This window comes from Nicotiana tabacum, chromosome 11 (genome assembly GCF_000715075.1).
Source record: "Nicotiana tabacum cultivar K326 chromosome 11, ASM71507v2, whole genome shotgun sequence".
Lineage (NCBI taxonomy): Eukaryota > Viridiplantae > Streptophyta > Magnoliopsida > Solanales > Solanaceae > Nicotiana > Nicotiana tabacum.
The window spans coordinates 154,160,535-154,225,714 of NC_134090.1; the positions used below are offsets into that span (position 1 = coordinate 154,160,535).

Genomic DNA, 65,180 nt, shown 5'->3' on the forward strand with positions numbered 1-65,180 from the left:
AAAAAAAAGTGAGCTCTAAAGTGCAGAAGCGGAGAAAAGATGCGGACTGCTCAAGATAGGATTGAAGTCACAAGCTTTGCATGTCCTGCCATGATCCAAAAGCTGAAGAATGAACCAGCGATTGCAGCTAACGAGCATCAAGATTCAGATCGGAGTCCAACAGCAAGAACCAGCTAAGACTCAAGATCAAGCTTCAAGAGACTTATAGATGGGAATCTTGTAACTCATAGTTGATAGGCTTAGCTAGTTTAGCTTTTTATTTTTCCATTTTTTTTGTGTAATAAGGAGCTCAGCAAGCAGAAACAGCAGTGAAACCACAGTTTCCCGGTAATCTCAGCTACCAAAACTTTCAGAACTACCCCGACCTGATTCCTTTATAGCCAAGGATATGTAGGTAACCTCCGAAGCAAGGTTCGGTCAAACTTTCTCAAAATGCTTCCAAATGGAGTTTCAAACGGGATCTGATGGCCAGCAATTGTTATCTTTTAATAGCAAACAAGCCGTAAATTATATTCTATACTCCACTTTCAGAAATAAGATAAGCGGCATCATGAGGTATATAGTTTTTTTTAGTAGCAAAAATATATAAAAATATATAGTATCACATGTTTCAACTCGTAGGCATAATGATTACTCAATAGTTTGTTAATGAGTTGTTTGTGCACTCCAGCTTTTACAACCACAATCTACTTTATTTATTTTATTAGTTCAACGTCAAAATTTGCCCCCCTATCCTCTCTGCCTCACGTTTTCTTGTTCTTGGACTTTTTGCCTCCGGATTTATCCAATCTTTTTTTTTTACTAGTCTATGTATTTTCATGACTTGTACATTAAGTCACATAAGTCGAGCAAATTTAAATATATATCTTCCTTTTTTTTTACAAAAACTTTTGAAGTATGTATATGTTCGTGTATGTATAAAAGAGATAGAAAACGCAAGCTAAAAAAATAGAAATTGGCTTGAACTTTCGTAGTTTACTTTAGGTGCGTTAATTGAATAATTGTCATAGCTACGGGTACGGTTCTCGTAACGTAGTTTGTGACACCTAGTTACTAAAATCCGGGGGTACAGTTATGTGACCCGGCCACAATTTAATCTTTAAAAAAAATTAAACATGTTGTAGATCGTGAGTACGGTTCTCGTGACATGATTCGCAATATGTAACAATAATTAAATAAAAGCGGTTATAAGGTAAAAATGCACAATAGTTTAAAACCTATATTAAAATCAGATAATATACCAGTTATAATAGTTTAAGCGACCGTGCTAGAACCACGGAATCCGGAGATGCCTAACAACTTCCCCCGGGTTAACAGAGTTCCTTATTCAGAATTTCTGGTTCGCAGACTTCAAAAAGGAAAGTCAAAATTTTCCTCTGTTTGGGATTTAAAATAAATCGGTGACTTGGGACACCAAATAAACTATCCCAAGTGGCGACTCTAAACAAAATTGAATAAATTAATCTCATTTCGAATAATGTCACTTTAATTGGAAAAACTCCCTTGTACTACTTTCGGGCGTGTAAAAAGGAGGTGTGACAAGTGGTATAAGAAATCTAATGTTCTTATGGTCCTTTGCCAACTATTATTCCAGAAAAAGGCAGCCAAATACTTACAAAATCAAATGAAGGTAAACAAAAGAAAAATACAATTCATTGTCTTCAACACAGATTCACAAGTAAAAGAACTGTTTACAATTGAATTGAGGATTCAAAAGGGGGGAAGCAAACTTTCTATTTAACAAGTATCCAACAAAAAGGGAAAGGGAGTAAAACCAGAAAGTATACGAGAAGTATGAACACTAGTTAATGAACAAAATCCTTTATTTGGCCATCAATCACTCAAACAGAAATTCTCTACTAGAATCATGACTTGCAAGAAGGTCGAAAGGTTTGCTCATCGAGTCCTTCAAGATTGTGATTTCACCCTCTTTCATAAGAATGTCTTCGTCGAGAGCCTCTACCTTCTTTTTCAACATGCTGATCTCAGAGTTCAACAACATGTTCTTCTCACTGCAGTTCTTAACTTCCTCCCACATTGCATCTCTCTCCTGAGATACTTTTGGTAGTATGTCCTTCACGACGCTAAGTTCCTTCATACATTCTTGCAATTCATTTTGGAGCTGATTCAAATTCTCATCCTTCTTTATCATCTACCAGAATCAACCATAAAAAATAAAAAAGAAGAGAAAAAATCATGAATAACCACAATGGAATCAGCGGATATATTCACATGCCAGTAATTCATGTATGCAATTCCACCAAGAAAACCCTGAATTTCAGATAGAACAAAGATGAGCCTTAAAAAGAAAAGCCAAAGACAAGTAGAAAGCTAATGCAGAGAAAGTAACATGCAAACAAAAGCTCCTAAGCAATCCGAAGTTGAAAACAGGAAAAAAAAAATCCCTTTGCTGCAAGATCTTAATACTGCCTGCTTACCTGAAGCTCGAGATCTTTCATCTTGTGTTTGGCACAAGAAAGAGTATCCAGCGCATTTTGCACTTCGAATTTGAGGATGTCTTTACCTCTAACTGCTGCTGCCAGGTCAGCCTGAAGTTGCTCTATATCCATCTCTTTGGAATAAAGCTTTTCCCTTAACACGGTTGTCAGCAAAGTCTCTGATTTGAGCTCTAATTGCTTCAATTCCTAAAACAAAACCAAACAAAGAGCTAGCAAGATTAATCAACAACACACGAGCATGATTAGCAGCTTGCGAAATAATAGCACCAACTTACAGATGGCTGAGAATCTGAATGCACTGGGTTGGACTTCTCATTTATCACAGATGACACTGTCTGCAAACTGCTAGTCAAAGTCTCAATTCCCCTCTTAAGACCCTGGATTTTTGCATTGCTTTCAATTAAAAATTGACCGTCAATTCCCCCACCACTTTGTCTGACATTCGCCTTTGTGTACTCCATTAGCTTTCCACAAAGCTGGCTGCTCTCCCTAAGCAAATTGAGCCCCTGATTTTGCAAGCAGCAAACTCGATTGCACAATTCCTGATCAAGCCTAAATGTTGAGAACCCACCCTCCTTTCCGTTGCCTCTTAACCGATTCAATAAGCAAATGTTTTCATGGCGTAGAGAATCAATTTGAAGCCTACAAGACTCCACCTCCTTCCTTAGAGAACGCTCTACACCTACCAATCTTATTTGCTCTACTTGCAACTTCTCCAACTGGTTGTCGTAGTTTGCTGGACTCTTCTTGCCAACATCCTCACAAAATCCTCGTAGAACATCGATTGTCTTCTCTTGTTCATTGCAAGTCCTTTGCAATCTAGCAATAGATCTGTTCAGGTCCTCGCATTCGTTAACCTTTTCCTCATAGATTTCGCGGACATAATCTCGATCGTCTTGAGCTACTCGGTATTCCTCTTGTAACTGAGAAAGCTGCTGCTGTAAATTTTGATTCTCCTTTGACACTTCCTCTATTCTTTTAGTCAATTCTTCAAGTTGTTTTTCTGAAAATGATATCTTGCTTCTATTATCAACCTCCTTCTCATTAAGTGAAGAGACTTCCCTTTGTAGAGACACATTCTGCTCTGCAATCTCCCTCACCCTTTCACGGAGTTTATGTTCTCCAACTTGGTATTTCTCAAGTTTTAGAGACCACTCGCTTGATCTTCTATCCAACTCCTTTTCAAGTGCTGATTGTAACTCATTCTTTTCTGTCTCCAATCTTCGTGTCCGTGAATCTAATTCTGCCTTTAGTAGTCTGCTTTCTTCCTTAGCAGAAGCCCTTTCAGCAACTTGATCTCGCAGAATGCTTGAAACTTCAAAAGCCATTTGTACCTTCTCCTCTGTCAAGTTTCTAATAGTCTGAATCAACATTGAAACACTAAGGCCTCTGCCATGAAGAAAGTTTCCCTCTTCAAGCTCTTCCGAGAGAAACACAGCACGATCCTCAGCTTCCTTAAGTTTTCTCAGTAATACCGAATCTGAATCGTCTTCCATCCCCAAATAATTTCTCTCGCACAGGACTGGAATCTCCTCATACGTCCTACCATTAGATTCATTTGCAGAACTACTCTTCCGGGAAACACCATCAGAACATACACTTGGACATCTACTTAAATTTCTACTGTAGATATCTTCAATAGTAATTGGACCGTCAGCATCAAAATCTTCTGAACTTATTTTTGCCATCGACCGAGACTGAGAGAGTCTCTCGACCACTTTCTTTGCTAGTTTTCGCGGAGACTCATGCTCAAAACCAATCTCATCCATCTCTCCAGATGTAAAACATAGTTTAGATGCTTTTGCTTCTCTGAAAGATTGAGATATTGGTCTCTGCTTCCTAGCATCGGGTGGCGAAGCAAGAGCAGTATGTTGAACTCTTGGCGGCAGCTGTCTGCCGGTGTATCCAATCTCGATATGATCTTCCGTAGGATAGTGGTTAGCTGAGGCACTTTTTTCCTGCTCTTGCTCTCCATCTATATACCGATCTAAAACTTTGCTAGAGACATTACTGGAGCAATAAGAAGAGCTCTCTGATGGATCATACTGTGTTCTGAAATAACCATTTTCTGTATCACATGTCTGAGAGAAATTCTCTGGGGGCTGCCTCTCAGGAGTACGAGTACGACCACTGACAAAAGTAACGAAAATATGTGTCATTAGTTTGGAGAAGCAAATGCAAATTGAAACATCAGTGTAAGTGTGAAAAATCTGCTACAGAAAATGAGATACATACTGGCGGCATGGATCACGACCTGATTTCTTAGGATGAGCTCTCTTACTGTGACATGGAGATCTGCTCGGATCCCTGAAATTCCTTTGTCCTAACCCACTGTCATAAAAGGATCCAGATGACAATGAAACGCTCCTTCTAAGACTTGGAGAAGAAACTTCCTTCTTGTTTTTTGATTTGTCGATGTTGTCTGATGATTTGTCCTTTGATGGTGCTGAAGGGATGTTATTTACATCATTAGATGATGTTCGGAAAAAGAAAAACTTCTTCATCTCTATGTATGGACACTGCACATGAATCTGCACAAACAAACAAGTCCATGATATTTCAGGGGACAAAGAGCGGAAAAACACACTGTGTTCCAGGCCTTGAGAATATACTGCAAGATTAATTCGGAGTTTACAGAGATATTGGAACAACATTGGACTGAACCTTATTTTATCCTTGACCCACAATCAGCAATTGATAAACTACACCTCAATTGGCTACATTAATCCTTTATATCAAAATGATCGAATTCACGCTTAGAAAGATGCCATTTAATTCTAACACACATCACAATAAATAACAGTTTTCGATTGTAAAACTGATACATCAAAAGTGCATTTCAAGAAAACCACCAGATAACACTCATAAACAACCACTCACCAATAAAAAATTCATGCAAATATTGCAGCTAACTAAATACTTAGAAAACAAAGTAAAAGAATTCTCTTTCTACACGGTTCTTCTTCAACATAAAATAGAATATATCCTGTACATGTTTTTTCTTCAACACATTCAGATGATCAATCTGACTGAGGAGCATTATATTATTTAACCCACCAAAAACTAACTTTTTACATGCTAGTTCTGAGGCACAAGTTGATCAATTAGTTTTCAAGAACTAACAAACTTATTTTCCGAGTATCTGCCCTACTCTCTCAGAAGGCTAAAAGAAAACTAATCGCACAACTCAAAGCAAAAAATGTAAATCACATCTGCTTGTTGTGCAGTATATAAGCTACAATGAGGACAAAATTACCCGATACCTATGTCGGTGGAGGAATTAGTTGATGTGCGTGCAAACTAGCCCAAACACCACCGTTGTCAAAAAGAAAAGCCTACCATGAGTTTTAACAAGGGAGAAGCAAATGGAGCATTTATTTCACCAACCCTTTCATTAAGGGAAAAAAAATTCATGAGAACCCCAAAAGAATCAATCAAGTTGTTTCTTACTCCTGATAAAAAATCATTAGTGTCAGAAACAGTAATGAGTACTCTCTGTCAATCTAAGAAAAATACTATATCATAATCTAAAAGACCAGAGTAACCCTATTCCTCTTAAACCCTAGAAACACCCTTTAATTATTCATATCCACCTGGGGTTATTAATGCATATATAATTATACATGAAAAAGAAAAACCCTTCACAAGTTTATGAATTATTACATCAGAATAACAAATCAATTATTAAATCAAATACTACCAAGAATGAAACATAAATTATCACATCAAATTGTAAGAAAATAAAAAAAAAAAATAAAAACAAAAAACAGAAGAGATGAATAAAACTTTTTAATAAACCTTAAAACAAGAAGCTATACAGCTTAATTAATCAAAATCACCATTCTTTTTAAGCATTGAAGTTTCGGTTAGAGGCAAATATATAAATAAAAAAGACCCAAACAAACAGTACAAGAACAATTCAAAGAACTTCATAAAGTTACCAAAAATTATTACAAATCCTTCTGGGAAAAAAAATAGTCTACAACCATTTATGGCAAATAATTAAATTTTTTTAAAAAAAAGGAAAATCCCACCTGGAGGGTTAAATCCAAATTTAATTCTAATTAAATTTCTTAACTAATTTCTCCACAAAATCACAAGAAAACACTTGCAGGATACAAAGAACACATATGCCTACATGTAATTAAGAGAATTGCATATATGTTAAAAACTTGAATCAGAAATATAAAATTGTCAGAACTCACACACACACACACACACAAAAAAAAAACTCAATTAAAATCAAGATCCGCATGTGCTGAAAAAATACAAACTGAAAAAAGGAAAATGAAAGAAAAAAAGATTACTGAATCAAAGAGTTGACGGAGTTGACTGAATCAAAGAATAATTCAATAGAGATTTTTTGAGTATGAAGTTTTTGTGTATGTATGTATATGATGATGAGGGCAAAATGCAGGAACTGTTTATTTGGACTAATAAAATAAGGGATTTAAAGGGAATTAAATTGAATGAAAGGGGTAAATTTGTCCAAATAAAAAAGATTTAAAATTTCAATGTGGCGGAAAAAGCGAGGGTCGAAAAAAAAGTAACGTTTCATTTTCTTCCTTTTTTAGTTGGATGGGCTTATGGCTGTGGGCCTCAGGAGCGGACTTTCTTTTCTTTTTTTCATTTTCTTTTATTTTTGAAATAACTACTAGTACTAATATATTAGGAAAAATATATATAAATTTATATTGCATAATACTTAGCGATCATTTGATTAGCAATAAAGTTAATCTAAGTACTATAATCCTAAATTTATTATCCTGCATTCAATGTGGGATAAATACTTAATACCATTATTTTGATATAAAGTTTGAATTGATATTAGCTAATACCTATAATAAAATACTGGATAAATGCGACGTTTCCTTTTTAGAAAGTTCAACCAGTGAGAAAAAGCATCACTTTATTTGCCAAGTGAATGATTTTTGTTCAGCTGAATAATTACAATTTAGAGACTAAGATAAGAGCCTCTCTCACACGCACACATACCACCACCTACAATCGTAGGGTCATGGGTTCGAGTCATCAAAGGAGCAATAGCTCTAACAAAAGGAATCAAAAGGGGAGGAAAATAAATAAAAAATAATAATTTAGAGACTATATTACAAAATACTAGAGTGCAAAGGAATTGTAGTTTGAAAGGTTTGTGATTCCTAAAAACTTTGTCAATATATATGAGAACAATTAATTTTAAGCTAATCAAAATTCTTGTTTTGTTTCAGATTTTAAGATTAATATTCTTAAATGCTTATTTACATTATCAATTAATGAGTCCTTTTAGAAATATGAAACTTAGTTCTTGTTTAGTAACAAAAATCTATATGTGCGAAATCTAGTTGTATGCGAGTTGCGACATACAACTTCACAAATAGGCATTGCATAAGCGGTAAAAGCGGATTTAGAATTTAAAGTTTATAAATTTTTACTAAAATATTTAAGTATATTTACAATAATAATTGGGTTCATAATAAAATATTTATAAATATTTAGTGAAATTTTTAATACATATATAATATCTGAGCAAAATTTATCTGGCTCGCGTGAACCAATATGTCACACAGAAAATCCGCCCTGACCAAAGGTGCATTTTGGGGGTTCTACGCGTGAATATACATATATAATATTTTTAACGGTTAAAAATTAAAGTAAATATCTAACATAATCACGATTATATAGAAAATGTGTAAGAAAAATATATGTCTTGCATTAATTGGATTGTCGGGTGCAAATAAATATTTACTTATATTATATTATAATCACACACTAACACATGCATTTTTAAAGTAGAGTTGTGCAAAATTCCACATTTAGTTATCAAAAAGTCTTTTGTTCATCCCAACGAGAACAGACCTTCAACTTCTGTGCAATCATTCTCTGTAAAAGGATTAAGATAACTTAAAATAATATGTAACTGTTTATAGTAATATTAATTAGGTAACATAGAAATTTGACTAAGTAATCTGCTATAATCAGCTCAGATATACAGATAATGTGGAAATTATTTACAAAGTTAGTATATAATTAATTAATTAAATTCCATAAATAAAGGGACAAACCAAATAAGAGCATTCACACTAAAATATATTCATTTCCAAGAAACATGCAAGAAAGTTTCAAGAGCAATTAAGCAATCATGCTTGTTCATCCTTTCTGGCACATAATGATGCAAGCCTCTATAATTGAATCTAATGACTAAATCACCTTTTGCTCCCCCCCCCCCCTCCCCCCAAGCTAAGGTCGTGTTTGCTTATCAACGTGAAAGGCTCTCTTAACCTTTTTCATATGTTAGTGGTGTTTGGAGCAACGTTAAAGTTATATACCTCGACAAATAGTGTTAAATATATGTTATATACCTTTAAAATTTAATATTTTACTTATATACGTAGTGTAATTTTGCGACGAAGGGTGGTCAACTGACCCCCTTTAAGAAATGTACCTTCGCCCCTGGTTGTCTATATCATACCCTCTAAGATGCGATCCCTCTCCTGATTATGCGTGAACACGGAATATCTAGTGCAACGAAGTACGAACTGCTTTTTTTAGTGATGTTTGGACCATTTGCGCGTATTCTACCATTCGATCGAGTAATTGCTGTTTCTCATTAGCCCCACTAATATTGATATTAGGGAATTATATCCACCAAAATTTAAGCAGATGAAAAGAAGACGTGATATCTTTTTTGTTCGTAGGTATTTGAACTCTTAACTTGTGTCACTAACTTTATTAACTATTAGAGCACACATGAAAACCTCTCTGAATTTCACGGCTAGTCACAATTCTAGCCGCGTTCTTTTCTATTTGGTCCAATATCAGTTGATGGATGTTGTTCTCTTTTTTGCTTTACTCATGAATTCTCAAAATGTTAGACTAATGTGCTTTTGGTGCTTTTTCATGTAGGAACTGGGAATCGTATCTGATTTTTTTCTTACTATAGTACTAATCTTTTTTCAGTGATTGACATCAATGGCGAAGTTAGGAATTTCTTCAAGGGTGTTCAAACTTGAAAAAAAGTAAAAAAAAAAATTGACAAAAGGTGTTCAATATATGTTATATACCTCCAAAACCTAATATTTTACCTATATACGTGGTATATTCCGACAAGACCACCCTTACCAGAGTGTAACTTCGCCCCGATTGACATCTATTATGCATCTTATCTGTATCGAATGGCAAAAGTAAAAACCTTCACAATACATCAAAAAAATAGCAAAAATCTATAGTTACACGCACTGATATAAATAGAGACGGATCCAAGATTTAAATTTTACGGGTTCAACCTTTAAGATTTTTAGCATATAATCCATTATATTTTTAAAGTTATGAGTTCACATCCATTATTCGTTGCAATTGTAATTTATTTTATACATAAATTTATATTCCACGAGAAAAGTATTGGGTTCAACGCACGCCTGTCTCTCTAACGGTAACACTGCCATTTCCACCGGCAAATTTCCACCGGCAAATCTCAGCGCAGGTGATTCGTCCAGGTGAACCAGGTAAGTTCGGCCCTCTCTTTCTCTCTCCTCTCCTCTCATTTCTCTCTCCCGGGTCTCTCTCTTCCTTTCCCTTTCTTTTAACCCTAACAGCAACTAGGCCGGCGACTGGCGACCCATCGGCGCAAGTTATCTTCTGCTTTTCCGTCCCAGCCACACTACTCTCCCATGTGTTTCCCCTTTTTTCAAACCTTGCCTCGGCGTACCTCTAGTTCTCGGGCAGGCACTGTTTTCCGGCGACCGTTCCGGTGACAGTCCTCCCCCTTTTCTTGGCCTCGGGGTTTGCTGTGTGTGTTGCAAGTAGCACTTTTGGTGGCTGTTTGGTGACGGGTGGGAGGTGCACGGACAAGCATAGCGAAGCAGGCCATTTGACAGTCACAAAGGGCTGGACGTCGGGTTCCAAAGCACACAGGTTATATTTGCGGGAATTGTTGCAGCTGCCCAGGCAAGCGCGAGGCATACGGGCGAGTAGAGCGGAGCATCTCCGGGTGCATCAAGTAATATTTCCAGGTTCTTTCCATCAGGAGTTGGTACCTCCCATTTTCTTGTCTCTTTCTCTGTGTTAGATAATTTGTGGCTATCTAGTTAGCACCATTTTAAGCGTATTTTTAGTATTTTTAGTATACTTATAGTTGCAACCGGCTATTTTCTGGTTTGGGCCCGGGTTAGTGCCTTCCGAAGTCTGTCGTAGGTATAGTGGTCGTGGAGTGGGATGGTAGAGTAAAGTCATGTCCTCGAGGGGTGCCGGGGGTGATAATGGGGGTGGGGAGGGGGTCAGGGGTTGGGACGAGAGGAAAGAAGGGTAAGGGGAAAGAGGGAGGTTGTAGATTGAGGATCAGGTCGTAGAACATAGGCACGCTGACGGGTAAGTCTATTGAGTTGGCAAAGATTCTCTAGAAGAGAAAGGTTAATATAGCTTGTGTCCAGGAGACTAGGTGGGCAGGGTCGAAGGCGAGGAATGCGGACGGGTATAAGTTGTGGTACTTTGGAGTCGTGAGGGGTAAGAATGGAGTGCGTATCTTGGTGGATAGGGATCTTAAAGAGTCTGTGGTTGAGGTTAGGCGAGTGAATGATAGGCTAATGTTTATTAAGTTGGTCATTGGTGAGTGCACCCTCAATGTAGTTAGCGCTTACGCGCCACAAGCGGGCTTGGATGAGGAGGTTAAGAGGCGTTTTTGGGAGGGCCTGGATGAGATTGTGCGTAGTATTCCTCCTACTGAAAGGTTATTTATTGGAAGGGATTTTAATGGCCATATCGGGGCGGCTGTTGGTAGTTATGGCGAGGTGCATGGTGGCTTTGGCCTTGGGGATAGGAACGGAGGAGGTACTTCGATGTTAGACTTCGCTAAGGCTTTCGAGCTGGTGATTGCGAACTCAACTTTTTCGAAAAGGGAGGAGCATCTGGTTACTTTCCGAAGTTCGGCGGCGAAGACTCAGATCGATTACCTTCTCCTCAGAAGGTGTAATAGAGGGTTGTGCAAGGATTGCAAGGTTATCCCAGGAGAGACCCTCGCGACTCAGCATAGGCTCTTAGTGATGGACATCGGCATTATGATGAAGAGGAAGAAGAGGTATGCTTGTGGCCGACCAAGGATTAGATGGGGAGCTTTAACCAAGGATAAATCCCAGGAATTGGAGGGGCAGTTATATGCTATGGGAGCTTGGAAGAGTAGTGGAGACGCGACCACTATGTGGTCAACTACGGTGAACTATGTGAGTAAGGCGGCGAGAGAGGTGCTAGGTGTATCGAAGGGTTTTTCTAGCAGGCACCAAAGAGACTGGTGGTGGAATGACATAGTCTAAGGTAAAGTGGAGGCGAAGAAGGTAGCGTACGCGAAGTTGGCAGGGAGCTCAAGCGAGGAGGAGAGGAGAGCGAATAAAGAGAGGTACAAATTGGCTAGGAAGGAGGCGAAACTGGCGGTCACGGAGGCTAAGAATGCAGCGTTTAGCCGTATATACGAGAAATTAGGGGAGAAAGGAAGGGACATGAAGTTGTTTCGGCTGGCTAAAGCTAGGGAGAGGAAGGCCCGGGATCTGGACCAAGTGAGGTGCATCAAAGATGAGGATGGTAGAGTATTGGTGGGAAATCCCCAGATTAAGCAGAGATGGCAGACGTACTTCTATGGTCTTCTAAATGAGGAGGGGGATCGGGATATAGCGCTAGGGGACTTGGGGCATTCAGAGAGTCTCCGAGATTTTAGGTATTGCAGGCGTATTAGGGTCGACGAGGTCGTGGGGGCTTTGCCTAAGATGAGTAGGGGTAGATCGACGGGGCCAGATGAAATTCTGGTTGAGTTTTGGAAGTATGTGGGTAGAGTAGGATTGGAATGGCTGACTGGGTTGTTCAATGTAATTTTTAGGACGAAAAGGATGCCGGAGGAATGGAGGTCGAGTACAGTGGTACCGTTGTACAAGAATAAAGGTGATATCCAGTGTTGTAACAATTATAGGGGTATCAAGTTACTTAGTCATACCATGAAAGTCTGGGAGAGGGTGGTGGAGGTGAGGGTGAGGAAGACGACGTCTATATCCGACAATCAGTTTGGGTTCATGCCGGGCCGCTCCACTACGGAAGCTATCCACCTTATTAGGATGTTGGTGGAACAGTACATGGATAAGAAGAAGGATATGCATATGGTGTTTATTGACTTGGAGAAAGCGTATGACAAGGTTCCTAGGGAGGTGCTCTGGAGATGTCTTGAGGCAAAGGGCGTGCTGGTATCCTACATAAGAGCGATCAAGGATATGTATGATGGAGCTAAGACTAAGGTTAGGACTGTGGGAGGTGACTCGAAGCATTTCCCGGTTGTTATGGGATTACACCAAGGCTCTGCGCTTAGCCCATTCTTATTTGCCCTGGTGATGAATGCTTTGACACAACACATTCAAGGGGAGGTGTCATGGTGTATGCTATTTGCTGATGACATTGTTCTAATTGACGAGACGAGGGCAGGTGTTAACGAGAGATTGGAGGTTTGGAGACAGACTCTCGAGTCTAAGAGTGCAAGTTTAACACTGAGTCGAGGGATATAGGCGGGGACGTGAGGCTTGGGTCACAGGTCATCTCTAAGAGAGATAGCTTCAAGCACCTTGGGTCGGTGATTCAGGGGGACGGAGAGATCGACGAGGACGTCACTCACCGCATAGGGGCGGGTTGGATGAAATGGAGGCTTGCATCTGGAGTCTTGTGTGACAAGAAAGTGTCACCGATACTCAAAGGTAAGTTTTATAGAGTTGTGGTTAGACCGGCAATGTTGTATGGGGCAGAGTGTTGGCCGGTTAAGAACTCCCATATCCAGAGGTTGAAAGTAGCAGTGATGCGGATGCTGAGGTGGATGTGCGGGCACACTAGGTTAGACAAGATCAGGAATGAAGATATTCGGAGGAAGATGGGCGTCGCCCCTGTGGATGATAAGATGCGGGAAGCGAGGCTCAGATGGTTCGGGCACGTACAGAGGAGAAGCATCGATGCTCCGGTGAGGAGGTGTGAGCGGTTGGCCGTGGTGGGCACGAGAAGAGGTAGAGGGAGACCTAAGAAGTATTGGGGAGAGGTGATCAGGCAAAACATGGTTCGTCTGCAGATTTCCGAGGACATGGCCCTTGATATGAAGGCCTGGAGGACTAGCATTAGAGTTGTAGGATAGGGGTAGTGGAGCTTTCCTTGCTGCATGCCTGGGGTGAGGCGGGATTGGATTGGGGTTGATCTTAGATAGTTTGCAGTTTATGTTGAACTCACACTATTCTTGTTGTTTATCTTAGATTCCTTAGACTCTGGTTACTGTTATTGCAAGTCATTCATCTTTTGATTTTTAAGTTTCTGTTACTATAATGGTTTTTACTGGAGTTACTAATGAATTCTCTTTTCTTTTCTTATTTTCCTTGTTTTTCTTTATTTCCGTCGTTCTGAGCCGAGGGTCTATCGGAAACAGCCTCTCTGTCCTACCGGGGCAGGGGTAAGGTCTGCGTACACATTACCTTCCCCATACCCCACTATATGGGATTTTACTGGGTAGTTGTTGTTGTTGTTGTTGTTGTTGACAAAAATACTGGGTTCAGCTGAACCGGTACCGAAGGGCTGGATGCGCCCTTGTGTAATATAACCTCAGAACAAAAGGATAAGATGAACAAAGAGAATTTTCAGATTTAGCCATTGCAAGACCTCACCTTGACTGGACGCAAATTTTGCTTCGAAGATGATTATACGAAGATAATGCTCCGCAGAAAAGCTTCTGTTTTGCCTTAACAATTACCATATTCAAAGCAGCAGCATCCAAAAATTCTCTGGTACATAATCAAAGAACTAATAATTACAAAAAAGAACCAACTCTAAGGTTTGCCTTCTCTTGGTTCAGTACTAGTGTTTCCCTCAGTGATTAGTTATATGGCTTTGGCAATCCTTAGCTCAAGCCTTTAGAGTTGAGTTAGGCCCAAGCTATATCAAAGCCAGGCCCCCCAAAGTTAAGCTCCTACGGTAAATTGCTCACGCTCCAAGAGTTGAATTAGGCCCCAGCTCCATCTCATCATGGTATCAAAGCCAGGCCCCCGAAGTTGAGAAATGGATGCTGGGGCAATCCTTACCCTTTGAGCTAGCTTTTGGGATTAACTTAGACTCAAGGTCCATTCTTATTACTTATACTTGTAATGGCATACAGGGCAAGAAATGGATGAGGTTAACTTGTTTTAAATATACATGGATTCTCATGGCAATCTTAACAAACCAGCCTCTATATGGGGAGTTCGAACGAATCAATTCCATTGAAGAATTATACTCTGCAATTAGGATACAAACTATTTTTAGTAATTAACAGTTGTAAATCTCTTTAATATAAGTGAAGCTTTTAGTGTAGTGGCAAGGGTAGCTAACACTTGCCCTACAACAAGCTTCTTCTGCAACTACAAAGAGCATTATATTCAAGGCTTATGCTTCACAATTATATGTTACCAATTGGACCGTCCATAACCAGAAATAATGGACAATAATACACCAACTTCTTAATGCATAGAACTGCTCTCAGAGCTTTTCGATATTCACACGATGTCTATATAGTAATTAAAACAAATTTACTACTCCATGGAATGGTTAACATTTTGTTAACAGACGGTCATGAGCATGCTATCTGCCACTTCCAACAACAGATCACAAGAAACCGAGACAGACAACACAAATAGCAGAATGTATTCATGCGAGTCTCTCATCATATTTCCAATCGATTTGCCAGATGAATCTCAAATTTGCACCAATTGCTGTATTTCAACTTTACAATTGGTGAATGCTCTGGTACAATATTCAGGAAGTGATATAACAACACTTGGCCAACAAGGAACTTTACAGTCATAGTTAAACCACTTCCAAATAGTGTCCCACACTTCTAACCAAATTCAAGCTGAATATAACAAGCCACAGCTTAAAGCGGTCTCGAACACACCATGTGCAAGACAGTTTCAAATTCAGGTCATTCCAAATAATTCAATTACATGTTTCCAAATAGAAGGAGAAATACTTTAAAAATTAAAGGGCAAGGACAATAATTACTTGTGATTAAAACACACTTGCCAAGCTGACTGTATCATATGCACCTTTTTAAGGTGACTCGCTGCCCCTTGGAGAAGCATGATTTTCATCATCACCCATTGGGCTCCCATTCTCCACTGGGCTTCCATTGTCCCTATGGATGGGGCTATTGCTGCGACTGCGGCCATTTTCTTCAATAGGACTCAAATTTCTGCGTTCGTCTATTCCAGCATCGTCTGTAGGGCTCCTGCTATGATCAGAACCATTGGCTGCCCTATCACCCCTAGGGGACGGCGTACCTCTCTCTTGTGGACTTCTTTCATCAGGTGAAGGGCTGTATTTCCTTCCTTTTGATGGAGGTGGTGATGATCTATGAGGGCGAGGACTTCTTGATCTTCTTTCTTCATGCTCAATGCTACGGTCCCTCTTCACAGGAGACCTGGAGTCGCTCTTCACAGGAGACCTGGAGTCCCTCCTCACAGGAGACCTGGATCGGCTGCAAAGAAATCAAACACACCATCTGTTAATACTTTATTTATTTATTTAGATAAGGTTATGGTAAAAAATATGTTTTAATATCATAAAAGGCAGATGAGATAACCAGAATGTGTTAGTAGTGACGGCACAACACTTTTTTTTTTTAATGACCGAGAAATCCGTCTAGGGCCGATCCTTTGGACCAACCGCAGCCTTCGAAACTCGGTGGATAATGGGCCCGCCCCTCTACACTTCTCCACTTAAATACCAGGCTTTGCTTTGCATGGTGTGGGGGCTCGAATCTATGACCTAAGACACAAATCCACCACCCTTTGCCACTTGAGCTAGGCCCTTGGGGCCACAACAGTAACACTTTCTTGGTTTAGCAACTCAAGCTTTCACATATTATCCACATGATACATCATGAAATGACAAATGCAATTACTTATCTGATGGTATTATTTCAACCATGAGTGACAATGCCAATTCAGTATCTCAAAACATAAGGCCAAAGCCATCAACGAAGTGAAACGGGGCACATTCCAAAAGGAGGAAGAGCAAATCGAGAGACCTGTAGCTACGACCTCTGCTGTAACTGTGGCTGCGACTTCTGCCACGACGAGGAGACGGTGAGCGGGAATAACTTCGTCCACGTCTGTTTATTAAAGAACAAATAAAAAACTTAACCATTAAAGCAAACTAGAGCATCAAAGAATACACAGCGTGAAATAAGAAGATGGCAACTAGGAAAATACTTCAATTTCTTGGGGCTATTCTGACAGTTTCTTTCTATATGACCTCGCTCCCCACAGCGGTAACACTTGTTCTTCCAGTCCCCAGCCTTACAATCTCGAGCCCAATGGCCATCAAGTCCACAATTAAAGCAACGACCTGTACCTGGAGGAGGACCTCTGCCGCCAAACTCTCGAGATCCACCTGGACCACGAGGTACCTGCAATGCAAATAAATTTTATAAAAAGGACATCTTGTTTTAAACAATCTGAAAACAACAGATAGATCAAGGCAGAAAAATAATGAAATCACATGATCAAGGCATATCTTGAAAAATACCAAGAAAACCAGATCCTTGAAAGCAACTTAATTACTTAAAGGGATAGCGATAAACACAAGATCCTCCTCCCCCCACCCCCGGGCGACATGCCAAAAGTAAATAAAAGCTATATTGAGAATTGAAACATTATCTCCAAATCTTCCAAAAGCATGTTCCCAAAAATAATTATGTTCAAACCAGCTCCATGATATTTTCCTACTCACTGGCCATACAGCCTGAGAGTGTTTTCATGTATCTTTTTTATTAATATTCAAAACGCAAATGTCATGTGAATGTAAATTTCTAGTGTTGTACAAACAACAACATAAAGATACTACAACTAAAGCATATAACATTTAGGAACATATAACAAATGCAGTCTGTGTAAACTCACCCCTTTTGCGAATTCCACAGTAATACGGCTTCCATCAACGTCTCGCCCATTTAGGCCATATCTTGCATCATCAGCATCTCGAGGATCACTAAATTCCTAGATTTAGATGAAAAGCAGACAGAAGCTTATATCTCAAATATATGAGACAAGGATTAGGTAATCCCGGTGCAACCTTAAAAAATATCATTAACAGAAAGGGAAGAAAAAAAATAAGAAAGGCGTACCACAAAAGCATAGTCACGCTTCATATCCACATCACGTACTCTGCGTAAATGGGTTCCAGAAAGAGTAAGGCCATCAAGTCATAAGAACCGAAGGGTTGATTACTTCGCCCCTCAAAGATGAACTAAACACCACTTTGGGATTGTGCCATTTCCATCAAAAAAACACGCAATAACATTATACAAAGAATCGCCACACTCCGCAAGAATGGGAACCAATTCCACCAAGGCAACCTCCCACCACAAACCTCCAGGATGGGCAAAAACATAGAAACCTTCATAAACATCATTCGAGTTAAAAACACTACGACACGGGGGATGTTGCTCTCACACATTTTGTACAAATTCAAAAAACAAAGAACAGCCATTTTAACGACTTGGGTGCCCCCCCCTCCCCAGTGTTATCAAAGGCAAGAAGCACAAAAAAACTCTAAGGTCCGTTAGGGCTTTAAGCAGAGCGCAAATAAAGCGTGGGCTTTAATGAAGCAAGGCACAAATGGAGAAAAAAAAACATATATGTGTAGTTCAAGACTAATACTTATAAGCATGAATAACAAATATGTGGACAAAGATATGGAGATTACAATTAAGTGAAATATCAATTGTTTAGTGTCGCCTCTTCAAGATTACGCTCATTGGCAAGTAAAAGTATGTCTTAGAGCCTTGATGTGACACTGAAGCGCCCACAAAGCGAGGCGAAGCGCTCAACATGTTTTGAGCCTCGCTTCAGGGCTTAAGCGCGCCTTTGACAACACTGCATCATAATGCCCCTATAGCTGTTTTTTTGATGCTCAAGGATGGAATGTATTTCTAACAAGGAACTTAAATGATTGGGAGATGATCACAATAAGATAATCAATATGCACATCACTCAACTAATCAACTATATCTCAATTCTGAACAAGCTTGGGTCAGCTATAGAATCCTTAATATCCATTCTACTCTATTCAGGCCCATTTCATTCCACTACTAAATAAACCACTAAAAAGTTAGTCTTGGTCCTATTGGAACCTTCATTTACAACTACTCAAAATTAATTTACGATCACATGTGTTCAATCATTAAGCAAAACTTACGAATGGTTAAAAATTTACCTCCCGTATCTGCTGAAGACGTCCTCCAAGTCTCGAGATCGCGTTCTGGAAGACAAATGTCCAACATAGAGGCGTGTACCACCATACCTATCATCATACCGCGGCATCTTCTCTGCAACAAAACAATCTAATCAGCTCCATTACTTTTTTCTTACCAGTATAATTAGCTCCATTACTTTCAAATGAATTAACACAAATGGAAGCTCAATTAAAACATCAAACGAATCTAGAAACAAGAAACCCACCTCTTCAACAAATTTGTCGATTAAAAAAGCAATTCCTAAATGAATTACGCACACGCATTTCGTCTGCCCATTTGTAAGTAAATGTTTTATATGAACGTCTGTGAAAAAATAGATTGAAAAGCGCAATTTGCTTACCTGAAGGTCGAAGAAGGCACAGAATTTAGCAAGAACCCTAGATCCGATTCGATCGAAGAGAGGAAGTGAGCATATTCTCTCTCTGCCATTTATAGTTCAGTGTCTGGGCCTCAACAGCTACTGGGTTTGCTGTTTCCTAGAGCGGGCTTCTCACTTCAAGCCCATTGAGGTTTCCCTAATGTAGTACATTCTCATTTTGGAATCTCTGCAGAATTGAACTGGCCGGATTCACTATTTTTTTTAAATAGGTATACAAAGATTATGCAGTTATTATATATATAATTATATATATAGTATATTGCTTTTTTCAATTTAACTAGTCTTAGAGTACACGTGTTGCGCGTGTATTTCATATCAATAAATATAAATTTATAAAAATTACATAGATAGTATGCATAGAAGTGTTCGAATTATAAAAAAAATATCTAAATTACTGGGGAAAAGATTCATGAACGTTAATCGCATTTATCTAAATCAATAAAAGAAGATCCCTTCTCTACAAAATGCCTTATTATTTGGACTTTCGTTAGGAATAGATTTAGGTTCTCACGCCACTTTCTAGGTAGATTCGTTCATTATCATGATTAGAGAAGATACTTGCTAATATATATTGTCAATCCCTTTAATTCGATAGTAATTGGTAATATCAGTTTGCCACACATTCTTAATTTGATATTTGTTCGTGATTACATGCAATATCTATTCGCTAGATAAATTTATCGACACTATAAGAAACTCTACGACAACACTTTTGGAAATATTTTATTAACAGTTTCTTTTAAAGAAAAGCTTAAATAGCTAACATTTTCAATATTACCAACCCTAAATCTTAAGATTTTAGCAATATAAAAATAATCTTGAGCCCGTAAGTATGACTTCTATACAATTTGCTTTAAGTTTTCGTCTCTTGGTATTTTAAAGTGGAAAACTTCTAATGCCACCTGAATTATTATTGTTCCAGGTGAAATAATAATTTTTAAAATTTATAAATTCTTGCGAAAATTAACTTACTCAAATTATATAATTTATCTTACTGTGAATATATTTCTACATATTAGGATTTCCTATATAGTTTAAATAGAAAAGATTTAGTAGTCAAAATTTTAGTTGATTTCAATGTCCTAATTATTAAAAAGTGCTTACTAACAATTAAACGATGATTTTTTGGAAATGAGGATGTTGAGGTGGATGTGCGGGCACACTAGAATGGATAAGATTAGGAATAATGTTATTCGGGAGAATTTGCATATGGCCCCCATTGATGAGAAGATGCGGGAAGCCATGCTAAGATGGTTTGGGCATATTCAAAGGAGAAGCCCAGATGCACCAGTAAGGAGGTGTGAGCGGCTGGTTGTGGAGGGCACGAGAAGAGGTAGAGGGTGACCTAAAAAGTATTGGGGAGAGGTTATCAGGCAGGATATGACGAGGCTTCAAATTTTCGAGGACATGACACTTGATAGGAAATTGTGGAGGTCGAGTATTAGGGTTGTAGGTTAGGAAGTAGTTGAGTCTTGCCTTACTTCGTAACATTGTGAGACTAGTCTAGTAGGGTCTGTCTAAAATAGCTAGTGGCAATGTTGTGTTTTACTATCTCGTCTTTCAGTACATGGCCTATTTAATAGCTATTTCTTTTGCTTTGTTTTGCATCTTCCTTCTAAATTTCATGTTGTTCCTATTTTACATATGATTTCTATGGTGATACTAATATTTTCTCCTTTTGTCCTTTTATTTTCTTGCTGAGTGTCTTTCAAAAACAACCTCTCTACTCCTTCGGGGTAGGGGTAAGGCCTGCGTAAACACTACCCTCCCCAAATTCCATTAGTGAAATTTTACTGGGTGGTTGTTGTTGTTGTTGTAAACGAAGATTTTGTCCAATGTATAATTTATTATTAAATAATAAAAAGGTCGATCAATTTTGCATTGAAATTTCGTGCTTTATAATAGTTTAAAGTAATTGGAGAAGACAAAAAAAAAGTGAAATGTTATGTTTCTATATATTAAATAATTTTTAATTTTAATCTCTCATTATTTACCATATAATTAAAATTAAGTTGTTGTAAATACTAAATGAAGTAAAATAGTTCTTAAAAGAAATTTCTTATTTGATGTTAAAAATTGTATTTTTCGTCATGAATAAATTAGAATGCCATTAGGAAGTCATGTAATTACGTAAAATATGAACGTCTACAATTTTTGTACTAACATATATCAAATAATTGACTTTTTAAACATTTAGTTGAGATAAATTTTTAATCAATTTTAAAGTCTTAAATTTTAGATATCTAGTTTAAATAAGAAAATATTTAATAACCAATTTAATTTTCTTGTCCTAAATATTAGGAAATGCTTAATTGACTATTTTATCTAGTGTGAATCCTATTTTTAAAGGGTAAAAAAAGAGAACAACATTTTGTTAAAGGCCTTTGTACTTTTAATATAGTATAGACTAATTCTAAGGACGACTATTTGGGTTAATTTGTTTACCGTAAAAATGGTAACAACAATTAAATTTGTAAATGGGATTCTAAAAATATGTGATCTATTTTTACGTTAGTTGTTAGAGCAGATGATGCTAAGAAGATGAAGTTCAATGATGAAATGTAAGCTTAAACGAGGCAGTGATCGAACCGATAGGTCGGCTGCCCGGGTGTAGGACTGGTCGATGTCTGGGTCGAGCTCGAGCTATCGGGGGCAGTCGAGAATGGATAACAGTTGAGATATGATTAAACAAGGCTCTTTATGGCCAATACCAAGCGATAGAATGAAGAACAAGTAAGAAAGCGATAAATATTAAAGTGACCTCGAGCCAGTGAGAAAGAGCAAGTTAGAAAGAAGAGAGAGAGAGAGATTATTGATCTTGTGGATAAATAGTTGGAGCAACATCAGTCGGGGGCTTACAAAGTGTTGGGGACCCCCTTTATATAGGAGGGGAATCCGTCACAATACAAAATGTGTCAACTCTAAAGATAAGAAGATAGGATGGCTAGACGTGACATCTTGAAAATAGGCCTCGGATAGGCCAGCCTTGCCAGGTTAAGCCGCTTGCCTTGGGAACTCCCCCTCGCCTGCTATAGCCCACTGTATTTGTCGGAATGTGATGCCCTCCGGACCGATATCTGCCGAACCCCGAGGATGAGTCTCGACCTTGGCTCCAAACTTCGAGTGGCATGACCACGAGATGGCCCTATGATGGGGAAATCAGGCTCCCCAGATTCGCCGTATACAGATAGTCTCTGCGTTTCTTAGAGTGAAGGCAACAAGAAACGGTTTTGAACTTTTGCTTCCTCTGGTGTCCTTGCGAATGGTTACGAGATGTCAAGGCGTGCTATGTGCATCGTTCCTGCAGATTTCAGCATTGATTGCGGCGGTTGGCTTCCTTCAATGTACCCATGGTGCTTTTATAAATACTCACCCCTTCATTTCTAGTTTCTACCTCGTGTTCAAAAACCCTTAGTGAGGTCTGTTTTCCCTCGTTCTCGCTCTTCTTCAGGAACGCAAACCCCTTTTCTTCTTCCCTCAGATTTTCTCAAGGATGGCAAATATTTTCGCTTCTACTTCCTAGGAGGTTGCGGGCTCATTTTCTTCGTTTTTCTCTCAATGCGAAGTGGCCACTCCTCTCCCCCCTCCCCTCCCCCGTGCTGAGGAGTGCGTCCTGGGACCCTTTGTGATGACCTTCGATTTTAGGGTCGAGAGACCCTCCTCAAAGTCAAGGTGTCGCGAGCCTGTAACTTGGTATATCAGCTCTATAACGGATGTCGAAAGAGTGAAGGCCGACTATTGCTGGGGGAATATCGTGCTCGTGAAGATTCCCGCTCGGGATGAAGATATTATGGCTTATAGGGCCGGTTTTTTGAATGTGTACACCTACCCATTAACTTTGGGGCCGATGGGTCCATTATCGCCCTCGATTGACCCTGTGATTCTCGACTTCTACCGAAGTTACCAGGTAATTCCTGGTTAAGTTCATCATTCGTTCTGGCGTGTGGTTTATATGATCAGGCATTATTCGATCATGATAGAGGGAATGCCTTTCACCCTGAACCATTTGATCCGGATGCATAGTCCTCGTCTCCTTTACGGGGGCTTAATCAAACTTCATTGTCGAGCCCCGAGGTCCCTTTTTGCCTCCACTGAGGAGTTCGGGGATGATGGGTGGTTAAGCCGATTTGTTCGAGTGAGGACGTCAGACCTAATCCCAGTGGAAAAGATGTCGTTCCCTGAGAAGTGGAACGCTGGGCGTAAGTAAACATGGTGCATTTGCCCCTTCTTGGTGATTTCTCCTCATGCGTCTAACTATGCTTCTTTTTGTCTTTTCAGCCATAGCAATCTATCCTGGCACGGTGTCGGATCTCTAGGGTTGGGTCGGTCATTTGTACTCAATCTGCTCGTATATCGATCAAGCGTGGCGGGATTTATCCCGAGCTCGGTGGGAAGCTAAAGACTATGGTGTGCCTTGAGCTTTGACGCATCCGTGCATTTTGACGTAGCTTGCTGTTAGTAGCTTTCTTCGTCCCGTGCATTTAACCTCTGCATCTATGCATGTCTGGGAGGAATCCCACCAACGAGGGAGGTACCGTCTGTTAGAGGGGACACTCTGATGCTTGAAGAGGAGAAGAAAAGGCAGGAAAGCCTGTCGGCTGAGCCACCGGAGCCCAAGAGGATCAAGGTGGAGAGCTCCAAGGTCGACCCATTGGTTCCGACCTCTAGGGCGATGGGAAATCCTTGTGCTGAAGGTGAGGGAGAAAGCAGCTACTCGGCATTCCCCGGAGAGTGTTTGGGATCGATTGATCCTCGGGCCGTGGGGATAGATTCTTCCGGACAGGAGTCTGATGCTGACGCAGCCTAGCTTTATGGCGGTGAGGCAATGGATGGGGTATCGATCACCACCCTTGAATTGGCGGGTGGCTGGAGTCCTCCTCGAGCTGGGACGCCCTTGGCAAGCAGTTTGGAGAGGCCTCGATTTGGGACTTGGGGTGAACAGAGGACGGAGATTTTGGCTGACCCCGTTAACCCGTTGGTTATTATTTATTCTCCTAAGGGGGAGATCCTTCCATCTTGCGGAGTGTTAGACGAGTCCTGCAAGGAGCTTTCCATGGCAGGAGCACTGACCAAAGGCGGAGACGCCATCGAGAGGCTGACAATCATTCATGAGGATAGTTCCAAGGCCAATGCCTCATTCATTTTTGGCGAGATGGGTAGGCTTCGTGAGGGGGTAACTCCTGCTAGCCTTGTCTGTTGCTTCGGGTTGCTCTAGCCTTTATTCTCCTAACTTTTTTATGCGGTTTCAGGCCAAAACGCTTTACTACTAGGCTCTTGCCCAGTATCAGGATGAGGTGAGCCACGGTGAACGTGAGAAAGCCTATTTCACCGAATAGGTTATTTATCCCATGTTTTTACTATCATTTGAGCCCCTGTGAAATTCCATCGCTTTTAACTCTTCGGGCCTAAATTTGTGCAGTTTGAGAAGGAGAACGCCCTGCTGAGAGGGGAGCTTCGGGCCAGAGATGCTGAAATATCCGAGCTTAGTCGGCATGTGAGTGAGGTGGCTTCCGAGAGGGACAACCTTAGGGGGAGAGTCACCTTGATTGAGCGTCAACTCCAGGACGCGAAGGAGGATAGTGGCAAGTATAAGAACCTCCATTCTGAGCTGGTGGTTACATTGTTTAGGATCAAAGCTGAGGTCGAGGCACTTGTATCTTTGCATGGGGGAGCAGCGGTCATCGCAGATTCTTGCGTTGAGGGGACGTTCGAGGGGGCTGGCCCAACTTTACCTCGAGCCTCAGATCGTTTTTGGCCGGACTTCCGAAGGCTGACCATCGAGGGCATATTAGAAGGCAAATCGAGCGGTGTTAAAAATGGGGGTGGATCCCTGGAGAAAGGGGACGCCGTCGAGAAGGGGCCGTTGGGGGACTCATAATCGCCTGGATGCAGCCTTTGAGGTTGTCGGTTCGGCAATAGATTAGGATATGTTGTTTTTTCATGTTGATCTCCGTATTTGTATATAGTACTTTTATTTTGGCATATGTATGAAGAGAATCTTGTGGCTTCGTTTCTCTTGCTCCCCTTTCTGCTCTGAATTCAACAAGGATTTGGCGAAAGAACCTTAGACCTGCAATATAGCTTTGTGGCCCGTTTAGGCTGGCTCGAGAATTGTCATGCGGCTGGTCGATGCAGCCTCTGGTGTGAACTGTTGTGAGGGGTCTTGCGCTTTTTCCCATCCATTTGCGTTGAGTTTTCAGACCGAGTTTGCCCCGAGCCTTATTGATTTCCGCTCTTCCGTGTCTGCACAGTCGGGTGATGATGGTTCTTATCCCTTGCCATTGGGCATTTGTATTTGGCTTGTTTTGGGTTCAGTCTCCGAGTCGTGCTGCGACTCGAGCTTTAATTGACCCTCGAGCTTTTTGTGCCTGCATGGGCAGATGACGATGGCTCTTGCGCCTTGGGTCGAAGCGCCCTTTTGAGTGTGTGACCCGGGGACTCATTTGGCTGGCAGCAATGGCGCTTACGCTGCCCTTAGGCATGTTGTATTTTAACTATTTTGGATCCGGTCTCCGAATCGGGTTATGACTCGAGCTCATTTTAATCCTCAAGTTTTCAATTTCTACGCTGGTGACAGTGGCTCTTATGCGGTTTTGGTCGTTAAGACCTTGTAGTGTGTAGCTCGGAGGCTTATTTGGCTGGCGACAATGGCTTTTACACTTTTGCCCGTAGGTTTTTTGTAGGCTTTGTATTCCTCTCGTTAAGGTCTTTTTGAAATAATTTTGCCTGACCCGTCGTCGGTTTGGGAAGAACCTCGATTTGAAGTCGTTAGCGGCGCTGTTTGAGCACCTCGGAAGGTTTTTAGCTCGTAGGTCGAGTAGATCAAAGACTTGTGATTTGGAGATGACATGGGCGAAGCTCGTTTGCCTGTTGAGGGAAGCCTGTTTTAACCGGTTCTTTCCAAAGTATATTCGAAGTAATGGCATGCAATTTTGTTTAGCGACGGTCGGGCATCCCCGAGTCGCGTTATTTTGGCTGGATCAGCCGTTTTGACCGTAGTCATCTGTGTTTGGTCGAAGACATTTTTTATCATGAGTGATAGTTTAGGCATCTACACCGAGGGTATGTCCTTTCGAGATTCTTACAAATGCGAAGTATAGCCTAAACATCAGGATTTTTAGTTTTATACCTGTAGTAAGGTCTTACAGTTTGTCATGTTTGTTGAGGTCTTACAATTTTATCATGCTTGTTGAGGTCTTACAGTTTGTGTTGCTATGTATAATAGATCTGGTTATACCGAGTCTGCCTGCTCGGGGTCTTACGGCCTCGGGTTTTCCAGTGTAAGGCGATTGGCGACAGTCTCTGAGTCATCGAGTTTTCTTGGGCTTGAAGGCCGTCATTCGTGAGCTCTAAGTTACCTTGCTGGGGCTTTATGAGCCCGAAGTTCCAACCCCGGGGTCGTACGAGCGCCGCATTGTCGACGTCAAGTCTCCAAGTACTTTCGGGACGCATTTGATGGAGGGATCCCCATCGAGAGTACAATGAGATTTCCTTTGTTGGAGTATGAGATGCTAAAAGATATTCTTTTATTGCTTGGCATAAAAACACGTTGCTTCGTTGTCGTGAGCTCAGCTTGTGCGGGCGCGACTCCTTGGACCTTTAATCTGGTACGTTGTTTCCTATTGGAGCCTCGTTTGTCATTTTCCCAAGGCGGGGCTAGTTGCAAAGGAAGTCTTGTAGGCTCTTTGGATCCTTCTTGGGAAGTGTGTGGACGTCGCCTCGTTAAAAACCCTGCCGGTAAAAACCCATTTCGAGATAGAAAACTCGATCGAAGGAAAAGAGTGCGACGTTTGCTTGAGGATATTTGTGGGGTTTTGCAACCGGATGCCCTAGCAGTAATACCACTTGAGCATCGATACATTCCAGTTGCTCGGAAGCTGCTTGCCCTCCATAGTGCCAAGCTTATAGGATCTTTTGCCATTTATCCCAAGGATACGATATGACCCTTCCCAATTCTGGCCCAACTTCCCTTCATTGGGGTTTTGGATGTTGAGAGTAACCTTCCTTAGTACCAAGTCTCTGATCCCGAAGTATCGGAGATTTGTTCTTCTATTGTAGTATATTTTGATTTTGCTCGGAAGCTGCTTGCCCTCTATAGTGCCAAGCTTATAGGATCTTTTGCCAACTATCCCAAGGATACGATATGACCCTTCCCAATTCTGGCCCAACTTCCCTTCATTGGGGTTTTGGATGTTGAGAGTAACCTTCCTTAGTACCAAGTCTCTGATCTCGGAAGCTGCTTGCCCTCTATAGTGCCAAGCTTATAGGATCTTTTGCCAACTATCCCAAGGATACGATATGACCCTTCCCAATTCTGGCCCAACTTCCCTTCATTGGGGTTTTGGATGTTGAGAGTAACCTTCCTTAGTACCAAGTCTCTGATCCCGAAGTATCGGAGATTTGTTCTTCTATTGTAGTATATTTTGATTTTCTGCTACTGGGCAGCCATCGGAACCAGCGAGGCTTCCCGTCTTTCGTCGAGCAGCTCAAAGGCTATTGCCATGGCTTCATTGTTCGATCCCTCATTAGTGTGCCGGAATCTGGCGCTTGGTTCCCCGATCTCCACTGGTATCAGTGCTTTGGCACCATATACTAGGGAGAATGGTGTCTCCCCGGTGCTTGACTTTGGAGTTGTCCGATATGCCCACAGCACCTCGGGCAACATTTCTCTCCTTTTTCCCTTGGCGCTCTCCAACTTCTTTTTCAAGTTCTGAATGATGGTTTTATTCGTAGATTCGGCCTGGACGTTCGCACACGGGTGGTATAATGTTGATAGGATTCTCTTGATTCTGTTGTCTTCAAGGAACTGTGTTACCTTGCTCCCGATGAATTGCCTCACGTCGTCGTATGTTATTTCGGATGGGATTCCGAACTGGCATATGATGTGTTCCTATATAAAATTGATGACTTCCTTCTCTCTTATTTTCTCGAATGCATGTGCTTCCACCCATTTTGAGAAGTAATCAGTTATAAACAGAATGAATCTAGCTTTACCCGGCGCCGTCGGTAAAGGGCCGACGATGTCCATCCCCCACTTCACGAATGGCCATGGTGATAAAACGAAATGCAGTTGTTCGTCGGGCTGGTGGATTATGGGAGCGAACCTCCGGCACTTGTCGCATTTTCAAACGAATTCCCTGGCATCTTTTTCCATGTTGTCTCGATAGTGGCCCGCTCTGATCACCTTTCGGACTAGGGAGTCAGCCCCGGAGTGATTTCTACAAGTGCCCTCGTGGATCTCTCGAAGCACATAATCTGTGTCTCCCAGTCCCAAGCATACCGCCAGGGGGCCATCGAAAATTCTCCTGTATATAGTCCCATTTTCGTCGAGTAAGAACCGAACCGCTTTGGTTTGCAGGGTCCTCGATTATCTTGGATCTGCGGGTAGCTTCCCATCCTTCAAATAAACGATGTAATTGTTTATCCAATCCCATGTCAGGCTGGTGGAGTTAATTTCTGCGTGACCCTCCTTGACCACAGATTTGAACAGTTGAATGACAGCTCAGGGGAGCAGGTCTTCTTCTTCAGCGGAAGATCCCAAGTTTGCGAGGGCATCAGCCTCGCCGTTCTGCTCTCGGGGTACATGGACTAAGGTCCATTCTTTGAAGCGACGTAATGTGATTTGGATTTTGTCCAAATACCTTTGCATCCTGTCCTCTCGGGCTTCGTAGCTTCCGATCACTTGGCTTACCACGAGGAGCGAATCGCATTTTGCCTCGACAGTCTCGACTCCCAAACTTTTGGTCAACTGTAAACCTGCAATCATAGCCTCATACTCGGCTTTATTGTTAGTTAGCTTTGTGGTTTTTATGGATTGCCTCATTATGACGCCGACGGGCGGCTTTAGGACTATACCGAGTCTGGATCCTCTTATGTTTGTGGCACCATCTGTGAACAAGGTCCATACCCCGGAAGACGTGCCTAATTTTAATAAAAGTTCCTTCTCTACCTCGGGCACGAGGGATGGCGAAAAATCGGCCATGAAATCCATTAGGATTTGGGACTTGATGGTCGTCCGAGGTTGATACTCGATATCATAACCCCCGAGCTCAATGGCCCATTTGGTCAATCGACCCGATAACTCAGGTTTATGCAGTACACTCCGAAAAGGATAAGTCGACAGGATGTAGATACGGTGTCACTAAAAGTAAGGTTTCACCTTGCGCGAGGAGCTTATCAGTACGAGAGCCAATTTTTCCAAATGGGGGTACCGGGTTTCGGCGCCCCCAAGGTTCGGCTTTCATAATAAATAGGAAATTGTGTACCTTGCTTTTCTCGAACCAACACACCGCTTACCACTATTTCGGACACGGCCAGGTATAGGTACAACATTTCATCCTCCTTGGGTGTGTGTAGGAAAGACGGGCTAGACAGGTACCATTTCAGTTCTTCTAGGGTGTGTTGGTATTCTGGAGTCCATTCGAAGTTGTTCTTTCTTTTGAGCAGGACAAAGAAATGGTGGCTTTTGTCCGATGACCTAGATATGAATCTGCCTAGGGCCGCGATCCGCCCTGTCAGCCGTTGAACGGCTTTTACATTGTTCACCACTGTGATTTCTTTGATGGCCTTTATTTTGTCGGGGTTGACCTCGATACCCCTATTTGAAACCATGAAGCCCAGGAATTTGCCTGATCCTACTCCAAAGGCACACTTCTCAAGATTGAGCTTCATGTTGTAGCTTCTAAGGATGTTGAAAGTTTCCTGCAAATGGGTCAGATGGTCCTCTGCGCGCAGGGATTTGACTAGCATATCATCAATATATACCTCCATTGATTTACCTACTTGATGCTCAAACATTTTATTAACTAGGCGTTGGTTGCTACCGCTTTTTTTAGCCCGAAGGGCATTACATTATAGCAATATGTACCATATTTTTGATGAATGAGGTTTTTTCCCTATCTTCGGGGTTCATCTGGATTTGATTGTACCCCGAGTAGGCATCGAGGAAAGTGAGGGTCTCGTGGCCGGCCGTAGCATCGATCAGACGATCGATATTAGGCAACGGGAAGGAATCTTTGGGGCACATTTTATTCAGATCTTTATAATCTATACACATCCTTAGCTTGTTCCACTTTTTGGCACTACCACTACGTTAAATCGCCATTCGGGATACTTTACCTCCCTAATGGATCAGATTTTGATAAGTTTTGCTACCTTCTCTTTGATGAAGGCATGTTTTACCTCGGATTGCGGCCTTCTCTTTTGCTTTACGGGTTTGAATTTTGGGTCAATGCTTAGCTTGTGGAAGGTTATTTCCGGTGGGATACCTGTCATATCTAGGTGGGACCAGGCGAAACAGTCGATATTGTTACTAAGAAATTGAATAAACCTTGTCCTGAGTTCGGGGGTCAGCCCCATTCCCAAGTATACCTTGCGATCGGGGGGTGCCCGATAAAAATGGTCTGCTCCAACTCTTCGACTGTTGACTTGGTCGCATCTGATTCCCCGGGGGTGACGAAGGTTCGGGGGAGCGAAGAAGTCTTCCTCGTCGTCTTCAAGGGTTTGCACGCTTCCCACATCGTTCGAGATTGGGCATGTAGGGGTTGGCGTCTTGTGGTGGACCGCAAACATTTCCCTCGCTGTCCGTTGTTCTCTATGTATGGTCGTGATGCCATCACTCGTGGGAAACCTTATCACCTGGTGCAAGGTCGAGGGCACTGCCCTTATGGTGTGTATCCAAGGACTGCCAAGTAAGACGTTGTATCTCATATCGCCGTCGATGACCTAAAACTCGGTGTATTGGATTGTGCCAGACGTGTTGATCAGGAGGGTGATCTCTCCTTTCGTTTCTTCTCTGATCATGTTGAAGTAATGGAGGACTCGAGGGGTGGGAACAACTTGATTGAGCAGCCCCAGCTGTTCTACTACTTCTGACCTGGTTATGTTGGCCGAGCTGCCTGGATCCACGAGCACGCGCCTTATGCTGGTGTTGTCTAAGAGAAACAAAATTACTAGCGCGTCGTTGTGCGGTTCCATCATGGTCTTGAGGTCCTCTTCGCTGAATACGAGGGTTTCTTCGGGTAAGTGTTTTTGTGTAGGTCCCTCTTCCGTAGCAGACGTTCTCGTTTGTTTGGACATGGGTCCTCGGTGGATGTTGGTTCCCCCAATAATCACGAGGACATTATGTTGGAGAACCTTCCCTTCCGTCCGGGTTGAACGCGGTGGTGTACCGGCCTCTAGGGCGGTCGTGCCCTTTTCTCTATCGCTTTTGAGGTTCTGGTTTCCCATTTCACTAGCCGAGCCAGGTGCTTTGTCCTAAAAGCGAAAATCTTGGGCAAGAAAAAGTGTGAAAGATAACTTGCTTTTTTGAAATGAAACCAACAAGAAAATAATCACTATTATTTTTAACCCCACGGTGGACGCCAAATTGTTTACCGTGAAAATGGTAACAACAATTAAATTTGTAAATAGGATTCTAAAAATACGTGATCTATTTTTACGCTAGTTGTTTGAGCAGATGATGCTAAGAAGATGAAGTTCAATGATGAAATGGAAGCTTAAACGAGGTAGTGATCGAACCGATAGGTCGGCTGCCCGGGTGTAGGACCGGTCGATGGGGAACCTCGGGGTCGATGTCTGGGTCGAGCTCGAGCTATCGGGGGCAGTCGGGAATGGGATAATAGTTGAGATATGATTAAACAAGGCTCTTCATGTCCAATACCAAGCGATGGAAGAAGAACAAGTAAGAAAGCGATAAATATTAAAGTGACATCGAGCCAGTGAGAACGAGCAAGTTAGAAAGAAGAGAGAGAGAGAGAGAGAGAGAGAGATTATTGATCTTGTGGAAAAATAATTAGAGCAACATGAGTCGGGGCGTACAAAGTGATGGGGACCCCCTTTATATAGGAGGTAATCCGTCACAATACAAAACGTGTCAACTGTGAAGATACAGAGATAGGATGGCTAGACGTGACATCTTGAAAATAGACCTCAGATAGGCCAGCCTTGCCAGGTTGAGCAGCGTGCCTTGGGAACTCCCCACTCGCCTGTTGTAACCCACTGTATTTGTCGGAATGCGATGCCCTTTGGACCGATATCTGCCGAACCCCGAGGATGAGTCTCGACCTTGGCTCCGAGCTTCGAGGGGCATGACCGCGAGACGACCCTATGACGGGGAAATCGCCCCCCCCCCCCGGATTCACTGTATACATAATTCTTTTTTTAAAGAAATTTAAAGAGGCAACATATTTGTGAAAATAGCACGGGCTAGCTAGTTCTCGGACTTCTAATTGAAAAATAGTCAGCGTTTGTAAAGTCATTGAAAAATAGCCACTATTTTGCTAAAATATGAAAATTCCAGCATAATATACGGGATTATGGAGCTTTTGCATTTAAACTTCCAGTACATTATGTTGAACTCCAGCATGCAGGAAGTTCCAACATAATATGCTAGATTATAGAGCTCTTGCATATAAACTTCTCGCATATTATATTGGAACTGCAACACATTATGAAATTCCAACATATTATGCTGGAAGCTCATATGTAAAAAATTCGAACTCCAACATATTATGCTGGAATATTTTCGGATTTTTAAGAGTGTTCTTGTTTCGATTTTATCTTTACATGAAAATATGTCTAAAATTCAATTACTTTTGAAACTGTGGCTATTTTTCAATTACCAGTTGTAAATCTGACTATTTTTTATTTTTTTCCAAACATATTTGCACATTGCAACTTAGGGCGCAGCAATTTATTAAATTTTCTTGCATCCATGGCTAGTTAAGTTTTTTTCGGCATTAAAATAACCGTTGTGCAAGTTTGAAGGAGTTAATCTTGATTTTAAAATATGAAAAGTGAGTTTAAATCAAGTGGGCATTATTAGAAAAACTTGTTTTCTTCTACCAACAGCTCTTATATAGAAGATTTCATGAAATAAATTTAAATATCATTTAAAATCACCATTATTGCGAGTTTAAAGAAGTGAATCTTAAATTTTAAAATATGAAAAGTAAATTTAAATGAAGTGGGTATTGTTGAAAAGGTTTGGAAATAGATAAAGAATATAAGATTGACTATTTAAACTACTCTCAATTCGACATATTATGTATTTGATATTTCTCACCAGGGAAGGAATAATTAAGAGATATAAGATGCCTAAACTTTATGCACAAATACCTTAATAGCCTGTTTGGTCAAGCCGGAGAAATCAGCTTATTTTGAGAAGTGTTTTTTTCAAAAGTGCTTTTGAAAAAAGTACTTTTGTAGATAAGCAGTTTGTGTTTGGCTAATCAGTTTGAAAAGCACTTTTGAGAAATAATTTGTGTTTGACCAAACTTTTTAGAAAGTGTTTTTAAGTGTCAAATTACGAATAAAGACATGAATAGATTTACTTAATAATTAATATTATAAGTAAATAAATAATCTCAAATTTTTGTTATTACATGCAATAATTAAAAAATTCATTTTATTTAAGTAAAATATGAAAATAAAATTAAAAAGTACTTAATTCTTTTAATATAAGTTAAATATATTAAAATTCCTTCAACAAATATAAAAGCATTCACCCCTGAAGTCACTATATATTAGAAAGTTTTCCTAAAAATAAGAAGAAATATTTATAAATTAATATCCTAAGTATTAGGTTTAAGAGTTATTTTGGTATATACTATATTTTGTTAAGGGTATTTTAGGTAAGAAGAAAAGCCAAAACTGTTTCTGCTTCTGCTTTTGGAAAGAAGCTACTTTTTTCTGCTTCTCTGAAACTGCTTCTGCTTCTTCCCCAAAACACTTTTTTCCCCAAATAAGCTTGGCCAAACACCTCAAGTTAGGAAAAAAAGTGTTTTTGGGAAAAAAGCATTTTTGTCCTCTTGAGAAGCTTGGCCAAACAGGCTATAAGTTTGCTTGCTTCCGGATTGGCTGACCAATGAAATATTCTTTCATTGAGTTTATTTTTCCATTATTTGATTACTACAAGTTATAAAAAATATAACCTTTTTAATAGAAAGTATCGTCACCAAATTGTAATTGTAAAAATAATCTACTTCACCCAATAACAATAACAACAATAATAAATCAAGTGTAATTATGTAAGTGAGGTCTGGGGAGGATAGTGTATACCTAAATCTTACCTATGCCTTGTGAAAACAGGAAGGTTGTTTCCAACATACCTTCGGCTCAAAGACAGAATAAACTAAACAGTAACTGTTATCAAATTGTATTTGTAAAATAATACTGGAGAATATAAAATAACGTATAAACAAAAATGAAAAATAGAAACAGAATTTAATCCGAGCCCATTGAATTCACAGTGTTTCCTTAAGGAATTTAATCTCATCCTAGTACCCAAGGTTTATGAATTATTTCCTCTCAAGATAGAACGAATTACACACTGGTTTAGCGGTACTTCAAACTCTAGTGTTTCAGCGAACACAAAGATCAGTAGCAAATCACACTTATTGTTGCTTTGTTTATAGTTAAAAAATGCAGAAGAAAGGAGGAGAACTCAGAAATTCGTATGGAAAATCTGAGATAATGGACTGCAATTTATAGCCAAAACTATTGAGTTAAAATGAAGAGTTGTAACTCTTCAGAGGTCAGTTACGTAAAACGGCCATAACGTAAAACATTTTCCGTTACAAAAACGAATAATATTGCGTTAATATTTACTATTAACAAATAAATTTGGTCCAAAAAATTAATCAATCAATCATTTGACAAAATCCAAAGCCGAAGCCGAGCGACGGCGGCGCAAGACTTGCCTTCTTCTTAACTTTTTTAAGAGATACAAGAAGAGAAATTGTATATACCATCAAAAATCTTTTCCTCTTACAATATGGGACAATGTCCCATTGTCAATGAGGGAATCTGAAATGAAACTCAAATATTTCATTTTTCCTCCATTTCTTATTCACTCTCTTTTAAGCTACATTAAGCTTAAAAACCCAACAGTAACAACATGTAGCAACAATAGCAAAATAAGATGATAAGATAATCGAAGCAAAAGAAACAACATAATAGAAATATATGAATTGGAAACTATAAAAATAGTAGTACTAATACTTGGAAAAGAGATATACTCGACTATTCACTAACCTTCTACTCTAATTTTCGACCTCCACATCTTCCTATCAAGAATCATATCCTCGGTAAGCTGAAGACGCGTCGTGTCTTGCCTAATCACTTTCTAAGTGCTACTTTGGCCTACATCTACGTCTCAACAGGCCTATCGTGGTCAACCTCTTACACCTCCTCACTAGAATCAATTCATATCCTCTCTACATACATGTACCATCTCAGTCTTGTTTTTCGCATCTTGCCCACCATGGAGGTCATGTCTGCCTTGTTCTGAATAACTTAATTCTTAATCATATCTCTTTTGGTATGCGCATACATCCATCTTAGCATCTTTATTTTTGCTACTTGCAACTTCTGGGCGTGAGAGTTCCTGACTTGTCAATCCCCCGCCCCATGCGACATAGTATTTCTAATCACTGTAGAACTTACCTTTAAGTCTTAGAGGTATATTATTATCATACAAAAAATTGGTTACGAACCTTCATTTCATCTACAACGCACATCCTCATCAATCTCCAAATTACCTTAGTTTATTGACCCTAAGTACTTGAAATTTCCTCTTATCAAGCCTCACGTCCACGCTTGCTCCATAAGTCGCGCCAATAAGCTTACACTCCAAGTACTATATTTTAGTCCTACTGAACTTGAAACCTTCTGACTCAAGAGTGTATCTCCAAACCTTTAGCATCGCGTTAATCCTGCCCCGTGTTTTGTCAATCAGTACTACGTCATTTGTGAATAACATACACCATGATACCTCCCCTTAGATATGATGTGTCAGCACGTTCATCGCTAAGGCAAATAAAAACGCGATAAGAGCCGATCCCTAGTATTACCCCATCACGACTGAAAAGTGTTATGAGCTTCCTCCCTTGTTCTTACCTGGGTCTTAGCTCTACCATACTTGTCCTTAATCACACTGGTATATGCTACATGCATACCTCTAACCTTCAAAAATCTCCATCGAACCTCCCTTGGTGTCGTATGCAATTTTTAGGTCTATGAACACCATATGCAAATCCCTCATCCTTTCACTATACCACTCCACCAATCTCCTCATAAGGTGAATAGTATTTGTATCGCTCGCCCTGGCATGAATTTGAATAAGGTATATTAGTAATATTGGAATGAGTAATGCTAGAATAATTTCATATCGGATGTTTGGTGTAGTGTACTATTAAAGGTTTTGAAAGGATAATTTCGTCTTTTTATATGCTTATGCATGTATTAAAAGCTATGATATTACTAACGTCATATTTTTGCCATGTATAAAAGCAGTAGTGATAGATTGAAAATCATTACCAAACAAGGGATTAATAATACCAAGGTTAATACATATATTATTTTTCCTTATACATTCTACCAAACGACCCCTGAGAATAAAATATTCCCTTGGTGACTTTTCATCAGGATTCTTTCTTAAAAGATTTTACTAGTATTAGATTTTCATATAAAAGAAATTTAATCTAAACAACTTTAGGAGTCGTTTGGCCATAAATTTATTCACGTTTTTTTTTGGAATAATTGTTCACTTTATTTTAAAATCAACATTTGATTATAAAATTTTCAAATCCAATTTGGAGTTGAATTCCAAATTTAGGTGCTAAAAAGTACTTTTAAGTACTAAAATTGATTTAAAAAATAAGTAGTTACATGTTTGGATAAAAGTGTTGAAATTAATAACAAGCAGTTGAAGAACTGGATATACGAAGAGTTTTATTTTTAAAAAGAAGTATTTTAGAGATAGAATAGTAAATATTTTGGTCAAACCTAAAGTACTTGCAAGTTGTGAGAAGTTATGCGTCTTTTGTTTTGATTATTTGACAAACTTCATGAGAGAAATAGATAAGCAACATGATACAATTAGTTCTCTTGCGTTTAGAGTAACCAGTGAGATGTCTGTCACACCTCCTTTTCGCGCGCCCGGCCCCGAAGGATAAGTGCGCGGGGGGAGTTTTTCCAATTTAAGTGACAATATTCGAAATGGGATTATTTATTTAATTCAGAGTCGCCACTTGGGAAATGTTTGGTTTTTGGTGTCCCAAGTCACCGGTTTATCTTGAATCCCAAATCGAGGAAATCTTCGACTTTTCTAAATGAAGTCTGCGAACCAGAAATTCTAAGTAAGGAATTCTGTTGACCCGAGGGAAGGTGTTAGGCACCCTCGAATCCCGTGGTTCTAGCACGGTTGCTTAAATTATTATAATGACTAAATATCTGATTTAAATACATGTTATGACTTACGTGCTTTTATTAAGTTTAAACCGCTTTTATTATTATCATTTATTTTTATAGAGTTGCAACGTCGTGAAAATGTATTTCGAACTACGTCGCAATCAATGCACCCGTAATTGTTAGACACATTTCGACTCCATTGAGATTTGGATTCGGGTCGCATCAATGCGCACCCAAGTTTAAGAATGTAATTTAATTTGAGCCGCGCCTAAAGAGTTTAACGCATTATTATTTTTGGAAAAGGCCATGAAATTCACTAAACGGCCTATCCCGAGTTCTAGATATTTATTGTGGTTAATCATTGAGGGCCTCGCAATTTACATTTATATTTGGCGAGGCTCGTCTCTATTTTAGAAGGGATATCCTAAAGTGACTACATTTCTATTATGTTTGTCCCTAAAATGAAAGAAAGAACAATGTATGCTGATTAAATGGCATGCTTAGCTAATCCTAACCTTTTATTGATTATCTAATTACGAGGCGAAGAACATTGTATCTCATGGAACATACTTTTACTCTGATAAAAATGCATATGAAATTGACGAAATGCTACGCTTATTCTTAACATTTCTTGAGTTGAATTTAACTAAACTTAATTAGACTAGATTAGAGGAATCAACTACTGGACATTATTACTAATGGGATTCGAAAGTGACTCTATGTACTGCCTAATGGGACCTGGTAAAAGGAAAAATAAAACAGAAAAAAAACATTGTATAAGGTTGGGGTATACATACCCTGTATTGACAAACAACCACAAAACAAAAACACAGAAGACTAGAATTCAATCAAGCGTTAGTTAACATATCCTTTCATGCTATTGCGTTGTAAACTAATCAATTATACAAAAACCCATTACTTATTCTATGAGTATTACAACATATACTTAAACTTCTTCAATATCTTTCATTTTTCATGCCTTCAAACTGTTTCAATTACACCAACATGGGACTCGAAATGTGTACCTGGAAAGTGCTTACAGTTGAAGAAAGCAGGGAAAGTCAGTAGAGCAAGAGTAGAAGATAGCAACAATAGCAGCAGCAGTAACAGCAGGTAACCAATAGAAACAAGTCCCAGTGCAAGATGCAGTTTAGAGCCAATTGAAAAATGGCAAAAATGAAAGCAAATTCCCAGTAATATGGAATCAGAATTTAAGCAGAATGGACCCAGAAATGAACCGATGCTACACACAAACTCAAACAAGACTCAGAAGAAATCAATATGGAACAAGGAAATCCAGACCAGTGAGAATCAAGACAAAGATGACAATGCAGTCCCTTTTTCTGTGTTATGCTTCTCTCTATCTATTTCTGTCTGTGTGTGTATATTATCCAAAATATCTAGAAACCTGAGTTTAAGCCTAAAAATCTGCCTGCCTTTTCCTCTTTCAAAATTTGTTTTCCAAACTCAATCCAGTTCCCCCCAATCTCTCTCCGTCTGTCCTCTCTTTTTAAAACTGATGGCAGTCTGCCTTTTATAAGCCTAAAATCAAACCTTTAACAGCCTGTTTAGAACATCACAACACCCCTCCCATGTGCCTTCACATTTTCAGATTCCACTTGGCTAATTAAGTATGAACAAAACCCCATGATATTCCCTGGCAGACTCACTTTAAGTAATGTTTATTATTTCTGAAACTAAAGTAGAGTATGGGCAGCAGAATGTAGTCTGACAGCATATGCTGTCAAACTATTTTAATTCAAACAGGGCCTTTATGCACATGTTGTGCACAAATGCACATGCCATCAATTCAGATTACAATTACAGCCTACACCTTAGATTTCTGAAATCAAATTAGCAATTATAAGTAACTAAACTCAGTTCCTAATCGATTCAGGCAATGCTTAACAGAAGCAGGTCAATTGGTTATTGTTCGGACAACTGAAACTAATTGACGACATATGTCGACTCGACTATACTAATCATAACACGTACAATCGTAGCCAAAAATCAGAAATCTAAGAGTATCACACAAGGGGTTCAGATTGCAATGTCAACACAGAAATGACCTCGGGAGCTAATTGAAATGACCAATTACGAATTCAATTGAACATACAGTTTACACACATACATTACGAAGAAAGACTTGACCGAATACAGAGGTCCGGTCAAGGTGGACAATAGCAGTTCAAAAACACAAAACAAAACGTTTGGCCATACGGACGGACCTTTAACAACACACAAACATACGAACTGAAATAAAGAAAAGAAAATTAACTCACCTTAAAGCTTTGAAAGAACAAATCAGAAAAAATCCACTTGTGTTTTGAACAGATCCTCCTTAAGGCTGAACGGACTTTAATCGAAGTGTTTCTCAGATGAGAAACACTTCGATTAAGGTCCATTAGACGAGAAACACTTCGATTAAGCAGGCACGGACCAGGCTTGGGGTTTCTAGGGTTCGTGGATGGTAGATTTGGGATTTGGGCTTCCGTGGTTAGATTCGGACCAAACCAAGCATGGTTTGGTCACGAGGGGGGTCCGGGGACTGTCTGGTATGAATTTAGGGCAGATCGGTGTAGATCGAGTTTTGACTCGAATCTTCAAATGAAGATTCGAGAAGGTGGGATGGGATTCGAGCTGAACGGTTGGTGGATTCATGTTCAGGGTGTCAAGGTGGTCCTAGGGTGTTAAGGTGAAGGTCATCGGCGTTCATGCCGCCGGGATTAATGGTGAGGAATAAGGGGGCGGCTAGGGTTTCGTGGGGAAGGGGATGAGGACGAAAGCTGGGGTATTGGATAGAGGGGCAGGGTATGGTAGGAGGCTTATATATGGAATGGGTGGGTTGATTTCAACCGTTGGATGAGGCGAGATGGACGGCTTGGATCTGAAGGTTTAAAAGAAACGTCGTCGTTTGGCTTAGTAGGGGTCAGATTTGGTTCGGGTAGCGGGTCGGGTAATGGGAGTTATGGGTGAGAGATCCGGACCGTTGGTTTGAACGGTCGTGATGGATTGGCATTGAAACGACGTAGTTTTGGTGTTAAACTACGTCGTTTTGTGGCCTGGGGGTGGGCTGTTCGGACTGGTGGCTTGGGCTGTTCATTTGGGCCTCAGATTTTGAAAATGGGAATTGGCCCAAATTCATTTAAAACAAGTTTCAACCTCTTTTTCTTTATTTCTAATTTTCTTAAACACACAACCTAATTAAATAAAACTAAACACCATTAATTAACACTTAACGTATTTATTACACGCAATATAAAAAATGTCAAAAGTAGGTAAAATTAAACAAGGCAACAAATCAGGACAAACAAAATGCGTACTTTGTGATTTTCCATTTAACAACCGGATTACGGTTTAAATTACGCATGACACATACATTTTTTGTATTTTGTTTCAATAAAAATAAAAATGGACAAAAAATCATAAATAATTAACAAAGTGCCATGTAAAAATCCAAAAATTGTACAGCATGACCATTTGTTATTATTTTTATTTCTTTTGGAGCGATTGTCGCGTAAAAACAAAAATCACGTGCTCACAGCTGCCCCTCTTTGTTCGGAAACACGAAGGGTTTTCGTGCAAAGATAAAGTGAGCGGATATGAGCTATTTCTTGTCTATGGACTACTCCGTGTGAAGCATGTTTTGAAAGATCTGACTGAATCTTTGCTTCAAAGATTTCCTACATATCCTGGGCTAAACAGGAATTAGGTATCTCGGAACATCTTCTTTTTGTCCTTTTTTTTTATTCTGAGTTGAGACTCATCTCGTGGGTCATTTCGATCCGTGTGGCTCGAGGTTAGACCTGCGGGAGAAAACAAACAAACGAACGAAATTTTCTGCCCCAGTTTCACTAGGAAAATTTCATTAATTATTCGCCAGGAAGTTCATAAAATTGAGGAGGGAAGATAAAAATGCTCAGTTCAGGGTTGGAGCCCTAATACTGAATAGCTGGGGAGAAGTTCAGTTTTTAGAGTTGAAACTCTAATACTGACTATCTGGGGAAAAGTTCAGTTCAGGGTTTTAAAAACCCTAAAGCTGACTAAAGGAAAAGTTCAGTTTATGGTTTAAAACCCTAATGCTGACTGAATGGAAGAAGTTCAGTTTAGGGTTTTAAAACCCTAATGCTGACTGAATAGAAGAAGTTCAGTTTAGGGTTTAAAACCCTAATGCTGATTGCATGGAAAAAGCTCAGTTCAGGGTTTTAAAACCCTAATGCTGGCTGAATGGAAAAAAAGTTCAGTTTAGGGTTTAAAACCCTAATGCTGACTAAAGGAAAAATTCAGTTTAGGGTTTAAAAAAAACTAATGCTGATTGCATGGAAAAGCTCAGTTTAGGGTTTAAAAACCCTAATGCTGGCTGAATGGAAAGAGTTCTCGGGTTATGCCGAAAAGATTCATCGAGTTATGCCGGGAGGATTCATCGGGTTATGCCGGGAAGATTCATCGGGTTATGCCGGGAAGATTCATCGGGTTATGCCGAGGGGATTCATCGGGTTGTGCCGGGAAGATTCATCGGGTTATGCCGAAGGGATTCATCGGGTTATGCCGGGAAGATTCATCGGGTTATGCCGAAAAGATTCATCGGGTTATGCCTATGGGATTCATCGGGTTATGCCGGGAAGATTCATCGGGTTATGCCGGGAGGATTCATCGGGTTATGCCGGGAAGATTCATCGGGTTATGCCGAGGGGATTCATCGGGTTATGCCGGGAAGATTCATCGGGTTATGCCGAAAAGATTCATCGGGTTATGCCGAGGGGATTCATCGGGTTATGCCGGGAAGATTCATCGGGTTATGCCGGGAAGATTCATCGGGTTATGCCAGGAAGATTTATCGGATTATGCCGAAAAGATTCATCGGGTTATGCCGGGAAGATTCATCGGGTTATGCCGAAAAGATTCATCGGGTTATGCCGAGGGGATTCATCAGGTTATGCCGGGAAGATTCATCGGGTTATGCCGGGAGGATTCATCGGGTTATGCCGGGAAGATTCATCGGGTTATGCCGGGAAGATTCATCGGGTTATGCCGGGAGGATTCATCGGGTTATGCCGAGGGGATTCATCGGGTTATGCCGGGAAGATTCATCGGGTTATGCCGAAAAGATTCATCGGGTTATGCCGAGGGGATTCATCGGGTTATGCCGGGAAGATTCATCGGGTTATGCCGGGAGGATTCATCGGGTTATGCCGGGAGGATTTATCGGGTTATGCCGGGAAGATTCATCGGGTTATGCCGAAAAGATTCATCGGGTTATGCCGGGAAGATTCATCGGGTTATGCCGAAAAGATTCATCGGGTTATGCCGAGGGGATTCATCAGGTTATGCCGGGAAGATTCATCGGGTTATGCCGGGAAGATTCATCGGGTTATGCCGGGAAGATTCATCGGGTTATGCCAGGAAGATTTATCGGATTATGCCGAAAAGATTCATCGGGTTATGCCGGGAAGATTCATCGGGTTATGCCGAAAAGATTCATCGGGTTATGCCGAGGGGATTCATCAGGTTATGCCGGGAAGATTCATCGGGTTATGCCGGGAGGATTCATCGGGTTATGCCGGGAAGATTCATCGGGTTATGCCGGGAGGATTCATCGGGTTATGCCGGGAAGATTCATCGGGTTATGCCGGGAGGATTCATCGGGTTATGCCGGGAAGATTCATCGGGTTATGCCGAGGGGATTCATCGGGTTATGCCGAGGGGATTCATCGGGTTATGCCGGGAAGATTCATCGGGTTATGCCGAAAAGATTCATCGGGTTATGCCGAGGGGATTCATCGGGTTATGCCGGGAAGATTCATCGGGTTATGCCGGGAGGATTCATCGGGTTATGCCGGGAAGATTCGTGGTTTATACCGGGATAGTCGAGGAATGAGGTCCTACGCTACCATCGAATCATTTTTTTTATTTTTATTTATCAAAATGCACGAAAATATTATGGGAAACTTACCTTTGGTCGTTTTCCGTTGCATGGTTGTTTCAATGCTTGCGCGCTTTATTTCTTTTGGGCTACACCTGCTTCTTGCACAGCTGCTTTGTGTCGCACCTGTCTCAATTTTCCTAAACAAAGAAAAATTGTCAGTTTGAAAACGGCGGTTGGTTTGGGGGCCTTGACTGTTCCAATTGCTTTGTCTCGGCCTAATTCTTGTGGAGAAAATCTGCCATTGATCGGATCCACATGCGAAACCCTTTGGACTACTCAGACTTGCGTTTGCAGATTTTGTGATGATTTGCCTTGTAAGGCTTTGGTTTTTTTTTTCTTTTTTTCTTCCCGTTTTGCTTGGGGATTTTCGGTGGGGATTTTATTAGGGAGACTCTGTGGGGATTTGTACAAGGGAATCTCCGTTGGCATTTGTCCAATGCGAACTCTATGAGTATTTTTTTTTATTATTATTATTATTGTAGTAGACTTGCCGGGGATGTGCTGGGGTGGACCTCTTTGGGGAATTGTACAAGGGGAGACTCCGTGGGGATTTGTAACAAGGGATACCCTGTGGAGATTTGTCGGTTTTGGAAGCAAATCAACTACCATGGCTAGTCGGGATGGGATTGACGCGCCACTGAGGTCGTACATTTTATTTGACTCTTGCCAAACGGAGCCATGTAAAAAAAACGGTCCTGCCACCTTCCTTTGTAATTGTTACGGGATTAAGAGTTAGATCAAAAGGACTCAAAGAAAACTATGTAAAGGAAAGCATATGAGTTTAAAGAGAAGCGTCCCTTTCGGGAAGAGAAGAAGGACTTATCTGGAGTGTACGCTGGCTTCAACTAACATGACATGCCTTTTGGACTGGATGCCCGACCTTCAAGAAACTGCACTTCCTCATGAATCAAAACAGATCTATGTTTTTTTTTCAAAACCCGGGAACCTTGCCATTATGATTCTGAGGTGGAATCATCTTTTTGGCCGACAACGCCCTTTGCGGGTTTTTGCTAGTCGACCTCTCTCATTTCCCTTCTTACTGTCGCCTGCTAGCACTCTTTGCGAGTTTTTACTAAACAAGCTCTCTCATTTTCGACTTCCCTTCTCGCGTCGCCTCACGGTGCCTAAAGGTTTTCACCGACAAGACTCTCTCATTTTATTCTCCTCATTTTATCGTATCATACCCAAATAATCCCATCTTCTCATTTTGAAACGCTTTGTTGATTGATCAGAAGGACTTGGACAAAGGCTTGGGGTGAAAAGAATGTGGATTGAACTACAACTTTGGAAACTATTGGACGGGATCATGGCCGAATCATTATAACTTCTGCCCCAGTTTTACTTTCGGGGGGAATTCCTGGATTTTATTTTGATGTGACTGAACCCGAAGGAGAGGTTGCCTACGTATCCTTTCGGAATCAAGTCAGACGTAGTTCATAACTTTGTTTTTGGATTTTTTTTTTGTTTATATATTTTCTTATTTTTTCAATTCTTTCTTCTTCTTTTTTTCATTTTTTTTCAATAATATTTTCAGGTTCCAAAGAGGGTAATCCAAGAAGAGTAACCAGCTCAAATGGGTTTGCAAAGGGTTAATAGTGTTTGGGTAGCGAGAATGAAAGCCTTCGTCATCTCAAACTGTGCAAAGATATCGCCAAAGTGATTTAGACATATCACTGCACCTGCTTTCCAAGCAAGGCTGACGTTGTTTCTTTCGACGTCGCCCAGATACAAATGCTCCATTTGGTAACGTTTTTCAATGATATATGGACCATTCTTTCTTGGTACAATTGCTCGTGACAAACCGCAATTATTAAGGTTATCATTCTGTACGGGTCTAAGCCCATTTACTGCTCTCAAACTCTGCTTCAGTGACGGACATTTTTCAAACCATGAACCAATTTTCTTTAGTTGTTCCTACTTTTCAAATTCTTTATATCTCAAATTTTGACTCATTATTTGAAGTCTGATCGGAGTTCTCGTGATCCTGGCATGAAGTCCGCAAACATGTCATGTTATTTAAAGCTGCATTTATCAGAATTGAAGAGAACACAAAAGAAAACATAGAAGAAGAAAGTGAGTAATCAAGCATGATTTCATTTCTTGGCATTTTGGGGAAGATAAGGAAAAAGGTTGACATTTAGGAAATTAAAAACATGAAACTGAAGAAAAACATATGAGTCACCCTCTGGGGTAACTCGTGATGCAGAGAAAGTGGCAAGACAGGTTCATTAGGACTTCCGTTTGATCAAGAATGGCGTAGCCTTCTAGTTTTGAAGCTTGGTGCTTGGTCCCATGTACGATACTTCAACGGTGCTAGTGCCCTCTCCTGGCTGGACCATGTGTATTTCGCATAGCTTTTCCCTTGTCGCCTCACATATTTCCTCACTCTCGTCGAGCGGGGACACCTTATCATCTCCCTCTTTGTTGTATTTTGGCTCCTGTGGTATGCGTCCGACAAACACTGGCTCGTTCGGCCAAGGTGGTTTGATCGTCCCCCATACCATGGAGGCCTGCTTGAATACATCGCTTATTCCTTTTTCTTGCTCCGGAGTTACCCTGGGTCCTTTTTCTATATCAGCAATAGCAATTATGGCTTTAAGTGCTGGATCAACTTCCTCGTCTTCACAAATCATCCCAACTATCGGCCCGTTGTTGTGGGCGGGTAGCGGATTATTGGTCACATTTGGGATATCCTCGTCTCTCAACACAATTTTCCCTTGGTCTAACAGATTCTCTACAGCTTGTTTCAATGTCCAACAGTCATTGGTGTCGTGCCCTTCTACCCCTGAATGGTATGCACATCTGACACCCCGCTGATATGATGGTGATCCCGGGTTCTGCCCGTTTGGTGGTATGGGCTGCAACAAATTCATTTGGACAAGCTTAGGGAATAGGGCGGAATAGGGTTCACCGATTGGTGTGTAGTTGGGTCTCCTGGGTGGTTCCCGAGGACGGAAATTATTCTGAGGAGGTCGAGGATTGTAGTGGTTTCGGTGAGGAGGCTGATTCCTAGGATGTGGGGCCTGCCCCCGATTGACTGGTTGTGACCGCTGGATATAAGGCTGGGTGTTCATGACCATGTAGGGCTGAGGAGCGTAGGTCGCATTTCGGTGGGGGAAATAATGTTGCGAGGTTCTTTCCGAAGAACAAAGCCCGGGATTATGATATTCTCCCGCCTCTAATACCGCCATGGATATTTCCTCTTTTTTCTTCCCTCTTGCCATTCCTCCAGACCCGCTTTGGACGGCTTGGGAGGTTGCCCTTATGGCTGCCTGACTCAAAATTCTTCCCGTTTTCAAACTGTTCTCCACCATCTCTCCAATCTTAATCGCTTCTGCGAAAGGCTTTCCTATGGCCGACATCATGTTTTGGAAATAGTCGGACTCTTGAGCCTGGAGAAAAGTAGTGACCATCTTTATCTCGTCCATGGAAGGTTTTACCCTTGACGCTTGCTCGCGCCATTTGATGGCGTATTCTCTGAAACTTTCCGAGGGTTTCTTCTTTAAATTTGACAAAGCATTTCTGTCTGGTGCGATGTCAATATTATATTGAAACTGCCCTACGAAGTCTCTGGCAAGATCATCCCATATATGCCAGCGAGATATGTCCTGGTCCATATACCATTCTGAAGCGACTCCCACCAAACTTTCTCCAAAATATGCCATTAACAGTTCTTCTTTTCTGCCGGCTCCCCGCAATTGATTGCAGTATTTTTTAAGATGTGCAATGGGGTCACCGTGCCCATCGTATTTCTCGAACTTTGGGGTCTTGAAACCCGCTGGCAGGTGCACGTGAGGGAACATGCATAGGTCGGCGTAAGAGACGCTCTTCTGTCCGCTCAATCCTTGCATATTTTTCAAACTTTGTTCAAGGCTTCTCATTCTCTTGGCAATCTCATTTTGTTCTGCAATTCTGGGGTTCTGATCCTGCCCGGGTGCAAGCTCGCACTGAGGCGGTAGAGGATTAGTGCTGGTAGCGAACCTAGTTGGTTCCATTGAGAACGATGGTGCTTGGAATATAAAAGAGGATGAGTCAAAGCTTGGCTTGTACGTGGCAGGCTGTGCCGTAATCGGGCAAGGCGATGCAGTAAAGATGTTCATGCTTGCATCGGTGGCTGACATTTGGGGATAAGGGTCAGAAGGCGATCCAGCAGAGAAGGCTGAGGTGGCTGGGTACCCGAATGGGGTAGCAGGATAAGTTATGGGGACATTAGAAGTCCCACTTGACCTGGAGAACAATTCAGGGAACCCGGGGACGACACTTGGCAGCTCTTTCCCATTATTCCAGTCGTCCAGCATTTCCAACATGCGGAGCCGTAGGATTTTATTTTCCTCCGCAGTTGCGGATTCAGGTGTGAGGACGGCTGAGATTGAGTGCTCCTCGGAAACAGGGATTGTTTGCAATGGAATTTCTGAAGACATTTCCACACTTCCTTTTGATCTGGTAAAGTAAATGTGAGTACTGCTTATGGTCCTAACAACAGGTAGTTGAACACTTCTCCTTGACCTCGTGAAGTATGAGTGCGAGGCCAGACTTTCACCAAACCAACCGTCTTTTTCAAAACCCTGGAAGATACTCAACGACAAACGCACGGTTAATTTGCAGCAAATAACAGATAGTCAATCTCACGTTGGGCATGATGCACCTATACAGTTAAGTGGATTACTACATGTTTGCTACGAGCGCATGCGTCATTCCGACATTTTTCCTCTTATTAGTTTTCCCCCTTTTTTCTTTTTTTTTTTTATTATTTTTTTTTTATTATTATTTTTTATTATTTTGCAGTAAAAGAAATGCGACCGGATCCGATGAGGATTGCCTACGTATCACGATGCCTACGTGAATCAGATCATTACGTAGTTCGAAACTAACAAGTATAAAAATAAAGAAACAAGTGCTCATTTAGCATAGGGCTCAAAAGATTTGACTATTCTTTGTTTATTTACTTATTCAATTTTTGTTTTTTTTTTTTGGAATTTTTGAAAGAAATGCTTTAAAAGAAGAAAGAAAATTTTGTTTATTTTGATTTTTGTTTTATTTTTTAAAGAAAGACTTCTAAAAATTTATTTGCTTTTGACTTGAATTTTGGAAATTTATTAAAAAAGAAAATATGTTTGGTTGATTTTTTTTTCGTTTGTTTTACCTTTTCTACGGAAGAAAGAATGTATATGATGTTGGCTCTTAAATTTTGAAAGAGGGACTTTTAAGAAAATGATGTGGAATTCTGAGTTTTATTTATTTACAAAAGCACTTCTAAAGAAAAATCCTAATATTTTGAAATTCAATTTTTCAAATATTTTTTTTAAACATTTTACAAAAGAGAGACTAAAAAGCAAAGAGTATTTTTTTTGGATTTTTATTGTTGATTTTTAATTCTTATTACATTATTTCACATGAAAGACTTCAGAAAGAAGGAGACTATTTTTATTTGAGTTTAAGAAAACTTCTTTTTGTTTCTTTTTTTTTTTATATTTTCTAAGGAAAAATTTATAAAGAAAGAACTAAAGGGAAATATATTTTTTTGGATTTTTGAAAATTGGGGCCGGAACCGATGAGGTTTGCCTACGTATCTCACATCCGATGAGAATCAGACCTGCGTAGTTCGGGCTATCGTGAATAGAGAAAATCAAATAAACCTAGAAAACAAGAATATATATTTTTATTATTTTTTTCTTTTAAAAAGAGATAAAGACTAAAGAAAATATTTTTTTTTAGGAAATATTTGGACTATTAGTCTGAATTTATAAAAAGGGGTACTACGAAAGAAACAACATTTTTTTTTGAATTATGAATTTTCCGTTTTTTTTTTACATTTAAACAAATACCTTCTCCTTTTTTTTTTGATTTTGAAAGTGATAAAAAGAAAAAATTTATATTATTTTTTTTAAAAAAAATCAAACTAGAAGACAATCTTTTTTTTTATATATTTTTTAGAAGAAATTCCGGCGAGGTTTCGACACTACTCGGACATTGGTTTTTCCAAAAGAAGTAATTATCTCCCTATGCTGCTATTTTTCCTTTTATTTTTAGAAACCGGTCAGCATGCGGAACTGAAGCAAATAAATGCGCAAAACAAATAGGATGCAGCAGGATGGTCTTTTCATTTCAGGTTGCTAGTCCTAGACGGACCCAACCCCTGTGTTGAGTCCCCTAAGTCAAATGCAACATGATGCAAATAAGCGTTCCTACTACGGATCCGGCAAAAGGTTTCGTTATACTAGGTTTATAACCTGGGTAGATGTTCTAGACTGTGTACCCGAGCGGACAACTCGAGTCGAGGAGGGGAAACTTACCGGGAACCAAAAGGCCGTCCGGCTTCGTAACTTATCCGTCCTCTTTCTTATTTCAGGTATCGACACTAACAGAATAGGGAGCCTCGACCAGCGAGCTTCTCCCCGGAGGTGAAGAGAGAAGGGTTCGACACAGTTTATATACAGTTCAGATAATATCAAAGCAGTAAAAAACAAATAGTGCAACACGTTATGTCAAAACATGTAATAAATATCAGATAATAAAGCCAAATATAACAATTATTCTAAGCTCGAATTCTTGAACCCTGAACCAGCGGTTCTGGGTCAATCCCCAGCAGAGTCGCCAGAGCTGTCACACCTCTTTTTCGCGCACCCGGCCCCGAAGGATAAGTGCGCGGGGGGAGTTTTTCCAATTTAAGTGACAATATTCGAAATTAGATTATTTATTTAATTCAGAGTCGCCACTTGGGAAATGTTTGGTTTTTGGTGTCCCAAGTCACCGGTTTATCTTGAATCCCAAATCGAGAAAATCTTCGACTTTTCCAAATGAAGTCTGCGAACCAGAAATTCTAAGTAAGGAATTTTGTTGACCCGAGGGAAGGTGTTAGGCACCCTCGAATCCCATGGTTTTAGCACGGTTGCTTAAATTATTATAATGGCTAAATATCTGATTTAAATACATGTTATGACTTACGTGCTTTTATTAAGTTTAAACCGCTTTTATTATTATCATTTATTTTTATAGAGTTGCAACGTCGTGAAAATGTATTTCGAACTACGTCGCAATCAATGCACCCGTAATTGTTAGACACATTTCGACTCCATTGAGATTTGGATTCGGGTCGCATCAATGCGCACCCAAGTTTAAGAATGTAATTTAATTTGAGCCGCGCCTAAAGAGTTTAACGCATTATTATTTTTGGAGAAGGCCATGAAATTCACTAAACAGCCTATCCCGAGTTCTAGATATTTATTATGGTTAATCATTGAGGGCCTCGCAATTTACATTTTTATTTGGCGAGGCTCGTCTCTATTTTAGAAGGGATATCCTAAAGTGACTACATTTCTATTATGTTTGTCCCTAAAATGAAAGAAAGAACAATGTATGCTGATTAAATGACATGCTTAGCTAATCCTAACCTTTTATTGATTATCTAATTACGAGGCGAAGAACATTGTATCTCATGGAACATACTTTTACTCTGATAAAAATGCATATGAAATTGACGAAATGCTACGCTTATTCTTAACATTTCTTGAGTTGAATTTAACTAAACTTAATTAGACTAGATTAGAGGAATCAGCTACTGGACATTGTTACTAATGGGATTCGAAAGTGACCCTATGTACTGCCTAATGGGACCTGGTAAAAGGAAAAATAAAGCAGAAAAAAAAACATTGTATAAGGTTGGGGTATACATACCCTGTATTGACAAACAACCACAAAACAAAAACACAGAAGACTAGAATTCAATCAGGCGTTAGTTAACATATCCTTTCATGCTATTGCGTTGTAAACTAATCAATTATACAAAAACCCATTACTTATTCTATGAGTATTACAACATATACTTAAACTTCTTCAATATCTTTCATTTTTCATGCCTTCAAACTGTTTCAATTACACCAACATGGGACTCGAAATGTGTACCTGGAAAGTGCTTACAGTTGAAGAAAGCAGGGAAAGTCAGTAGAGCAAGAGTAGAAGATAACAACAATAGCAGCAGCAGTAACAGCAGGTAACCAATAGAAACAAGTCCCGGTGCAAGATGCAGTTTAGAGCCAATTGAAAAATGGCAAAAATGAAAGCAAATTCCCAGTAATATGGAATCAGAATTTAAGTAGAATGGACCCAGAAATGAACTGATGCTACACACAACTTGTAATCTCAAACAAGACTCAGAAGAAATCAATATGGAACAAGGAAATCCAGACCAGTGAGAATCAAGACAAAGATGACAATGCAGTCCCTTTTTTTTGTGTTATGCTTCTCTCTATCTATTTCTGTCTGTGTGTGTGTATATTATCCAAAATATCTAGAAACCTGAGTTTAAGCCTAAAAATCTGCCTGCCTTTTCCTCTTTCAAAATTTGTTTTCCAAACTCAATCCACTTCCCCCCAATCTCTCTCCGTCTGTCCTCTCTTTTTAAAACTGATGGCAGTCTGCCTTTTATAAGCCTAAAATCAAACCTTTAACAGCCTGTTTAGAACATCACAACACCCCTCCCATGTGCCTTCACATTTTCAGATTCCACTTGGCTAATTAAGTATGAACAAAACCCCATGATATTCCCTGGCAGACTCACTTTAAGTAATGTTTATTATTTCTGAAACTAAAGTAGAGTATGGGCAGCAGAATGTAGTCTGACAGCATATGCTGTCAAACTATTTTAATTCAAACAGGGCCTTTATGCACATGTTGTGCACAAATGCACATGCCATCAATTCAGATTACAATTACAGCCTACACCTTAGATTTCTAAAATCAAATTAGCAATTATAAGTAACTAAACTCAGTTCCTAATCAATTCAGGCAATGTTTAACAGAAGCAGGTCAATTGGTTATTGTTCGGACAACTGAAACTAATTGACGACATATGTCGACTCGACTATACTAATCATAACACGTACAATCGTAGCCAAAAATCAGAAATCTAAGAGTATCACACAAGGGGTTCAGATTGCAATGTCAACACAGAAAATGACCTCGGGAGCTAATTGAAATGACCAATTACGAATTCAATTGAACATACAGTTTACACACATACATTACGAAGAAAGACTTGACCGAATACAGAGGTCCGGTCAAGGTGGACAATAGCAGTTCAAAAACACAAAACAAAACGTTTGGCCATACGGACGGACTTTTAACAACACACAAACATACGAACTGAAATAAAGAAAATAAAATTAACTCACCTTAAAGCTTTGAAAGAACAAATCAGAAAAAATCCACTTGTGTTTTGAACAGATCCTCCTTAAGGCTGAACGGACTTTAATCGAAGTGTTTCTCAGATGAGAAACACTTCGATTAAGCAGGCACGGACCAGGCTTGGGGTTTCTAGGGTTCGTGGATGGTAGATTTGGGATTTGGGCTTCCGTGGTTAGATTCGGACCAAACCAAGCATGGTTTGGTCACGAGGGGGGTCCGGGGACTGTCTGGTATGAATTTAGGGCAGATCGGTGTAGATCGAGTTTTGTATAGAATCTTCAAATGAAGATTCGAGAAGGTGGGATGGGATTCGAGCTGAACGGTTGGTGGATTCATGTTCAGGGTGTCAAGGTGGTCCTAGGGTGTTAAGGTGAAGGTCACCGGCGTTCATGCCGCCGGGATTAATGGTGAGGAATAAGGGGGCGGCTAGGGTTTCGTGGGGAAGGGGATGAGGACGAAAGCTGGGGTATTGGATAGGGGGACAGGGTATGGTAGGAGGCTTATATATGGAATGGGTGGGTTGATTTCAACCGTTGGATGAGGCGAGATGGACGGCTTGGATCTGAAGGTTTAAAAGAAACGTCGTCGTTTGGCTTAGTAGGGGTCAGATTTGGTTCGGGTAGCGGGTCGGGTAATGGGAGTTATGGGTGAGAGATCCGGACCGTTGGTTTGAACGGTCGTGATGGATTGACATTGAAACGACGTAGTTTTGGTGTTAAACTACGTCGTTTTGTGGCCTGGGAGTGGGCTGTTCGGACTGGTGGCTTGGGCTGTTCATTTGGGCCTCAGATTTTGAAAATGGGAATTGGCCCAAATTCATTTAAAACAAGTTTCAACCTCTTTTTCTTTATTTCTAATTTTCTTAAACACACAACCTAATTAAATAAAACTAAACACCATTAATTAACACTTAACGTATTTATTACACGCAATATAAAAAATGTCAAAAGTATGTAAAATTAAACAAGGCAACAAATCAGGACAAACAAAATGCGTACTTTGTGATTTTCCATTTAACAACCGGATTACGGTTTAAATTACGCATAACACATACATTTTTTGTATTTTGTTTCAATAAAAATAAAAATGGACAAAAAATCATAAATAATTAACAAAGTGCCATGTAAAAATCCAAAAATTGTACAGCATGACCATTTGTTATTATTTTTATTTCTTTTGGAGCGATTGTCACGTAAAAACAAAAATCACGTGCTTACAATGTCTGGTTCAATTCTCAATGAAATCAGATAAAGGAACAACAGAGGGAACATATATGGATTAGCTCCCGTGGTCGTCGTATAGTCAACTCGACAGCTTCAAACATTCTCAAGACTTTAAAATCACTATGTTCTAGTTTGGGATATGGCTCAACTCTTCAGAATCGAAGGAACAACTGAGGGAACAGGTCCCTAGCGGTTCCCGAGGTGACTGTATGAAGTCAACTCTCCTGCTGGAAATTGATGCCTGCACACACTACAGTGCAGGAATAGTGTAGCAGTCACCATTCTACAGAAAGCTTTTCACATACATTGCTTACATTATTGTATGTGATGTTACACATGTATTATTAACAACAAGGGAGGTAAAACACAATCACTTGAACACTTGCAAATCAAAAGGAAAATATTCTCTGAAGTGCTAGCCACAATCTCTCTCAAGAACAAAGCTGTTGCAACCTCAAGGACCAGATGCAAAGATTGAAGATATCTTAAGTCCTTAGGTTTGTTGAGTCTTTGTTATTTGTTCTTCATTTGTAACTCCTACTTAGCTTAGTTAGAAGCATTGTGTAGGAAACCCGTTGTAAATTATAAACCCTTGTATTTGTGTCTTGGCTAGAGTTAGTCGAGTTGTGAAGTCTTTGTAATAGAGTTATTACAAAGTAGCTTGTAATAGTGTTGTTACAAGTTAGTGAGTGATTAAGTTTTTGTAATAGAGTTATTACAAAGTGTCTTGTAATAGTGTAGTTACAAGTTAGTGAGGGATTAAGAGGTTAATTCCTAGTTTACAATAGGTTGTAATCTAAAAGTTGCTCAGTAGTGAAGTTGAAATCCTACAAGGGTAGGTCGTAGTTTTTAATCCTGTTGAGCTGGCAATTTTCCACGTACATTTCCTCTGTGTTCTTTATCTACTGCTGATTTACTGTGGGAACATATAGAGAACCTAGTTCCCTATACTGTTTGGTCTTATAGTCTGTTGCTTATGGTGGGAACTGATAGAGAACCCGGTTCTCTCTATAGTTTGGTGGACGTTTAGTTTCTATCAATTGATATCCGAGCAGGTTCTTTCCAAAAAGGTTAACACCTAGAAGAATCTACATGGATGCACCACCAAACTTCGAAGAAGGACAATCAACGTACAGACCACCAAGATTCAATGGTCAATACTATGGTTGGTGAAAAACAAGAATGCATGACTTCATAATGGCTGAGGACTCCAAGCTTTGGGATGTGATTTGTGATGGTCCCTTTGTCCTTATGAAGACTGCTGGAGAGGGAACAAGGATTGTTCCAAAAATAAGATAAGAATACGATGGTGCTGACCGAAAAGCTATTGAGAAGAACTTCAAGGCGAAGAAGATTCTTGTGTATGATATTGAACCAGACGAGTATAATCGTATCTCGGCATGTGAATCTACCAAGGAAATCTAGAAAGCTCTTCAAACAACTTACGAGGGAACTACTCAGGTAAAGCAGTCCAAAATAGATATGCTTACAACTGAGTATGAGCTCTTTAAAATGGAAGAGCATGAGTTCATTCAAGAGATGCATACCCGTTTCATCTCCATAATTTGTCGCGCCCCCTTTTTTCCCTTTTTGACGGGGAAGTCTGGGTTTCGTCATTCATGGGGGAACAACTCGTTTCCTTTTGGGAATTGGGTGTTTCGAGAGTCGCCACCTAACGGATTATGGTGCATTAGGGCACCTAGAGTAATTAACTCATGAACTAGTTTGCATTACCAGAGATTAGGGTAAGGACTCAAAATAACCTTGAGGGGAAGGTGTTAGGCAACCCTCGCGGTCCACAACGGTGGGTCCCGACCAAACTTAAACTATGTAAATTAGTACTTTTACAAATGAACAATTTCAACACGTATTCTCAAATAAAGGCATGTTTTCACATTCTAAATACATGTATGATTCAAGTAATAAAAAAAAAGGGAAAAGGTTTGAACAATTTGCACATATATAAAGAAAAGTAAATTCATTTAAACACGAGAGTTGGGAAAGAGGGGCCCTGGGTCGGTTAGCCTACAGGATCATACCCACAAAATGCTCGGTAATCACTCCTCAATTAGGGGCTACACGTGACATTAGCGCGTAGTCACCATATCCTTACTACCCAATTCCCTCCCCTTGGTCATAGCCTAAAGCATTCTAGCAACCTTGAAAGATATCCTATGCGTGCATTACTCGTCCCTTCCTTGTGGACCTGAAGGTATTTAGGACCTCTAATTTAGGTAGTTCTAGACCATCCTAAGGTACTTAAAGGAGAAAAGTCTAGGCGTCAATCAAAACAGTTAGGACTGCATTAAAGAGAGAATAATTAAAGGCTCACATCTTTACCTCCACAAATAGAACAAGTAAGTGCACGTCTCAAATAACAGTTTCAGGTATTTAAGAGAAAGCCTTAGAATATTATATCTAGGTGAGCAGAGAGTATACAATATTGGATTAGGACCAAAGTGTCAAAGACCTATTCAGCTTGCCTACTGATTTTAGACTTGTTGAATATGAGCAGTCACAGATAACAGAATATAGTTTTACAATTGCAGGACTTTTAATCGCCCTATAGGCTTGCCTAGACATATAATAGTGATATCCTATGAGCATGGTATTTATTCATTAATCAGGAATGTAGTAAAACAATAAACAATTTTTAAACGGATAACTTGAGATCCGATAGGCATGCTTTCTAGTAATATTATTTAACGCAGTGTTGAAAACTTATTAAAGAGACGAACAAATTAATTAATTAAACCAGTTTAGAGTCTACAAATATGAGTTAAAGTTAAACTGATTTTAGGTCTAACAAACTGGTTTTAGATCTTATGGGCATGATTTCTAATTAAACACAAGATGAAGCAAGCAGAATTTATTTGACCAGAGCGAAATCCCTATAGGCATGATTTCTATTAAAACTGATTTTTAATCCTATAGGCATGATTTCTAATTATGTAAAAAGTAAAGCAATCAAAACTTATTTAAACCAAAGCAAATCCTATAGGCATGTTATCTAATACACACATTTGAATCGAAATGGACCCTATAGGCATGTTATCTAACAAATACGTTTGAATCGAAATAGACTCTATAAGCATGTTATTTACTCAAACTTTACCCACAGTATGTGACAACCTACCCTTTTTCACTAATCACTCCATTGTTTGTTTACAACAATTATTACAGACCAAGATTGAATATAAATTGCATAAATGGAATAGAAGTTAAACTATATGGAGCCTGAAGCAGGCCCAAATCAATCTTGGTGTACCAAGCCTTCACAAGTCTCAAATGCCCAAAGTTCGAGAGCCCAATTCATGTCTAGGTGTATCAGAGTTCCTTAAGGACCTCAAAGATCCCGTGCAGTCCTCACACCCAGACTTTCCTCAAACAAAGACTGATTATGTGTAGTGTGGAAGTGCGAGCCCTGATATGCCAGAGTTCAGAGAGATCTCAAGGGTCTTAAAGCAGTACACATATCAGAGGGGCATAACTTAGTAATCTAAGAGTAATGTGAGAGTGCATAATGATTTGAAAGAGTTTGGTAAGCAGTAGCAAGAGGGCCTTAGGAATGAAAAGAGTTTCTGAAACCAGTACATAGTTAGGGTGGAAAACAGTTTGAGAAAACATGAAGAACATTTTTGGGATCAAAGAGCAAGTCACAGAACACACAGTTTTAGAAAATATTTTGACAAACATACTTCACAGAAGGAGAAAAGGGGTAAGGGACACTTAGAATACACCTTAGTGATAACAAACAAGTACATAAATTCCTCAAGAAGTTGTGGAATTAACAAGTTAGTTACAAAGATATGTTGAGAACACACAGGTTTTAGACACAAACAGGATCTCATTAGTGAAGTAGAGCGGGTAAGGCTTATATGAACAAACTAGACAAACACTTCATAAAGCATTCAAGTTTAGAAATACTAATCACATACATAACAAGCAGAATTTAGACATGCTGGGTGAGACACTAAACAAACAATGTAGTTTGGACATACTAGTGAATAAATAGGATTCATGCAATTATCTAAAGGAGGATTGGGAGTGCTAAACAATATTACTAGTTATACTTTTTGATAACAAACTTAAACATACTGAGTGATATAGTAATTAGGCAGTGTGATCTAAGCATGCTGATTACACATTGAGTATATAACAGCAGAGCAACAAATAGAACCGAAAATCACAACTAATGAACTGCGGCAATAGAGAAAACACATAGTTTTGGAATGAGAATTGAATCAGGAAATACCAGTTAAGGAGAGAATACAGAGTATAGAGCAGAGATGGTGCAAGTAGCCAACCTTGGCTTACAGCTAGCTGGATTAGTGAGAATTACAAGTAACATAAGAGAATAAAGAGCTTTTGAGTGTGTGAGAGTGTAGATGAACTAATGTTTGTGTCCAGAAGTGAGGAGTAAAGGAGAGTATATATAGCAGTTAAGAGCAAGGAAAATAAGGTAAAGGGAATCAATCATTTTGCAATTAAGGAAGCCATAGAATCAATTATACACCAATTACTGTAATTTTCCCTTAATTAAGGGTAATTAACCAACGGTAAAGGCAGAATACATTTAAGGAAAGAAAATTAAATGAGCAATTAGGGGTAAATAGACAGGAGTTTAATTAAGGAAATGGTCAGTAAATATCACAATTAATCGAATAAGGTAAGAAAGCTAATCAAGATTGTAAATAAAGGAAATAGTCAGGAATTAGCACATAGGTCTTAAACGAAACAAATTGATAAATCACGAATCCAAATCAATTACTAATTTAAGGAGAAAAGTATAGGTTTACCATGAATAGGCAAAAATAAACATAGACACATAGAATCAGTAGAAAAGTCGAACCAATTCAATAGAGGCACATTAGGATAAAAAATCAAAGGACATCGAGTTAGGCTAAAGAGGAATCAGAAAAACCAAAGTATAGGACAAAGTCAGTGCACAAGTAACTCAGAAGCCAAATGATGTGTTGAAAAAATTAGGGTTTTTAGCATAAACTAGTTAGGGTTAAAGCAAACCTTACAAAATCGGTTAGAACACATAAGAAACACAAGGTTAAACACTCAAAATTGTCAAACGTTTTGGAGAAAGAAATTTCGGGAAACCCTAGTAATAGAAGTCAAAACCTGAAGTATTGTAGTGTTTAAAATTGGTCAGTAGTAGAGAAATAAGAGAAACTTAAAGAAAAATCACATAAACTTGAAAACATTTCAAGTATGCAGAGATTCAAACAGTAGATAGCAAAGAACACAAAATATAGTGCTAAAATCGGTTAACAATAAAGAAACAAGAGATCTTTAAAGAAAAGTCATTGACAAACTCAGAATCCTTCCAGATCTACAAAGATCGGGACAGATTCATGTCCAAAGATTAGGGTTTTGTTGAGAAAGGGGAGGGGTAAAGAGAACCTGGTTTTGAACTAGAGATTTGAACCGTGGAACTTCAATAGAAATTACTCACAGACCATGGATGAACTCTTGAAGAGCCTTAGACGAGATCTGGACCATATCTCTTTGAGGTTCTTCCACAAAAATCACATAATCGAACAGCCAGGGAGATAGGAGACAAGTAGGGGCTTCGTACAACCATATGATGCCATAGATCAGGCAGGGATTCAAAGGATTAGGGCTGATTTTGGGTGACGACGATTAGGGTTCGGGGTTGGTCTCAGAGAGGATTAGAGAGGAGGGGATTCAAGGGCAGTTGTTGGTGAGAAATAGCTAGGTTTTGGGGGTCGTTTGGAACTAAAAAGGGAAAGGGTTAATTGCGGTCGTTGATCTCTATGATCAACGACCGAGATTGAAAATGTTTGGGGCCGGATCGGGTATGAAGGTTTGGGTTGGGTATGTTTGGGTTGGTTTATAAGGAGTTTGGGCTAGTTAATAGGCTAGGTTTTAAATAAAAAGGGCTATTTGTTAAATACGTAATTAATTGCTAAAACAATTTTAAAAAATAATTTTAATGCATTGAAATATTTTAAAGTAATTACTTAATATTTAAAAAATATAAAAGGCTATTTTCTGGCAAAATAATATAATAATACATGCATAGGCTATAATTGCAAAGTAATTGCAATCGTATCCTAAAAATACAGATGTGGCTATTTGTGCAATAATTGAAACTTAATACGAATGCAAATGATAAGATTAAGCCACAACAATTATTAAAACTATTTTGTGATGCAATTTAATGATTGTTTTATAAAATAAATGATGGGAGAAATTAGTTAAAATATTTAAAAATGCAGAAATTGTATGAAAAATACTAATTGATGCCCATGCATAGTTTTAAAATATTATGAAAAAATTGGGTATCAACATAATCAATGAGCTTCATTCACTTGGTGAAATCATTCCAACCAACAAGTTGGTCCGGAAGATACTCAGTGTTCTACCAGGTTCCTGGGAGAGCAAGGTTAATGTTATCACTGAAGCCAAAGACATGCAGAAGTTGACTATTGACGAGCTTATTAGAAATCTCAAAACATATGAGATGAAGATAAAGAAAGATCTTGAAAGAAGAGAGACCAATGAGGAGAGAAACCTGGTTCTCAAAGCTGCCCTCGCTGACTCAAGTAGCGATGAATCTGAAATGACGTATCTCACTCGAAGATTTCAAAAGATGGTTCGTAAAAATGGTGGGATCCCAAATAAAGGAAGTTCTAGTAGGAATTTCAAAGGAAATGATTAATGCCATAAGTGTGGAAGGCCTGGACACTTTATTAAAGATTGCCCTCTTTATAAGCAGGATCATTACAAAACCAACACTGATAAGGAAGCTAAGAGGAACCCGGTCCCTAACAGGAAATTAAATAGAAGAGATGCTGCTGACAACATGGTGAAGCAAGCTTTGGCTGACTGGGGAGATTCCTCCAGTGAATATGAAGGTGAGGATGACCAAGGAGATGCATCTATGATGGTTGTTGACAATGAATATGAGTCAATCTTTGCACTCATGGCTAAATCTGATGATGACGAGGACAAGGAAGATGATGAGGTAAGTTTTCTTGATGTTAAAGAAATTTAAAAACTTACTCTAAGAAAAAATTGATGTCCTTAGCAAATGTGTTGATTGATGCCTATCATAGCCTCATTAATGAGAAAAATACCTTAATATAAGAAATTGGTGACATAGAACAAGAAAGAAATAATATTGTAGTTTCTATTGTAGATTTGAAGGAACAAGGGGAAGAAGTAACTAGAGAAAATAACTTGTTTAAAAGTCAAACAAAAAAATGGATGGACAACACTAAGAGTAAAGAAGTGGCTAGAAAGACTCAACTTGAGCTTGAGAGTGAGCTTCAGAAAGTTAAAACAAGTCTTGTTGTTGAGCTTGAAAAGAATAGACAACTTCAGGAGGATTTGAATAGGGCTAAAAATGATCTTGATAAGTCACTTAATTGTACTTGGTCCACTGATGTAATAACGTCTATGTACAAGAGTAATGGTGGAAACATGCAAGGAATCGGGTTCCAAAAGGCTAAAAACTCCTGCAATCCTCATAGCAAGTATGTAGTTGTGGCTGATAATAGGTTGTGCACTCACTGTGGTCAAACGGGTCATTACAAGGACTCTTGTAAAACTAAAATTCAGTCTTTGCAGAAAAATAAAGTTTTTGTTGAAAAGAGGCATACTAATGAGGGACATGGTTCCCTAAAAAGAAAATATATGTTGCGTGCATGGGCAAAAAGAAGTTTGATCCGTCTGTTCTATCATTATAAGGGACCCAAACTAGCTTAGGTTCCTAAGTCTAATCATTGATTCAGTATGCAGGCTGAAGTGAGAGGTAGCAGTAAAAAAATGGTACATGGATAGTGGCTTCTCTAAGTATAAAATTAGAATAATGAATGATGTCCTCTCACTCTAGGCCTTCCAAGGTGGGAGTGTGTCATTTGGAAATGACAAGAAGTCTATATTTTTGGTGTTGGCAAAATTGACAAAACACTCTCCCATGCAATTGAAAATGTGTACTATGTGAATAATTTGAAATGTAGCTTGTTGAGTGTGTCTCAAATCTGTGATAAGGAAAAATGAAGTGAAGCTCTTGTCCAAATATTGCATTGTCACCAATCTCAAAACTGGTGAAGTAGTGTTGATAGCCAAAAGGTTCAAGAACATCTATGTTGCAGATCTTGATTCACTTAATGGTGGTGATATAACATGCTTAAGTGTCATTAATGATGATGCTGAGTTATGTCATAGATGACTGGGGCATGTGAGTTGTTATTTGCTGAATAAGTTGGTTATGGAGAACCTGGTTCATGGGCTGAAGCAGTCAACCCTTCTTGCTACTTGCTTAACAAGTACATGATCAGGTCCCTTCTCGAGAAGTCTCTCTATGAACTGCTCAATGGGAGAAAACTCAAGTTGACTTACCCGGGAGCCTTTGGATTCAAATTGCTGTGTTTTCAGCAATGGTGGCAAAGGGTTACATAACAAAGAAGATGAAGACCTAGAATTCACAAATGCTCCTGGTGAATCTATAAATGTTGCAAATGGAAAGACTAATTTGATGTGTCAAGTCAAGTAGAGCAATGTAGAAGATAAAGCAAAATCTCCAAAAGGCTCAAAGAGACACGGTCTCTCGATGATTGGCTATGTTAAGAAAGAAAGGTACAATGCTAAAAAATATTTTTCGATGACATCTAACTCAAATCTATACTGTTACAGGTATATACATATGGCCATTTCAGGACAAAAACAAGTAAGAGTGACATTGCAGTTCTAGGAATCTTTGCTCAAAATTTTCAAAAAACGTCAAGGAACCCGGTTCTTGTGACTCATGTTAGTAGTCTCCAATACTTATATGCCTTTTTAAGCTGCTGAAGTGTCATGTCATTAATTTATTCCTGTCTCTCTCCTAATTTTTGAAGTCCAAAATATTAAACCTCTTCTGAACTGACTTGTTGTCTCAAAAAGAATCTCTCTCTCCAAATATACCAGAAGTGAACCCAACTCTATCACTTTCCAAAATCCTAACTCCATATGAATCAAAACCCCAAGAAGTCTTTGGTAGATTTTGATGGAAGTTTAATTGAAAGGGAACGAGGCTGAAATTATTGTTGGATTTGTAGAAGTCTTGAAGGATGGAGAAATTGGTAAATGTGCAAACTAAATGAAGGACCTGATCCCTCAAGTCCTTCTCGGGAAGTCAATTTTAATAATAATCTTTTTCTTTTTGAGTTCTGTGTTTAAACGAACTTCCGATCCAGTAAAAAAATTGATGAAAAGTAGGATGATTGATGATGAAGTGGTGTGACCTGTTGAGGGATAGAAATGGTAGTGTAAGTGAGGAACCTGGTTCCTTACAAAAGCAAAAGATTGAGTCATCAGGTTTTGAGAGGTAGAAGACTCTGAAGTCTCAAAAAGTGCTGTTAGGCAGAGTGTTGACTCTGATATTGCTGAAAAATAAAGGAACTTCTTGACACTGTTGAGTTCCAAAAATAGAATCACCTCTTTGTTCCTCCAAGTCCCAACTTTTATGAAGAATAAGTAAAAACTTTTATGTTTTATGTGATACTCTGATGCTATATGTGCATGGGACTAAGTTTGTTCTTGACGAGGAGAAGCTTGGGGAGATTCTTGGTGATCTGATTAATGGTTCAGCCTGCTCAAATAGGTAAAGAACCAGGTCCTCGTGGACCCTTGATAGAATAGAATGCTAAGTTGAAGGGTGAGAATGAAAGATTGAGGAAATATGTGGAGGAACTGAGAGAGCAGATGATCATTGATCAAAGGAGAGTGAATGAATGAATGGACAAGCTCATTAAGGCCTTAGCCCCTTACTTTTCTTCCTGCCCAGTAATCCATGTCTTTCACTCATTCCAAATTCCCTCAAATTCCTATCTTCTTTTGATCCCTATATTTTATGACATTGGTACTTAGTTGTTTAAATTGTCATATTCTGTATTATTGAAACTACTATGCTTTTGTTAAAATTACTCTACTATGGGCAATCACTCTATTTTGTGCAATGACATTCACTTGTTAATCTTGTTATTATTTATGTTGTGTTGCCCAAGTGGCATGAGTTAATGTTGCTGAACTTCTTTTTGGTTGTGCTTCTTCTGTTATTCTTTTCAATGATGCCAAAAAGGGGAAGTTACATAAGTGTCAACAGGGAGAGGACCAGAATCGAATTGATATGATGTGTTGTGCATGAAAGATAGCTTTGCTTCACAGGGGGAATGTTGCCGATATCATGTTGATTATAGGTCCGATCCGCAGGGGAACATGCGAGGAATCTGGTTCTCAAGGGGAACATCAATTTTGGGTTTGTCACTATCAAAAAGGGGGAAATTACTCTAAGTTATGATATTTCACGTTTTGATGATTTGCCAAGGTACGAACCAGATATGATCAGTACATGTAAGGAATCTGATTCTGAGGGGGAATATCAATTTGGGGTTCGTCATCATCAAGAGGGGGAAATTGATAAGTTATGGTATCTTGTGTTTTGATGATTTTCCAAATAATCTTGAAGAACCAGTTGTAATCAATTCCTTTGGTCTGGTTCTCATGGGGAATATGACTGATTCACAGGGGGAACAATGTGGAGATCTGGTTCTCAGGGGGAATATCAATTCTAAATTTCTCATCATAAAAAAGGAGGAAATTGATAAGCTATGCGTCTTTTGTTTTGATGATTTGACAAACTTTATGAGAGAAACAGATAAGCAACCTGATACAATTAGTTCTCTTGCATTTAGAGTAACCAGTCAGATGTCTGGTTCAATTCTCAACAAAGCAGATAAAGGAACAACAGAGGGAACATATATGGACCAGTTCCCCTGGTCGTCATATAGTCAACTCGACAACTTCAAACATTCTCAAGACTTTAAGATCACAATGTATCAGTTTGGGATCCAGTTTGGGATATGGCTCAACTCTTCAGAGTCGAAGGAACAACTAAGGGAACAAGTCCCTACCGGTTCCCGAGGTGACTGTACAAAGTCAACTCTCCAGCTGGAAAGTGTTGCATGCACACGCTACAATGCAGTAACAATGCAACAATCACCTTTCTACAGAAAACTTTTTACCTACCTTGCTTACATTATTGTATGTGAGGTCACACATGTATTATTAACAACAAGGGAGGTAAAACACAATCACTTGAACACTTGCAAATCAAAAAGAAAATATTATCTGAAGTGCTGGCCACAACCTCTCTCAAGAACAAAGCTGCTGCAACCTCAAGGATCAGATCCAAAGATTGAAGATATCTTAAGTCCTTAGGTTTGTTGAGTCTTTGTTATTTGTTCCTCATTTGTAACTCCTACTTAGCTTAGTTAGAAGCATTGTGTAGGAAACCCTTTGTAAATCATAAACTCTTGTGTTTGTGTCTTGGCTAGAGTTAGTCGAGTTGTGAAGTCTTTGTAATAGAGTTATTACAAAGTGGCTTGTAATAGTGTTGTTACAAGTTAGTGAGTGATTAAGTCTCTGTAATAGAGTTATTACAAAACGACTTGTAATAATGTGGTTACAAGTTAATGAGGGATTACGAGGTTAATTCATAGGCTACAAT

The 65,180-nt window shown here is 39.6% G+C and overlaps 3 protein-coding genes across 7 annotated transcripts; 1 reads left to right on the forward strand and 2 right to left on the reverse strand.

Moving 5' to 3' along the window:
• Positions 1-1,631: 1,631 nt before the first annotated feature.
• LOC107812418 (uncharacterized) lies at positions 1,632-6,902 on the reverse strand. 3 transcript variants are annotated; one of them, XM_016637515.2, is made up of 6 exons: positions 6,767-6,870; positions 5,723-5,911; positions 4,695-4,990; positions 2,735-4,589; positions 2,439-2,645; positions 1,632-2,152 (listed from the first exon to the last, which is right to left on the reverse strand). In XM_016637515.2, exons 3-6 carry the CDS (start codon positions 4,961-4,963, stop codon positions 1,838-1,840), a joined length of 2,646 nt encoding a protein of 881 aa, XP_016493001.2. In that variant the 5' UTR covers positions 4,964-4,990; positions 5,723-5,911; positions 6,767-6,870; the 3' UTR covers positions 1,632-1,837. The 3 variants fall into 3 exon arrangements, with proteins under 3 accessions (XP_016493001.2, XP_016493000.2, XP_016492999.2); XM_016637514.2 differs by having other exon boundaries at positions 5,716-5,911; XM_016637513.2 differs by lacking the exon at positions 5,723-5,911 and having other exon boundaries at positions 6,767-6,902.
• Positions 6,903-11,038: 4,136 nt separating this feature from the next.
• On the forward strand, positions 11,039-14,018 carry LOC142166076 (uncharacterized). The gene is made up of 4 exons (XM_075224492.1): positions 11,039-11,675; positions 11,763-12,380; positions 12,992-13,465; positions 13,888-14,018. The coding sequence occupies exons 1-4, from the start codon at positions 11,039-11,041 to the stop codon at positions 14,016-14,018; spliced, it is 1,860 nt and encodes a 619-aa protein (XP_075080593.1).
• Positions 14,019-15,189: 1,171 nt separating this feature from the next.
• Positions 15,190-19,226, reverse strand: LOC107812417 (uncharacterized). Of its 3 annotated transcripts, XM_075225598.1 has the most exons (8): positions 19,088-19,127; positions 18,953-19,015; positions 18,708-18,819; positions 17,617-17,656; positions 17,393-17,488; positions 16,703-16,899; positions 16,519-16,602; positions 15,190-15,966 (listed from the first exon to the last, which is right to left on the reverse strand). In XM_075225598.1, exons 3-8 carry the CDS (start codon positions 18,812-18,814, stop codon positions 15,540-15,542), a joined length of 951 nt encoding a protein of 316 aa, XP_075081699.1. In that variant the 5' UTR covers positions 18,815-18,819; positions 18,953-19,015; positions 19,088-19,127; the 3' UTR covers positions 15,190-15,539. The 3 variants fall into 3 exon arrangements, with proteins under 3 accessions (XP_075081699.1, XP_075081698.1, XP_075081700.1); XM_075225597.1 differs by lacking the exon at positions 18,953-19,015 and having other exon boundaries at positions 19,088-19,226; XM_075225599.1 differs by lacking the exon at positions 18,953-19,015 and having other exon boundaries at positions 17,617-17,888; positions 19,088-19,147.
• Between the last annotated feature and the right edge of the window lie 45,954 nt (positions 19,227-65,180).

Bases quoted from the DNA above. Each gene is read 5' to 3' on its own strand.
- LOC107812418 (XM_016637513.2), bottom strand. From the start codon at position 4,963: ATGAAGAAGTTTTTCTTTTTCCGAACATCATCTAATGATGTAAATAAC. The intron at 4,590-4,694 runs GTATGTATCTCA...TACTTTTGTCAG, and splicing joins GGTCGTGATCCATGCCGCCA to TGGTCGTACTCGTACTCCTG. The intron at 2,153-2,438 runs GTAAGCAGGCAG...TGATTCTGGTAG, and splicing joins TGAAAGATCTCGAGCTTCAG to ATGATAAAGAAGGATGAGAA.
- LOC142166076 (XM_075224492.1), top strand. From the start codon at position 11,039: ATGTTTATTAAGTTGGTCATTGGTGAGTGCACCCTCAATGTAGTTAGC. The intron at 12,381-12,991 runs GTGATATCCAGT...CGAGGGATATAG, and splicing joins ACCGTTGTACAAGAATAAAG to GCGGGGACGTGAGGCTTGGG. The intron at 13,466-13,887 runs GCACGAGAAGAG...TATCGGAAACAG, and splicing joins TGAGCGGTTGGCCGTGGTGG to CCTCTCTGTCCTACCGGGGC.
- LOC107812417 (XM_075225597.1), bottom strand. From the start codon at position 18,814: ATGCCGCGGTATGATGATAGGTATGGTGGTACACGCCTCTATGTTGGA. The intron at 17,657-18,707 runs GTAAATTTTTAA...CCATTTACGCAG, and splicing joins GTCTTCAGCAGATACGGGAG to AGTACGTGATGTGGATATGA. The intron at 16,900-17,392 runs GTGAGTTTACAC...TTTGCATTGCAG, and splicing joins CTGTGGAATTCGCAAAAGGG to GTACCTCGTGGTCCAGGTGG.